The following is a 72,089-nucleotide window of genomic DNA, read 5'->3' as shown; positions in this document are numbered from 1 at the left end:
CCCTGCTACACGTGAGTTGAGGGTAAGCAGGGATGTTGTTTTTTATGAGATGATCAGCTGGTATGCTGCTGAAAAAGAAGCTGTTGGGGCTTATGTGAGTGGAAATGTGGTTGCACAGAGTGCAACTTAGCAATCACAGGCTTTGAGTGGACCAAGAGAGTCCTCATCTAGTGGTTCAGAGTTGATAGACCATGGAGTGGCATGCTGCATCATAATACCAGTCCTGCAAATGTGATTAGTACATCACATAAAGGCAAAGAGAAAGTGGTTGAGCCCCTCAGTATGCCTGACATTTCTACAGGTCTCATGTTGATGGAGAGTCTAGTGGCTTAGAGATGAGCCTTGATGAGGATCTTGGGATACCAGCTATGAGAACACCTGGTGAAAAGAAAGCTATGGAATCCATGAATGCAAAGCTGCGAAGATCTGGGAGAGTGAAGAATCCTGTGCAGCAGAGGTTTACCTATGATGGTTATGTGGCACATCACTATGCATACATGGCAAAAGGTGTACAGGTTGTAGAGCCCACATGCATTGATGAGGCTGTTGGAAATGTGTGTTGGGAGAAAGCTATGGATGAGGAGATGGATGCACTATATGGAAATGAGACTTGGGATTTAGTGCAATTGCCTGAAGGCAAGAAAGCCATTGGATGCAAGTGGGTGTACAAAGTAAAACATAACAGTGATGGAAGAATAAGCAAGTACAAGGGTAGATTGGTAGCCAAAGGATATGCACAGACATATGGCATTGATTATGAGGAAACTTTTAGCCCAGTTGCCAAGATGGCAACAGTGAGAGTTGTGATAGCAGTGGCTGCGTCAAAGCAATGGTCTTTACATCAGATGGATGTAAAGAATGCATTCTTGCATGGGGATTTGCAAGAAGAGTTGTATATGTTGCAGCCACCTGGTTATGAGGATGTGAGTCACCTCGAGCATGTTTACAGGTTGAAGAAAGCCTTGTATAGCTTAAAACAAGCACCAAGAGCATGGTCTGACAAGATTTTTGAATATCCTGTCACTATTGGCTTTCATGTAGCCAATGCAGATTTCTTACTATATGTGAGACAGTGATAGAGGGGTTGCGCTTGTTGTCATCTATGTAGATGACCTGATCATTACGGGGGACCATGATGTAGGGATCTTTGATGTAAAGATCTTGCTTAGACAGAAGTTTGAGATGAAGGATCTGGGGGAGCTCAGATATTTCTTGGGCATTGAGGTGATTAGGTCACCACATGGTATTGGATTACTGCAGAGACAGTATGGCTTGGACATGTTGTCCAAGTATGGTATGACAGGCTGTAAGCCTATCTCAATGCCATTGGATCAGAATGGCAAGTTGAGTGCAGATTTAGGAGAGATTTTGGTGGATCCTACTATGTATAGGTGCATAGTAGGAAGCTTGATCTACATGACGATCACCAGGCCAGATTTGAGCTATGCTGTTGGGTTGGTGAGTCAGTTTATGCAGGTTCCTCGAAAGCCGCATTTGGATGCATTGAGACGCATACTGAGGTATGTGAGGTCTACTTTGCATTGTGGACTATTTTATGAAACTAGGACAGAGATATGTGTACATGGGTACACAGATGCTGATTGGGCTGGTAGTATCTCAGATAGAAGATCTACTAGTGGCTTCATGTTTTCTTTGGGGAGTGCTGCTGTGACTTGGAGTAGCAAGAAGCAGCCTACGGTTGCTCTATCCAGTACAGAGGCCGAGTATAGAGGTGCTGCTATGGCAGCATGTGAGGTAGCTTGGTTGAGAAAGCTACTTGCAGATTTGGGTCTATCAGTGTTGGATAGATAAGTTGTCATTTTCTGTGACAACATTAGCAGTATCAGGAACCCAATTTTTCATGCTAGATGTGGAAAACTGATGACCCACCTGGGGGATAGGCCCCATTTTTAATTATAAAAGTATTATTCTTATTAAATTTTATTTATATGCATAGAAAGATGCATAAAGGAATTTTTTCAATTATAAAAGTGTTATTCTTATTAAATTTGATTTCTATGCATAGAAAGATGCATAAAGGAATTTTTTTATTACAACAGTGTTATTCTTATTAAATTTGATTTCTATGCATAGAAAGATGCATAATGGAAATTTTTTGATTAAAAAAGTATTATTCTTATTAAATTTGATTTTATGCATAGAACGATGCATAAAGGAATTTTTTCATTACAAAAGTGTTATTCTTATTAAATTTGATTTCTATGCATAGAAAGATGCATAATGGAAAATTTTTTAATTACAAAAGTGTTATTCTTATTGAATTTGATTTTTATGCATAGAAAGATGCATAAAGGAATTTTTTTATTACAAAAGTATAATTCTTATTAAATTTGATTTCTATGCATAGAAAGATGCATAATGGAATTTTTTTATTATAAAAGTGTTATTCTTATTAAATTTGATTTCTATGCATAAAAAGATGCATAAAGAAATTTTATTTTATTACAAAAGTGTTATTCTTATTAAATTTGATTTCTATGCATAGAAAGATGCATAAAGGAATTTTTTTAATTACAAAATTGTTATTCTTATTAATTTGATTTCTATGTATAGAAAGATGCATAATGGAATTTTTTTATTTAAAAAAGTGTTATTCTTATTAAATTTGATTTTATGCATAGAAAGATGCATAAAGAAATTTTTTTATTACAAAAGTGTTATTCTTATTAAATTTGATTTTTATGCATAGAAAGATGCATAAAGGAATATTTTTATTACAAAAGTGTTATTCTTATTAAATTTGATTTCTATGCATAGAAAGATGAATACAGGAAATTTTTTTTTATTAAAAAAGTGTTATTCTTATTAAATTTATTTTCTATGCATAGAAAGATGCATAATGAAATTTTTTATATTACAAAAGTGTTATTCTTATTAAATTTGATTTTATGCATAGAATGATGCATAAAGGAAATTTTTTATTACAAAAGTGTTATTCTTATTAAATTTGATATTTATGCATAGAAAGATACTTTTATTTTAAAAAGGTTATTCCTATTAAATTTGATTTTATGCATAAATAGATGCATAAAAGGATTTTTTTTATAAAAGTGTTATTCCCACCACTGAAGTTGATTTTTTATGTATAAATAGATGCATAAAGAATTTTTATATCAAAATTAGAATTCTCTTAAGTTCTATGTTTAAATTATTTGAGTATTTGATAAATGAATAATTAAATAATCTAAGAGAGAAATTTCTATCGTTTTATATTCACACGGATTGTAACCAGAGAATTCAAGAAATCTATCGAGATCAAAATATTCACATAAATGAATAATCTATTCCTCATTGGAATTCGTTAACTAATTTAGAAATCAGTTAAGTGAATATTCAAAGAAAAAAATTCAGTAAAATAGTAACTGAATTATCAAACCTTTTCGAGAAAGATAGATCAAGAAAAATCTTATCTGACTCGAACCTTGAATTAGACTATAACCAAGACCAAACTCTTTCGTCAGTTTCGAGGAAAGAAGGTGTGACGAGTTTAGAAAAACACACTCAAAACTCCCCCCAAATCTGAAACTAAGTTCGAGACCCTTCAAATTGATCTATGGATCAAAGTTATAGAATTCGAGGAATTCTAGTATGAAATTCAGAATTCGGATCAAGACGTTTTGGGGATATTGATTCAAGAAATACTCCTTGTATTCAAAAGAAAATCAAACTAAAAACTTGCATAGAAATGAGATGTGATGTGAATAGATGTGATGATATGTGATGTGAATAGATGTGATGAGATGCGATGTGAATCAGATAGATGTGAATAAATGGATGAGATGTAATGTGATGTGAATCGGGATGTGAATGAATGAGATGTGATGACATGTGAATCAGGATAGATATGAATGAATGAATAGATGAGAAGTAATGTGAGGTGAAACGGGATTTGAATGAATGAGATGTGATGTCATGGGAATCGGGATGTAAATGAATGATATGGGATGTGAATGTGTATGTGAAAATGGATGTGAATGTGTATGTGAAGAATGGATGTGAAGGTATATGTGAAGAATGGATGTGAATGAGTATGTGAAAGAATGGATGTGGATGTATGTGAAAGAATGGATGTGGATGTGTATGTGAAAGAATGTGATGTGATGTGACATGAATATATGTGAATGTGAAGTGATAGATATGAATGTATGGATAGATGTGAGTAGTCGTACATGTGAACGATTGGATGGATGTGGATGAATGAGATGAGATGTGTATGAATGAGATATGATATGGATAGAAGTGATGTGATATAATGTGGATAGAATGTATGAGATGGGATGGTTATGAGAATGAATGTGGTGGATATGAGTGAATGAATGTGATCGATATGAATGAATGTGATGTGATGGATGTAAATGGATGTGATGTAAATGAATGTGATGGACGTGAATAGATGTGATGTGATGTGAATCAGGATGTGAATGAATGAGATGTGATGTCATGTGGAATAGAAGTGATATGTGATGTGAATGAATATGATGTGATGAGATGTGGATATGGGTAGATGCAAGTGGATGAGATCTGATGCGGATAAATGAGAAAAGATGTGATGAGATGGAAAATGATATGATGAGAATGGGAATACATATGAAATAAATGAGGATTGATATGGAACAATGTAGAAAGATGAGAGTTTGTTATAGAAACTGTATTTATGACCTGTTTTTAAATGACTGTTTTATGTCAAAAATGTTGGGGAAGCATTTTGACCGTCTTGTGAATGAGGTCGTGGAGACGTAACTGATAAAGTTGCAACAGCTGACGGAGAGTCAATGGGGGACGTCTTGCACGTAGCAAGGTCGGCCCGAGGTCTTGACCAGCCTCGATTCGATTTAAATGGTAAGCTTCCGGTATGGTGGATGAGGGACCAAGGAAGCGGCCTATGAGTGAAGCCCTAGGTGACCTACGAAGGATCCTAGAGGGTGCTGACCATATGGTGCTCGGGCTCTGGGTCGTCGAAGATACCCACACGTACGTCGTGGAAGCTATTGGAAAAAGAAGTAAGAGTTGTTTTCTGAATTCGGGCATGGATCTGGTTGATTAACCTTACTGGTCCTCAAAATGGATGAGTCCATGGCTCTTTTATATGGATCTGTTGGGTTATCTTGCTGATCTTCAATAGAGATTTCATTTTGATTTTTATAAGTGAATATATTGCCGGGTACTATGAGCTGGGAACTATCGAAAAGGCCCCTGAGTGAACAAGCGGTGAGCGTTCTGGTTACCAATGATGCCATAGGTACACCGATGAAGGAAAAATTGGAAATTAGGATTCACCTAGATATTTTGGAGGATTATGATCAGTGATACTATAGTTCCATTAAAAGATTGTTTTAAAGATAGCTGAATCTGTGAAAAAGGCAATTTCATATTGGGTGTGTAAGTGGTGTGACTAGTTTTAAGTTTGCATGAATATCCGGCTAGGGGACCTGGGAACTCTTTTCCGTGGTACCCGGGAAAAAACCTAACCAATTTCTTAAATGGATCCCATCATTACAGTGGTTGGCTAACCCATGGGACTGGATGACTGATGGATCCCTAATATGAGACTCAATTCTGTTATGGTACGATAGATGAAGTAAATCCCGGATAAAAATTATTTTATGGAAAAGAATCAACGGTTGTGCCTCTTAATGAGGAAAAAAGCGTTGGTCTCTATGATCCAAGTACAAGTCTTTTCCTTGATCTGACTATGGGAACTTATGGGTTTGGTGAGATTAGTTTAGTTAGTTAAGACTTAAATTAGAATTTTTATATCAAAATTAGAATTCTCTTAAATTCTATGTTTAAATTCTATGAGTATTTGATAAATGAATAATTAAATACTCTAAGAGAGAAATTTCTATCATTTTATATTCACACGGATTGTAAAAAGAGAATTCAAGAAATCTATCGAGATCAAAATATTCAGATAAATGATTATTCTATTCCTCATTGGAATTCGTAACTAATTTAGAAATTAATTAAGTGAATATTTAAAGAAAGAAATTCAATAGAATAGTAACTGAATTATCAAACCTTTTCGAGAAAGATAGATTAGGAAAAATCTTATTCGACTCAAACCTTGAATCAAACTTTCATCAGTTTCGAGGAAAGAAGGTGTGACCAGTTTAGAAAAATACACTCAAAACTCCCGCCAAATCTGAAACTAAGTTTGAGACCCTTCGAATTGATCTGTGGATCAAAGTTATAGAATTCGAGGAATTCTGGTATGAAATTCAGAATTCTGATCAAGAAGTTTTGGGGATACTGATTCAAGAAATACTCCTTGTATTCAAAAGAAAATCAAACTGAAGACTTGCATAGAAATGAGATTAGATGTGAATAGATGTGATGATATGTGATGTGAATAGATGTGATGAGATGCGATGTGAATCAGATAGATGTGAATGAATGGATGAGATGTAATGTGATGTGAATCAGATAGATGTGAATGAATGGATGAGATGTAATGTGATGTGAATCAGGATGTGAATGAATGAGATGTGATGACATGTGAATCAGGATAGATATGAATGAATGAATGGATGAGATGTGAAACGGGATGTGAAATAATGAGATGTGATGTCATGGGAATCGGGATGTAAATGAATGATATGGGATGTGAATGTGTATGTGAAAATGGATGTGAATGTATATGTGAAGAATGGATATGTGTAAGATTCCTCCCTCCAGCTTTTGAGGTGTACAGGTGTAAGAACCTCCCCTTCTGATCTTGTAATTATTCCCCTCTTTGAAATAAAAGAAAGATTCTGTTTTACCCTGTTTCACCTAGAGAGAGAAAATGTCTAGAGAGAGGTAATACAAAATTGAGATATTTTTGGATATAAAAATCCTCCTAGTGTCTAAATTAGTTTCCCCTGAAACAGAAATTCAAAAAGAACTTTCCAATGTGCATTTGGAATTAATTGAAAATAAGTATAAAGGACCTTAGCCTAGGGGTCTAGATTTTTAGAAATTTTTGGATTATGGTCCAATTAAGGTTCCTATGGGCCAATAGGATCAATCCAAGTGTGGGGAGGAGATAAATCCAATTTATGAAAGAAAAACCCCCAAAAATCAGTAAATGCTCACATAAGATGAAGAGTTGACTAAGGACAAGGTTTATTAGTAAAAAACTATGAGTATTACTAAAAAAATGAGATATTTTGGGTATAATGATTCAATTTTGACACCTTGGTAAGGAGAAGGGGTCTCTTCAAGGAGGCGCCTATTTCACTTGTGTGGTGGAGTTTTAAACTCAAAAATATTGTGATATTTTTTTATCTCTCCTAGATCAAACCAAATCAAAAGGGAGCCAAACTAGGTCCAAATCTTGTCCAAATTCACCCAAACTAAACCTAGAAAATTCTAGAAACTAGTTGGACTTGGTTAGAGGCCTCCCTCACCAAATAGATCCTTAGCCCTTTGTAAAAAAATTTGTAAAAAAATATGAATTTCTCTCTCTCTCCCAAAGAATGGTCATTCCTATGACCTATTCTCAATTCAAACGAAGCTTCTCATGAAGCATTTCTCTAATCTAAAAGTAAATTCTATGCTTGTCTAATTGGAGGCCAAAATAATGGCTTTTAATACTTTTATGCTATTTAATTTATGGTAAAATTAAGAATCAATCCATAATTGGTTAATGATCCAATTAGTGGTTATTCTAGTCACATGAATAATACTAAACTTTATTCTTTCAAATTTTATTGAGAATTATCAGTACTAGCAGAGCGGAGCTATGGTAAAATTTTTGAAAAATAAACACATAAATCATTTTCATTTATATTATGAAAAGAGGACTTCCTACCATATTCTAGGATTAATCATCCTAGGTTAATTGATTAATTCTCATCATAACTATGGATAAATTGATTTTAATGTTTATGCATAAATAGTTGTTAGCAAAAAGAGAAATTTCTAGTAATTTATTTTAATGTTAAAAGAGGAATTCCTATGACATTTGAAATTCCATCATTGAGATGGGAAAAGAGAAATTCCTAGCATATTGAAATTAATGAGTATTTTAATTAAATTCAAAGGTAAAATTTAGATAAAATTGTTTTATCTATGAGAAATATTTAAATGTTAAAAGAGGAATTCCTATGACATTTGGAATTCCATCATTGAGATGGGAAAAGAGAAATTCCTAGCATATTGAATTTATGGGTATTTTATTTTAGATGAGATTACTTTATGAATAAAAGAGGAATACCATGACATTGGAATGCAATTAATTAAATGCAAAAAGAGGAATTCCCATGGTATTTGAGATCCAAGAAATTAAATGGGAAGAAGAGGAAATTTTAGTATAATTCAAATTTTTTGATTACTTATCAAAAGTGGAAATATGGGTAGAATTAATTTCTATAAATCCCACGAATTCTTCTATTCCAAAAGAGGAATATTGAATATAATTCATTTGATAAATTGAGAATGAATATGGAACTAATCGTCGAGAAAAAGAACCTTTAATTAGGCCAAGCAATTAGTAGAAATTTAAAAAAAGTCCCATTATTGGGATCAACCTAGAAAAAGCTATTAAATGGGAATAGCATTGAATAGGATGTGATAAGATGAAAATAGGATATGATAAGATGTGATGTAATGAAAATGGATGTGGATGTGCATGTGGAAGAATGAATGTGGATGTGTATATGGAATGTGCAAGAATGAATGTGGATGTGTATGTGGAAGAATGGACGTGGATGTGTATGTGGAAGAATGGATGTGGATCTGTACGTGGAAGAATGAATGTGGATGTGTATATGGAAGAATGACTGTGGATGTGTATGTGGAAGAATGGATGTGGATGTGTATGTGGAAGAATAGATGTGGATGTGTATGTGGAAGAATGAATGTGGATGTGTATGAGGAAGAATGGATGTGGATATGTATGTGTATGTGGAAGAATGGATGTGTATGTGAATGGATATGGATATGTATGTGGATGTATGTGGATGTATGTGGATGAATGGATGTGGATGTGTATGTGAAAGAATGGATGTGGATGTGTATGAGAAAGGATGTGATGTCGATGTGAGTGAATGGATGAGATGTAATGTGATGTGAATCAAGATGTGAATGAATGAGATGTGATGTCATGTGAATCGGATGTAAATGAATGATATGGGATGTGAATGGATGAGATGTGATGTGATGTGAATCGGGACAAGAATGAATGAGATGAGATGTGAAATGAATGTGATATAAATGGAGATAGATGTGAATGAATGATATGGGATGTAAATGAATGAGGTGTGATGGGATGTGAATATGGGTAGATGCGAGTGGATGAGATATGATGAGGATAAATGGAGATAGATGTGAATGAATGATATGGGATAAATGGAGATAGATGTGATGAGGATAAATGGAGATAGATGTGAATGAATGATATGGGATGTAAATGAATGAGGTGTGATGGGATGTGAATATGGGTAGATGCGAGTGGATGAGATGTGATGAGGATAAATGAGGAAAGATGAGATGAGATGAAAAATGATATGATTGGATAAGAATAGGAATACATATGAATTGGATATGGATTAAGTAATGTGGATAGATGTGGAACAATGTGAAAGACGAGAGTTCATTATAGAAACTGTATTATGACCTGTTTTTAAATGACTATTTTATGTCAATAATGCTGGGAAAGCATTTTGACCGTCTTTAGAATGAGTTCGTGGGAGACCTAACTGATAAAGTTGCAACAGCTGACGAAGAGTCAACGGAGGACGTCTCGTGTAGCAAGGTCGGCCGAGGTCTTAACCAGCCTCGGTTCGATTTAAATGGTGAGCTTCCGGTACAGTGGATGAGGGACCAAGGAAGCGGCCTATGAGTGAAGCGCTAGGTGACCTGCGAAGGATCCTAGAGGGTGCTGACCATACGGTGCTCAGGGGCTCTGGGTCTTCGAAGATACCCACACGTGCGTCGGGGAAGATATTGGAACAAGAAGTAAGAGTTGTTTTCTGAATTTGGGCATGGATCTCGTTGATTGACCTTGCTGGTCCTCAACGGAAGAGTCCATGGCTCTTTTATATGGATCCATTAGTTGATCTTGCTGATCTTCAACGGAGATTCCATTTTTGATATGTGAATATATTGCCGGTTGAACTAGGAACTATCGAAAAGACCCCTGAAGGACAGGTGGTGAGCGTTCTGGTTTGCCAATGATGCCATAGATACACCGATGAAGGAATGATTGGAAATTAGGATTCAAACGGATATTTTGGAGGATTATGATCAGTGATACTATGGTTTCATTAAATGATTGTTTTAAAGATAACTGAATCTATGAAAAAGGCAATTTCATATTGGGTGTGTAAGTGGTGTGACTGGCGTTAAATTTGCATGAATATCTGGCTAGGGGGCCTGGGAACTCTTTTCGCTGCTGGTACCTGGGACAAAATCTAACCAAATTCCTAATTGGATCCCATCACTACAGTGGTTGGGCGGTTGGCTAACCCATGGGATTGGATGGGGTTAGGCTGGTAGATCCGTAAAATGAGACTCAATTTTATTATGGTACGATAGATGAAGTAAATCCTAGATAGTAAATATTCTATGGAAAAAGAATCAACGGCTGTGACTCTCGATGGGGAAAAAAGCATTGGTTTCTATGATCCAGGTGCAAGTTTCTTCCTTGATCTGACCAAGTGACTCACAGGTTCGGTCGGATCAGTTTGGTCAGTAATGACCCTGACTACGTTAGAGTAAAAATATCCTGGAGGAATCGCCCATGCTTTCTGAGCGAGGGAAGTTTTTTCCGGGTTCGGTTTTAGAAGAACCAAGGGATTAGTCTTTTGTCTAGATATCCGTGGGCGAGGCCCCGAGTGAGGGTGTAAGATTCCTCCCCAGCCTCTCAGGATGTTAAATCCCTCTTCAGAAATATAAAAGATCTTGTTTCTACCAGTTTTAGCCTAGAGAGAGAAAATCTTCTAGAGAGTGGTAATTTAGTTTTTAAATATTTTTGGATGAAAAAATATCTCTTATTAAAATAAGTTCCCCCGAAACAGTTCAAAAAGATTTTCAGAAGGTGCATTAGAAATCAAGTATAATCTGTTCAAGAGGCATTATCCAGAGGGTCAAGATTTTTTTCAAAATTTTAAATTAAGGTTCCTATGGGCCAATAAGATCAATCCATGTGTGGGGAGGAGATAAATCCAATTTGTAAAAGAAAGTACCCAAAAATGAGTAAATGCTCGCATAAGATGAAGAGTTGATTATGTATAAGGGTTATTAGTAAAAAACTATGAGTATTACTAAAAAAATGAGATATTTTGGGTATAATGATTCCATTTTGACACATGTGTAAGGAAGGGGAGTCCCTTCAAGGAGGCGCCTACTTCACATGCTTGAATGAGTTTTAAAATAAAAAATAATGTGATATTTTTATATCTCCTCTCTCTTGGATCAAACCGAATCAAAAAGGAACCAAACTAGGTCCAAATCTAATCCAAATTCAACCAAACTGAATCTCGAAAATTCTAGAAATCAGTTGGTCTTGGTTAGAGCCTCCCTCTCCTATAAATAGAACCTGAGTCCTTTGTAAAAAAAATAGGAGAATTATACTATCCCAAAATTATGCTGAAATAATGATAATTTTTACTATTCTCTAAAATTCTCTCCAAATTGAAGAAATTGGAGCTTCCCTCTTTCTTCAATCTCCATTGGTGGCTCCATCAACACACCAAACCAATTGATTGGTTGGAGGCCTCTATCATGATCAAAGAATTAAGCAATTTGTAAGGGTAAGGGTGAATTTTGATGTTTTCTATAATTTCTCAATGTTTCTTTCTTCTCAACCCCTCTCAAGCTTGAGAAGCTTAATTGGAATGGCTTTTTAATGCTATTGAAGTTAATTGAAATACATAAATTTCCATTTATGCTTAATTTTAATGGTTTTTATGATTTTTGTCTTCTCTAAAATGAAAATGATGTTATGCCTCATTGAAAAAAAAAGGCATTCCCCTCTCTTCTTTAGTAAATCCAACCATTCTTTATCCTAGATGAATGATTAATGGATAAAATTAAGTTTTTCATAATGTTTCTCTTAAATAAGTAGAAATTGCTTACATTAGAATGAATTAAATACTCTTGGTGAAATTCTAGTTGATTTTAGAAAGTTTAAAATTGAAAAATGGTCAGCCATACAAAGGAGGTTATGGCGAAATTTTCTAAAATTGTGTAAAAATAAGTTTTACTTTTTTATTCTAAAAGTGTAATTCCTACTAAATTGGATTTATGCATGGATAGATGCATAAAGAATTTAAATTAATCCAAAAAGTGTTATTTTTATCAATTTTTATTTTATGCATAGAAAGATGCATAAAGAATTTTATTTTTAATTCAAAAGAGTGATTTTCATCATAAATAATTTTATGCATAAATTAGATGCATAAAAGAAATTTTTTATATTAAAAGAGTGATTTTCATCATAAATGATTTGTATGCATAAACATTTGCATAAAAGATATTTTTTTATATTAAAAGTGTGATTCTCATCATAAATGATTTTATGCATAAATTAGATGCATAAAAGAAATTCTTTTATATTAAAAGAGTGATTTTCATCATAAATGATTTGTATGCATAAACATATGCATAAAAGATATATTTTTATATTAAAAGTGTGATTTTTATCATAAATGATTTTATGCATAAAAGAAATTCTTTTATATTAAAAGAGTGATTTTCATCATAAATGATTTGTATGCATAAAAGATATTTTTTTATATTAAAAGTGTGATTTTCATCATAAATGATTTTATGCATAAATTAGATGCATAAAAGAAATTTTTTTATATTAAAGAGTGATTTTCATCATAAATGATTTGTATGCATAAACATATGCATAAAAGATATATTTTTTATACTAAAAGTGTGATTTTCATCATAAATGATTTTATGCATAAATTAGATGCATAAGAGAAATTCTTTTATTCTAAAAGTGTAATTCCTACTAAATTGGATTTATGCATGGAAAGATGCATAAAGAATTTATTTTAATCCAAAAGTGTTATTCTCATCAATTTTGATTTTATGCATAGAAAGATGCATAAAGAAATCTATTTTTAGTTCAAAAGAGTTATTTTCATCAATTTTCATTTTATGCATGAGAAGATGCACAAGATTATGAGAGAAGAGCATTCCTCTGAACGAGGCTTTGAGAGACTGTTTTAATCTTGTAAGGGAATTATCGAATTCCTCACGTGCTTTCTCAAGCCTATAGTTCGTACAATCTGTTTTAAATGACTCTTCTGTAGAGAGTATGTCTTCCTCTTGAAAGGGAAAGCGGTACTCCTCTAGGCTTTGTATCTTGGTGGTTGCTGTTTTTTAGGATTGGCATTATGAGGCTCAATCACAACCGGTGACCCTGTAAGACATTCAACCAAGCTAAGCATGCTCTTCTGAGCTTGCTTTTTGCGTTCCATACATGTCATGTGATCATTATTATCCATTTGGGGTGGTTGGGTGGGTTCTAGTCTCTTGATTGGTCTATGTGGTGCACTGAGTGAAGAGTAAGAACTTGCTTCATCATCACTTAGTGATGTACTAGAACTTGTTTCATTCTCTGACTTTCTTTTGTTTGTCAGTTTTTCACTATGTTTACCCATGTGACGAGATCGAATTTTTTTTTTTGGGTTTTTGTATTATGTGTCACACATATGGGTGTTGAGGTTTGTGTGGTGGTCTTTGATGTGGATGCTTCTTGCATCATGTATAGCTTTTGGCTCTTTCGTGTTTATGTCCCTTTTTAGGTTTATGTCCTTTACAGACTCTTTTCCCTGTCTTTTAATTCGACCTTGGTTTCAACAGTTTGTTGTCCTTTATCTTTCTTGGGTTTAGAAGGTTTTGTTTTCTCTTTTGGGTTCTGTTTTAAAGCATGTTCTTCTACCCATGTTGAGGTATTGTCTTGTGCTTTTCTTTTGACTGTTTCTCGTGTAAGCGTGTAAGCACATTCAAGGGTACCGTGGACAATTGCCGATTTTGTACACTTAAGATGTTAAGAGTTGTATTTTGTGAGACAAATGTTCAAACTAAAGAGAGCTAACATTTACTAAAAATTGCATTCTATTGCATTGTTTGACGCAATGGATGCAAACTAAGCCTAATACAAACTATGTGCAAGTCCTAAGAACATGAAAAGGCAAAAAAACAACAAATTAATCTAAAAATTAAGCAAAAAGCATTCTTTTCACAAAAAACAAAAAAGAGAGCTATTCTCTACCAAATCTCCTACAAATCACCATCAACTCCATATCTTTTTCATGGGAAACCACTAATCAAGATAATGGGCAATGGGTTATGCGTATATTAGAGAAAAACGATGGAAAAAGCCAAGGGATGGCTCCCTGGCAGCGGCGCCAAAAAATGTTATGGCTCACCCTTACCCTCCTTGAAACACATCCAAAAAGAGATTACCTGGTGAGCCGCAATCGTGAGGATCTTTCCAATAGCCGAGCTCGTAACCCTTGAGATCTCCAAGCTATACAACTCCTTGAGAAGCAATTCTGCCGTGTCTCCCGCGAGCATTGTCACATCGCCGCATTGCACTACGGGTCCTCGTCCCTCCTCTCACCTTACTTCACTCACACACACTCAGCATGCATTAGGGAGAGAGATTAGCAAGAGCAAGACTCAATTGCACAATGGGAGAGTATATTGTATTATGAGAGAAATTCGCTTATATACATGGCCATAAGTGTTCACACTCACTTAAACTATGGCCGACCGGGCACTTTAGGCTCATAAGAGACCTAATGCTATTACAATGACCACTCTCATAATATATCCATGAAGTACATCACTTAGGACTTCATCCTATCTTGCTACCACACGCTCTTGAAGTGGAAATCACCATAAATATTCCGTCACACCATTACGGGCGCCCGTTCAAGTTGTAGCTTTGGACACCATTGTTTCATATCTTGAATTTATGACCCTTTGGTATATTTACCGTGACTCCTTGATGTAAGATAATGGCGGTAGCTCTTGTTAATCCTAGAATTGGATTTACAATGGCCAACATGGTGGCTCGGTTCTTATACGAGCACATCCTTGTCCGCTTTGGTTGCCCCTTGGAAGTCACCAATGTGACAAGGCTCCCACTTCGTCAATGAAGTCATCACCACCTTACTGAGTAGCTATAACATCTTCCACTGCAAGTCATGTGCTTATTACCCTCTCGGGCCAATGGGCATGTGGAAAGCACCAACAAAGTGTTATGTAACTTACTCCCCAAGATGTGCCATCAACACCCTAATCACTGGTTGGTGGCCTTCCTCGGCACCTTGTGGGCTTACAAGACCGCCTTCAAAGCCACGACACGCCACAATCCCTTTTAGCTAGTCCACGACTAGAGGCCATTTTGCTCTTTGAATTTAACTAAGGATCGTATATCGGGTAGGGACATCCTGCCAGGATGACACTACCCACATTGCTTCAGTGTTCCATTTGACCATCCTGAATGAAACCCGGACATTGAAAAACTAGGCTTTGGAGGTGGAACAAAACAAAAGGAAGGCATGGCATGATCGCCATCTCGGGAAGCCCCAGTTCCAGGAAGGCCAACCAGTCCTGCTGTACCAAGCTCGTTATCTGAAATGGGCCAAGAAGCTCGTCCCTATTTGGGAAGGACCATTCCTCATCCACCAAATTCTTCCTCCGAGTTGTGCAACTCTGCACTTTGGACGGCCTCCTTCTCCCACTGATCAACAGCTCGAGGATTAAGGCTCATCGGCCAGAGGCCTTCCCTAGTGCCTTTTATTCACCATAGTCTAATCCCCTTCCTGAAAAAAAGGAAAAAAAGAAAAGAAAACAAGAAAAGTTGAAATACCCAACTCCCCCCCACTGTGCTACATGCTTGGGTATGTTTACCGACATGCTCTGCAGGGTGTGTTTTGTTCTTATTTACCTCTCTCCATTGACATCCAACGGGCGTTAGCTACTAACAGTATGCACGCCACCTGGGTTAATACACTGTCTCCAATTGCCGTCTTCTTGGGGTCCTCTCTCTCTCTCTCTCTCTCTCTCTCTCTCTCTCTCTCTCTCACCTCATCCGTCTCCACCTCTCTCTCACTTGTCATGCCTCGCTTCTCCACGACTCATCCTTTTACCTTTTTACCCCTCTCTCCCTTTGACGACTCACCCAAACTCCTTCCCTCTCTCTCTCTCTCTCTCTCTCTCTCTCTCTCTCTCTCATCACGACTCGACCAGTCTCTCTCGCTCCTCCACGCCTCTTTCCTTAAATTTTCCTCTCTCTCATCACTCATGACTCATCCTTTTATTTTTTCCCCATCTCTCTCTTCGACGACTCCCCCAAACTCCTCCCCTCTCTCTCTCCTCGTCGTGACAGCCAATCTCTCTCTCCCCTCCATGCCTCTTCCCTTAATTTTTTCCTCTCTCCTCACGACTCGTTCGTCAGCCCATCCTCCTCCTCAACTCACCTAAACCCCCACCCCCTTGTCGACTCAGACAAGCCCACGCACCCCCTCATGACTCGTCCGCCGTCCCTCTCAACTCACCCCAAACCCTCCTCTCAACTCGGCCAAACCCCCACCTCACTTGTCGACTTGGACAACCCCACCCCCCTCTTGAATCAGACAATTCCCAACCCCCCTTTCTCGACTCGGAGTGTCCGACAACCCCCCTCGCACTCTCCTGAGAAACACCACCCCCTGGCTCATGCGTCAACCCCCCTCCCACTCATCCCACACCTCCCTTCTCCACTCGTCTGCCAACAGCCCCCCCTCACACTCGTCCCACACCCCCCTTCTCCACTCCTCCGCCAGCCCACTCTCTCTCGACTCTCAATCCCCCCCCTTGGTCGACTCATCCGATCGCCCATTCCCCCAACCCCCCCTCTATCAACTCAGATTACTTCCCCCCCTTGGTCGACTCATCTCAACAGCCCATCCCCCCCATCCTCCCCCTCTTGACTTGGCTAACTTTCCCCCATCTCGACTCGATCGTGTGTGATAGCCCATCCCTCGCCCTCTCTCGACTAGCTTGTTCAATAGGCCCCCCCCAATGACTGCAGCGTCCGAGTCGTGCGACCACACCTCCCTTGTTAACTCATTTCAACCCCTTTTGTCAACTCCACCAACCCCCACTAGCCTCGCTCAACCCACTCGCCTCCTCAATTCCACCAACCTATTGACTCGCCCCTCCCACTCCCCTCTCTCTCAACGAATCCACCACCTCACCCACTCTGACAACTCAACCAAAATCCACCCCTCACGACTCAACCTGCTACAATCCCCCCTCTCCACTTCTTACAACTAGCCCTCTTCCCCGCCTCGCCTCCAGCCACCACCATCCCCTTTGCAAGACTCCACTGTAGCTAATCACTATGCATAAACATGCATAAACCAGGCATATACTCATCCACCCAACCACCCTCGAGCCCAAGGGTGCACACATCAATATAAAGAAGTACCACATACCTAACCTTGGTGTCCCATTCACCAAGAGGTATGACTTCAATCCAGCAGCACATAACTCTAGCATGAAATGGCAAGAGAGTAGATACAATGCTCTACACAAGAGAACACCCCATGAGAGTGCCCCATGCCCCTATTATATAGGAGGGCCCTCAAGTGACTCTTGACTCTCCATTTCCATGTGTGACCCTTGGTTGCCTGACCCTAACCTCAACCCAAGGTTAGACCTAACCCTTGCTCCACTAGAGCATGTTCCCATGCTCACATGCCTAGGGTGGGCTAACCTCCTAGTATATGCACACAACATACTTCCCCTCGCTTAAAACATTGCACTCTTGCAATGAAAAGAAGGAAACCTGCACTAAATGTTCTCAAATGACTCACAAGTCGAATCCTCATTTTCCCTGTCTTTCCACTTAATTTTAACCTCGGGGATTAAACAACTACGAAGTTTTCTTTCCCTGAATTCAAGTACCTTTTCAGGTTCATGTGTGGAACATAGGATAAATCTTCAGCTTCAACGAGTTCTTGAGGAGTAACTGTGTTATCCTTTCCTCCCAGCTTCTCTTTCAGTCTACTGACATGAAAGACTGGATGAACTCTGACATGTGGAGGTAGTTTTAGCTTATACGCAACCATGCCAATGCGACGTATAACTCAGGATGGACCACAATATCTAGGAGATAATTTTGAGCACTTTCATGTTGACAAAGTCTGAGAATCTTTAGGAACTTTCAAATAAACCAACGCTCCTAGCTCAAAAGACCGAGGTGAGCGTCTCGTGTATCAACATAAAACCGTGCTCTATCTTCAACACCTGAAAGAATCCTGAGCTTGGGTTAGCATTTTGTCAATATCACACAAGAAATCCCTCAATGCATTAAGCTCAATGTCCTTAAGACCGACATCAACAAGTGCCTTGGGTGGTTGATACCCATACATAAGCATGGACAGACTATAACCAGTAGCCGTATGCTTAGAATTGTTATAGGCAAATTCCATCATTGGAAGATATTTTTTCCAACTCGATGGTTTTCCAAAGACATATGCACAAAGCATATCCTCTACAATCTGATTCACACGCTCTGTTTGCCCCATCAGATTGCAGGTGATCATAGGAACTCATACTCAAAGTAGTTTCCAATTTCTTGAAAACTTCATGTAAAAAATGAGCCGTGAACTTAGAGTCCCGAATTGCTCACAATATCAGAAGGTAGACCATACAGTCTAAATAGTTACTCGACAAATTGGAGGCAACACTCGTGGTGGTGGCTGTTCTTGCTACAGTTGTGGTGGCTAGCTTGGCCAACTCGCCCGGGACTGCACATCAACTTCTTAGGCCAGAAGGTGATAACATTGTGGATCAATTGAGTGAGCATCGTGAGCATCTAGGAGGGATGAGTATATCGACATAGCCAAGCAGGTGGCCAAGGGGTTGCAGAGAGGTGGTTGTGAAGATTCAGTGAGTCCACAACCGCATCCACAACCGCATGGTACTCATCAAGAAGAAGAGGGTTCTACTCAGCAGACCTACACATGCGCGGTACCATTGCCTTCAATGAGGCTTGTTGGCTGAAAGATCGGTCTTAGTTCAATGGAGTTAAGTTGGATAGGGTGACTACTAGAGCCTTGTATGAAGAGATGAGCAAGAGTGAGGTTAATGTGCTATATTATTGCAACAAAATCTGGAGAGTAAGGTGGAACCTTAACACTTGGATGAAGAGATGGAAACTACTATGGGAGTTGGATGTTCTTGTGAAGGCTCAGACTTTTATGTGGAGGGTGTGTATGTGGGCTCTTTCCATTGGATACAAACTATTACAGAGCAACTTTACATCTGGAACTTGTCCTAGATGTAGAACAACAATTGAAGAGGGCAGACATGCCTTTTGGGGTTGCCCTGCTATTAGGGGGATTTGGGGTAGGATTGATAAATGGGTACTATCTTGCATATGGGTAAAAGGGACTTGGGGAGCTATTAATCTAGTATTTAGTCTTATTAGATATTGCTGCCTATGAGAGATTTGGAACTCCAAGAACTGGTTGGTGTTTCAAAAATAAGTCAGGGGCTAAATGTGATAGAGCTGATGTATAGATGCGTGCACCAATGTTGGTCTGTACATTATGTAAATAAAACGAATGATAATTCTTTTGCCGAGGTAGTTCATGCCTTACAAGCTGAGATAGGTTGAGTTGCTTCGTACATACTAGGGTAACCTAACAAATTTTGGCACGTGGCAAGGTTACACTGGGAAAGACCTGAAGACAAGGTATCCAAAGTTTGGACCTAAAACTAGAAGATGGTATTTGAAGGAGAAGCAGTAGGTTTATACATTTATGGGCCTGATTGAGAATCCTATTGGCATGAGACCTGATGTGAAGATATGGACTAAAGATGCCTATATGGAAGAGCAGACTCCCAAGGGTTACACTACTGACTCTTTGCTATACAATTGGGTTATTATATATGTTAGGAACATTCATCTTTTGTTTGGGAGGAGGACAGGTGGGACCAAATTTGTAACCTGCTTTTTAGTGATGGCTGTTCTTATCTTATAAATATAACTATGTTATGTTAAACAAAAAAATAAAAAAATAATATAGGCATGCATTCTTCTTTTCAGATATAAGAAGAAAATGTAGGCTTGAAACGTCTTCCCGCGCTTAGCAATTCACTGAAGCGTTTGGAATTCCTTTTTCTTGCTCCACGTGTTGGAGTGGAACTCAGCGTGTATGCAACGAAATGGATTCAACCTGTTTTAGCGCAGAGGAGAGTAAAAGCTAGGGTTTGAAGAGCACAAAGGTGGAGTATCGAGAGCAAAACGCTAGGGTTTTGAGACAGATGAAGAAGAGCATGTAGCAGTAGAAGAACAGGAAGAGGTCATCATGTCCGAGCAAGTCCCTGTCTGGCGTATCATCTATGACCAAGGTCCCAGTGAATGGACCCTTGTGTCGAATGGCCATCTCAACGCCACCACAGCATCGCCACAAGCCAAGAGCGATGCGTTTCGGATGTGGAGTGCTAGTGTCGAGTCCCTCATCCGAGAGGAGGTCACAGGTAAGTCTCTCCTTTACAATCTTAACCTGAAAAATACTCCTGCCATGGTTTATTTAGACACTCGTCCTGTGTTCATGTTGTCTGAGAAACCCCACATTTCATCTCTAGAAAATGTATCTCTATGCTCATTGCAAGCTTCATTGTAGCAAGTGCATCTCTGTATTGCAATCTAAGAGGGGGACACACACACCACGCACAAACACAAATACACAATAGCAAACAATTTAACTGGGTGAGACAAAAGCTAAGGGATTAATGTGCTTCAATGGAGGAGAAGCTCCTGCAAACAAGTTTGTTTGGTGTGGTCTCTTCAGTCCACGTCACTATGGCCTTGAAAAAGAAAATTTAAACTGTAGAATTGGTATCACAATGATACTGCTCGAAGAAAAATCTCTAATGCTTAACCTAAGCTCCTCTTCACCTGTATAATTTTTGATTTTTTCTTTTTGTTTGCTCGAATTATGACTAATGGTTTTGTGTAACTTCAGGCTCTGAACTGCCTCGGTCTCCTCCCCCAATTGATGGAACATTTGAGAGGAGGAAGTGTATTTCCTCTGCAAAAGAAAACTTGCAACCAAAGCTTGTGGTGAGTCTTGAATCTGTTTTTCTTATTTTCTTATGTTTTGACAGTCTTGAAGCTTCTACACACGCTAGCGTTTGGTTCACATAGTCAGCTCAGATGATTCAGGCTTGCTTTTCAGCATGTCCTACACACATGACAGTGCAGATGATGTTCCTCAATGCGTGACAGTGCATTTTTTGCAGGGTTTGAGATCGCAACCTGAGAACGACTCTGGAAGGGTTTTGAAAGGTCTCAGTCCACAGAAACGAGGGATCCTGACAGTGAACTCTGAACTTTGCAATGGCAGCACTGCTGCACTAAAACGTCGAAGACACTTTGAAGTGCCTTCTTCAAAACAAAGTATGGGTTGCTCAATTGTGCATGCACTTTATTTCATTCACTTAGCTGTGCATGCACTTTATTTCATCCCCTTAAATGGCGGCATTTTTAAAGTAACTTCCATCCCTTTTGTGCAGAGGATGTACGGCCTCTCTTTCAGACTGCATCAATGAAACCAATAGAAATTTCTTCCTCAGCAATGCAGAAGGCAAAGACTTTGTTAGGGTTTGATGATACTGGCTTGTTTAAAAATGATGAAAGAGAGTTAAGTGCTCCAAGTGATGGTGGCCTTTCAAATGCTGCCATTACAAGCAGAGGCCTCTCTGGTGGTCTAGCAAGACAGCACTTGGATGATGTAGTGGTAGGAAGTGTTCGACCGCACAGTGCAGGTGTGCCTGCATGCTTGTTTCAGACTGCCACGGGAAAGGCAGTTTCTATATCCAACTCGGGGATGAACCGAGCAATGGCTTTGTTTGTCGATAAAAAAAGCTCTGACTCAGATATGGGTCGAAACCAAGTTAGTAAAGGTGGGGTGGGTAATGCAACATTGGATTATGGTTTCTCAAGGTGCAGAGGCCCTGACCAAGCTCCAAGTTTAAGCATGTTCCAGACTGCTAGAGGGCAATCTGTTTCAGTGTCCAGCTCTGCAGTGAAGCAGGCAACAAAGCTTTTAGGACAGGAAAGTTTTTATTTCCCTGTAGAAGAACCTCCATCTTCTCCACCAATCAGGTTTATGACAGGAAAGGGACAATCTGTTTCAGTTTCCAGCAGTGCTATGAAGCGTGCGAGAGATCTTATTACAGGGGAGTTGGAGAATACAGTAATTTCAGCACCTGTGCACATGGTAGATGGAGGAGAACATGCTAGCCAAAGGCTGTTTGAGACAGCAGGGGGACATCTTATCAAGGTTTCAAATGGCTCTATACAGCGAGCCAAGGTGCTTCTAGGAGAGAGATCAATAAACACCAGCCTTGGCACGTGTAGATCGGCTTTTCAAAATCTAGACATAGATCGTTTCAAGGGGGTTAGTGCCCAAGAGTTTCCTCCTAGCAAAGACCTGAAAGAAATGCATACCTGTGCAATGCAAGAGGCAAGCCTTCCTACTCTAAATAAAAAAGGTCTTATGCCAAGAAAGTTTGTAACATCTTTCAAGGCTCCTCGACGACTGCAGTAAGTAGTTATGTGGTTGTTTCAGAGATCAATGCTGCTGTTGAGCAGGTTGAAAAATCCTGATTGGCTGCATTTCCTTTGTAGAATGGCAATGCCACCTGTAACAACCTCTAAATCCATGGAAGGTCCTATCCAGTTGTCTAAACACGACTTTTCTCAACTTGTGAAAATGTATCCTTTGCATCAAAAAGGAAAGCAGAGGAGCTCCCTCAAGAAATTTTTCAAGCAGCAGCCTCATCAAGATCAAGAAGTATGGATTTTTTTGTGCCGTATGCCATATCTACAGCATCTGCACTCACACAAATTTGTATGACTTGTGTTGTTTTTATTACTGCAGGTGGGACTTCTTGCAAGAGAAGTGCAAACTATGACTGCAGAAACTGCAAAGAATTACAAATTTAGCACCAGTGTACATGGCTTGGAATCGATTGGTTCAGATAAGTTCAGGCAGATGCTTCTTGAGGCTGGGGCCAATTCACAACTTGCCACAAAGGAGTAAGCTCCCAATGTTGTAACTCTTAGGGGTATTTAAATCGGACAAGTGAGTGACTACCCATTTTTAGTGAATCGTGTCTCCTGTCTGTATCTAGATTAAAATAGATGGAAGCAAAGAAGAGGGAGGAATAACTTTGTAAGGGTTGTATTTTTGCAATCCAAAGCCCCTCTTCTTTGTGAGAAAAGGTGTTCTCTTCTCCTTGATGGAGTGGAATTCTTGCTTCTGGGAAAAAAGCTAGCAGTGCCTGGTGCACCTCAAATTTGGCTATTGCAAATGGTCCAAATTTTGGTATTTTAAAATAGAGGCTGTGGAAATCTTGCTTGTTCACCATCTTCATTGCCAAACTAAGCATGACAACAAACACTTTTCGACATAGATTGGAGTGAAGCCATCTGCTACGAGCTAACAGAGACCTGCATTCTGACTTGCCCTGCATGGTGACGTGTTGTTTTTCTGCAGGTCTTATAGCCGGACATATTTTTATCTTTGCTGGTGGAAAATTTCTTTTTATACTTCTAGTATAAGCTCATGCTTGAGGTAGGGCAATGGAGGAATAGATCATGGACTCTCAGATTCATAAGTCTAGTTTGTCAGAATACGCAGTGGAGATGATGACCAAATCTGGGAACACAAGAGCAAAACGCAATGCAGAAAATCACAGCACAAGAGAGAGAGAGATAGAGGCGTGTAACTCTGCTCTATATACACAAAAGAATCCCGGAATTGGTACAATACTGACAAGGGGGCTGGGCCCATTTTATATGGCCCCCCAACAGCAGTCGGCCTGCTGTAGGGCAGCCGACAGGACACCCACGACCTGCAAACAGCAGTCGGCCAGCACAAAAGGTCCACGACCTGTCCAGTCCAGTCGGCCAGCTCCAAAATGAGAACATAAACATGCTGATGCAGTCGGCCAGCAACTGGGTCCTCCTGCCATCTCAGGGCTGCCTCCCAAGCCACAGAAAAATGGGAAAAAACAGGGGAAAAATACGGAGAGTGGGGAAAAATGAGAAAACACCTAATAAGGGTGGGCACACCCACAACAGAGGCCGTGGTGTATAAAAATAGACAGGAGATGAAATCGACCACAGGGAGCTGGGGTGCCGCCTGAGCAAATCCTGAGATAGCGACTTCGTGAAGAGGTCCACCGTACTGTCCTCCGTCGAACATAACTCTAGCAAGATGTCATCAGCAACGATCTGTTCACGAACAAAGTGCCTCGAGATGACCATGGGTTCCTCCAGTGGAAGCCCAAACCTGCAATGCAACCTTTGCATCCTCACCACCTCACAAGCAGCATCACAAGCAGCCCGGTACTCTGCCTCTGTTGTTGACAAGGCAAACGACGATTGCCTCGTATTGCTCCAAAAAACTGCTCCTGGGCATGAAGTAGATCTCTTGGTGTCCAGATCTCCTTCCCAAACTGAGTCACTCCAACCTTGGAGTCGGACTCCAATCAATCCCCCTCCTGTGTACAAGAGTCCATGATCCTTCGCATGCTGCAGAAACCACTGGAAATGCAATCCTGCCTCCCAAAGAGTCATCCGCAACCATGAGCTCAACTGCCTCATCAAGAAGCTCCCGTCCAATCTGGTGTCCATCAACCAGATCAATGAACCATTCTGCTTCTGAGTCAAAGAGGTATCACACCTGTTATGGTGCAAAAACAAGTCCTGGAAACCTGCAGAAGACCACGCAAGGCCTTCGGAAACCTATCAACTACCCCCTCTGAATCTGGAACACAAAGCTTGGAGTATGCACCTCCTTCTGCAAGTAATCAACTGCCACCTGCTTGGCTTTCCGAGAGGTCCCCGTGGAAAGAACATCCTCATCTACAGGAGATTCTTTGTCCTGAATACTACGAGACATCAGAGCATAAGTTACCTGTTTAGTTTCCTCTGATTGATGAACTTGTTGCTTTGTCCTGGAGAGCAACAAAATGCTCATCAAACTCCACCCGTACGGCAGTCTTGCAAACCTGATGCGCTGACAACAGATGAAAACCAAGTGACGGAACATACAACACCTGGGAGGAATGCTTCCCCCCTCTGCCATCGGGAACTATCTCCATCCTGCCCTCACTGTGAACTGGGATAGTGGATGTATCCCCAGTAAGAATGTGACCAGAATACTTGCAGAGATCTTGTAAATTTGAACGGGAAGGAGTCATGTGCCTGGAAGCACCATTGTATAGAATCCACTCTCGAGAGTATCCGTTGTGGAGAATCCTCCAATCTCCTCCCTGCCTGAAGAAAATGAAACATCGGTGTCCATCACCTCCAGGTGCACAAAAGCCGGAGTCTTCATGATTGCTACTGAGAAATCTTCACCCTTCTCAGTCTTCCGCTTGGGACATTGCCTCCAATACTGGCCGTTCTCGCCACTATCATTACAGGTCCTCTCTGCCTTTAGTTTCTCGCGGTCAATAACGGACTTCTTCTCAGAAGACTTCTTAGTTGAAGCCTTCCCTTTGCCCGTGTTACGGCCTTTCGACCGTTGGCCAGTTTAGGCCTCCGAACCTCCACCCTGAGGAGGGTTCGTGAATCGTTCCTCCTGGTCCAAGACCATGGGCACAAGCTCCTTCCACGTGATGGTGCTGAGCCTGCCACTGGTAATCAAAGACGAGTAAAATGCTGAGTACTGAGAGGGCAAATGTGACAGCAACGTTATGGCCATGCCCTCTGATGATATCTCCTTCCCAGCCTGAAGAACCTCCTGTTGAAGAGCCTGCAGCTTGTTAATATGCTCCCGCATCGTCGACGACTTTGCAGGGCTCATAACCTGCATCTGTACTTCCAAGAAAATCCTCTTCATGGGCGATACCCTGTTGTAAAGAGAAGCCAAATGCTGCCATATACCTCTGGCCAGCGTCATATGCTTTACATGATTGATTACCTGCAGTGTGCAGTTGAGAAAGATAAACGAACGGACCGTGGTGTTGACACGATCCCACGTCTGTGTGTGAGTGTGATATGTAGCGGAAGTCTTTGTATTGGAAGATCCTGTCACACAAATGCTCACACCGTCTTCTATATCCTGAGTTTCGTGAGTTTAGCAATCCACTTTAATACTTCAAACTTTAAAGAGATATGAGAGAGAGATATGAGAACTGTACACCAGATTGGGTCTCGAATTACCCACTGAAGGGCCCCCTATCCCGATAATAAGATAGTATTTGCTTTATTTCTTTAGAGAGAATGACTGTGGACTGTAGATAAGCCAAACGCAAGATCTCGGAGGATTGGAGATCGGCTCAACTGTACACGGCTGTAGAAACACCTCGATGACCTGATCTCGAGCCTATGCACTCTTCCCAAGGGCATGAGGAAGGGCTGCACACCTGAGGCTGAGAAAAGGAGATGGTGGACTGTTCTAAGCTATGTTAGAATGCTGTAAATGCTTATGAATGCTGTGTTACCTTCACCAGATGACTGTTGCATGTATGGATGATGCACCGAAGGCGGGGTACTGCTGTAGAACTGATGCAAGACTGAAAACGCAGGCTGTAGGACTGAAACGCAGGGCTGTGCTGCTGCTGGACAGAAACGCAGATGTGTAAGGCTGCTGCTGGACAGAAACGCAGATGTGTAAGGCTGCAGATCTGTAAACGCAGGCTAACTGTAGGCAGCTGGTTCACATGCAGAAAATGCAGGTCTTCTTGCTGATTCAGGGGCTGATCTGATGCGCTTATGGCTGTAGGGCTGCTGAAGATGCATGCGTTGGAGAACCAAGGTAGGCTGAAGCAAACTCAAGCACTCCAAGGGCTGGATGAGACTAGTCTAGTGTTGAAGGCAAGGGAACTCCTAGGGCTGAGGAGGAAAGCTCTTAGCACACTGAAGACTGAATGAGAAACTAAGCCCTATGCAAGCCTATTTATACTAACTAGAGGTTCGTCAAGTTGGCTGGTCATTTAATAAAGTTTATATTTATAAATGACAATAAATGCTAAATAAATACTATAAAATATGGAAAAAATACCAGATAAATCCTAGTAAATTCCCTAAGGCTTCTGGGATGTTCTAAATGATGCACAGGCATATGAATGCATATTATGCAGGATGCAAAGTGCTTTCTGATGCAAACCCTAAGGCTTCTACTGACTCTACATGCATGAATGATTCTTTTTTTCGTGAAATGGTGTTTTATATTATATGTAAAATGTACATCAGCCACATGGCTCACACAGAACCTATGGCCCCAAAAAAACCCCCACAAAAGATCCTCTAAAGGATCATGACCATGCAAACCTGTACACTAATAAGAAAGCCTCCTAGCCAAATAAGCATCCCAGATAAAAGCATCAAAGATGAGCCAGCCGAGCCGCCGTAGACCATAACGAAATAACATCTGCATCCAGTAGCTGAGCTGAGAGAGGAGAAGAAAACTGCCAAAGCAACAAACTGCGGATACGTAGAATGTGCCCATGTATTCTAGACAAGGAATCAAAGATGAACCCATTCCGTGTAGTCCAAATATGCCAAAGTCCTGTCCATCTAAGGAAATGGAATATCACAAGGTGACTGTCCGAAGCAAGGTTGTTGCCGTACGTACGTATGGATCCGTATAGTACGGTACAGTCGTACGGTACGGTACCGTACTGTACGGATCCGTACGGAAACATTTAAAAAAATAAAAAATGTGTGGCGTGTGGCGAGGCGCGTGTGTGGCGATCATGTGATTGTAGATAAGCGACCAAAATTTGGGCATTTTGTGTGTACTTGCAAAATCGTGTCCCCCGTGTGTACCTGCAAAACTTTGCAGAGTAAATTTCTTCGCTCTCTCCCCCGCCCAGACTTCATCATGCCGCGCAAGACTAACCCGAACTGGGCAATCCACACCAATGTCCTGAGGGTTGTTAACACCCCTTCTCAGCAAGGGTTAGGTACTCGGCTATGGGCATGCAAGTATTGCGGGGAGCAGTACACTAGCACCATAACTCGCGTCATCAAGCACATGACAAGTATCGGGTGCACCAATCAATGTGGTCCATGTGATAAAATACCACAAGCTGTGAGGGACCAATTGATTGCGGAGAATTGTCTTGCAATGGGTGGTGCAAGCAGTGTTAGAGGTGGTGAAAGTACGCAAGATGCTCTCCATGATGCTTTTATTGGAGATGTTACAAGTTCAGGTACACTAGATGAGGGTGAAAGTCTTTCGGCTTCAGTCCAATCCACCACAGGCAGGAAGAGGGCACGTATTGCTGATGATGAGGACCTCCTGCCACAAGATGCGAGAGGTACAGGGGAGGCATCAAAGCAATCCACTCTGCGTTCTTGTATCTCATCACAAGCTTGGGTAAAGGAGCGGCAAAGGGTGGCAAAAATGGAGATTTGTCGTACTCTTATTGAGTGTAATATATCCTTCAATGTGTTAAGGACAGACCAATGGAAAAGAATGGTGAAAGCAATTGCGCAGGTAGGGCCTACTGAGACGTGGACATATCTTGAGTATATGAAGATGCGTACATCCATGTTGGATGAGCAGAAGGCCTTGATAGACAAGGCGCTCACTCTTGTGAAAGCAGGTTCGCAGGAGTTTGGATGCACTATTATTTCAGATGGGTGGGTAGACATTCGCAAGAGGCACATAATCAATATCCTTGTGTCATCTTGCTTGGGCACCTATTTCTTGCGTGCCGTGCATGCAGGGAGAGCAAGAGACAGGATCACAGGGGAGTTCATTTATGGCCACATTCGACAGGCTATCCTTGAGGTTGGGGAGGACAATGTTGTGCAGGTGGTGACCGACAACGCCTCTAACTGCAAGGCAATGAGTCAAATGGTCGAGACAGAGTTTCCACATATAGTGTGGACTCCATGTGCTGCCCATTGTCTTGATTTACTTATGGAAGACATTGGGAAGCTTGTTTGGGTGCAGCCCATTGTTGCAGATGCTGTAAAGATCACCACCTTCTTCCGCAAGAAGCATCAGGCTCTTGCCATCTTTCGGAGCCATAGCCCTTTGGATATGGTGAGACCCTCCAAGACCAGGTTTGCCTACATATTCTTGGTCTTGGATAGGCTCTACAGGATAAGAGATTCACTATCATCAACAGTTGTGGATCCAAGGTGGCGACAGATGCATCATTCAGAGGATGAGCGTACAAAGTACTTGCAGAGGCGGATCCTGGATGATGATTTTTGGCAGCAAGTTCATAGCCTTTCAGTTGCACTTAAGCCGGTGTATGTCCTTCTCCGACTTACAGACATGGAGGGCTCAACTTTGGCACTGGTCTTTCATTTGTTTATGCAAATGAAAGACCATGTTGCTCAGTGCTCCATGATGACTGCTCAACGGTAAGCAATAGTTCTAATTTCTTCCTCTTTCTTTGATTTTTATGACTTCTCGATTCTCGATTCTCATGACATGTCAGGACTGACATGTGTACACTTAGCACTATAACCTAAGACATGTATTTTCAATCTCTCATTTTCAGCCGAGGTGAGATCTTGGACATTGTAGACAAACGATGGACATTCATGAGCCGTCCCATCCATGCGATGGCTGCCATGCTCCATCCTCTCTACAGGTCGCCAGAGCTATGGAATAATACTGCTTTGAGCATGAAGCAATCGGAGTATGTTGGAAGGATGTTCTCAGAGGAGGAGCAACTTCAGATCGATAGAGAGTTCACCACTTACATGAGTGGTATTGGTGCTTCATTTGCGAGACTTGTGTCATTGAGGAAGGAAGCCATGAAATTCCCTTTGACATGGTGGCACTCTTATGGAAGGGTTGGTCTTCTAAACCTTTCACGAGTTGCTCTTCGTGTTCTATCTCAGGTAACTTGTAATTAATCTCTAAAGTATAGTCTTCGGAAGTGAAGCTTGATGTTTTAGCATTAAAAGATTTACAAATTTGCTCGCATTGCACTCATTTTTGCACAGGATTGCTCGGCTGGAGCATGTGAGCGGAACTGGAGCTCATACTCTCTTATACACACTAAGATTCGGAATCGCCTTAGTACTTCTCAATTAGAGAAGTTGGTGTATTGCAGAGCTAACATGAGGCTCGTGCGAAGCTACCATGCTTTGGGGTCACCGAAGCAGGTATAAATTTGAATTTGGACTCAAGAAGAACTTAGAAGTAGAATTTTTTTTCTAGTTCAATGAATATCCAATATGCAATTTGTGGCATGTTTAAACAGGTTGATCCAACACTACTCAAATTGGTAGATGAACCCAGCCTGGAGCTTGTGGATCGGCAGATTAGAGATGAGCAAGATGAGATTTTGAGAGCTTTACATAGAGAGCTTGAGAGCGTGGATCGTTGTGTGACCCGCTCACGTGCACGATCTCTCAGCATTCCTCTACGCCAGGCAGCTCCAGATCCAGGCTCTGCGAGACGAGAGAGCATTCGCAGGGAAAAGCTTTCAGTTCGTCGCACCCAGCAGAGGCGTGCAAATGAGGCTGTCGAACTCATTCACACTTAGATTCTCGAGGCACATGACGAGGATGCATTGGAGCTTGTTACTGCTGAGCCAGAGTTTGATGAAGAGGGCAATGGTATCAATGATGGAGGCATGCTCTCTTCAGAAGACTCATCATCTTCATCTGATGATGAGATTTGAGACTCTTGCGTCTAGACTCTAGAGTCTAGACAACTGTAGTGTTTCATTGTTTTGCTTTTTGCACTTGTGGGCCAGGACATGTGCTGTAGACATGATATTTGTACTCTCTTTTATCATCTATGACTTTCATGGTTCTTGCTTATATCACTATGACTGTTAACATGAGGTATTGTGTAATGGGCTTGGTAACTGATAATTGATTTAAACTTTAAGTAATGAGGTTCAGTCTTTATTTTAAGTATTTTGGTTGCTATGTCTACAAAATATTCAGGTTTCTAGGACTGTTTATAAATGGTACGTACTGTTTACGCACCTTAAAATTTGTTCCGTACAGAAGTACGTTCTGTATGTACTGATAGCGTGCCGTACACTACGTATCTTTCCACCTTGGTCCGAAGTAATGACTTGAGGACAAATCCCAAATATTCACTGCATGAATGATTCTCTCCAAGTGGGTTAAGGGACTTGATTGACTGACTGACTCGCTAAGGTTGAGGAATGACCTACGTAGCTCGTGCCTGTATCCTGGACAGAGGATGTACAATGGGGTCACGGCATACGACAATTATCATCCTACTGGGTTCTAATACTGCACAACTGCTGCACTGCTGATGATGAGCCATCTTGTCACCATGCACTGAGTGCAGAGTGCATGTGACATTCCCTCCTGATTAGCTTGGCGGTAGGTTCATGGCTTCCAAGTAGTCCGCCAACAACTAGGGGTACTCGTGGGAGAACTCCTTGTCGAGCCATACGGCTTCGTGAGTGCCTCGATCTCGGAATTTCGTATAGAACTGACGTATCCGTCGACCGGAACCATGCTTCCATCGATGAAGAAGGATCTGCTCAGGCTCAATAACTTCTGCTTCGTCTACCACGTCTGGCTGCTGTTCATCTGAAACATCAAACACTTAGAGAATGGCGCGATGATCTTCTCTTTCTCTTTGAGTGTAGCCCTCAAGACAGAGTGGCCGCTACCATTCAGGATCAGGGAGTTGAGCTATCGCATCATCTGCAGGATCTCAGGATCACCGATGTTCTTACTCACCTATGGCCTTTGGCCAAGATGGAGCTTGGTGGATCAGCCCATAGAGACCAGGGAGAGGAGATGGTGACCTCCGGCTTGGAGGTGCTGCTTTTTGTGTTCATGCATACCTCTCTTGGAGTACCTCTCCCCCCTTCTTACGGATACCTCCATTGTGATTGATGGAGCACGGAGTATGCATACTCTCGCGCTCAGGCAGAGTGGCAATACATGGAGGGCAGGATCCACGCCCACTTGGCGCGACTCCGCTCCAGGACAGATTGTGACTGTTCCCCGTTTAAGCCCGTGCCCAAGACTCTTCGAGTGGAGGGTAGTTCCGGTAGTTCCGTCTCACACAGAGATTGATACGAGGATTGTCTCATGGAACATTTAGGGCTTAGGGGGGCCTCAGTGCATTCAGAGACGAGGCGTCCTTAGGGGAGAGCTACACCGAGCTATGGTGGGGGGATCTATTGACATTCTTTCCTCCATGAGTATCATCTTACTGAGGGGTGTACCCGCCATTGCGGGAAGACTCTACCAGGAAGTCATACTTTTTGGTCTCCATCCTTCGGCCTGGGCTTCATTCTGGACTCAGGCCGGTGACAAAGTTACTGGAGACTTCTTTGAGATAGCTGGCCCACATAGGAGGAGAGACTATTCGTAGGCTACGTGGCCAGGATGGAGCTATTGTTTTTGATCCCCCACAGGTGAGAGCTGTCAGAATACGCAGCGGAGATGATGACGAGATCTGGGAACACAAGAGCAAAAACGCATCCAGAAAAACTGCACAAGAGAGAGAGAGAAGTAGGCGTGTAACTCTGCTCTGATATACACAAGAAGATCCCGAATATGATACACGTGTGGTATGGGGGCTGGGAGCCTATTTATATGCCCCCACATGTGCAGTCGGCTGCCTACAGCAGGCCGATTGGCCCTGAGAACTCCACGACGAGACACATCTTCAGTCGGCCAGATCAACAACAGTCGGCCACCTCCCAGATGCAGTCGTGGACCAGTTCAGCAGTCGGCCAGCACATGGGCTGCCTCCCAAGCCACAGAAAAATGGGAAAAAATATAGGGAAAAATACGAAGAGTGGGGAAAAATGATAAAACACCTCATAAGGGCGGGCACACCCACAACAAAGGCCCTGGTGTATAAATCTAGACAGGAGATGACTTCTAACACCCCCTCTCAGCTCCTGGCTGTGTAACCAACCATTGGGAGCTGGGGTGCCGCCTGAGCAAATCCTGAGATAGTGACTTCGTGAAGAGGTCCACCGTATTGTCCTCTGTTGAACAGAACTCTAGCAAGATGTCATCAGTAACGATCTGTTCACGAACAAAGTGCCTCTGGATGACCATGGGTTCCTCCAGTGGAAGCCCAAACCTGCTATGTAAACCTCTGCATCTTCACCACCTCACAAACAGCATCACAAATAGCCCGGTACTCTGCCTCTGTTCTCAACAAGGCAAAAGATGATTGTCTCTAACTGCTCCTGGGCCTGAAGTAGATCCCCTCGTGTCCGGATCTCCTCCCCAAACCGAGTCACTCCAACCGTGGAGTCGGACTCCATCCAGCAATCCCCCTCCTGTGTAAAAGAGTCCATGATCCTTCGCATGCCGCAGAAACCACAGGAAACGCAATCTTGCCTCCCATAGACACATTTGCAACCATGAGCTCAACTGCCTCATCAGGAAGCTCCCGTCCAATCTGGTGTCCATCAACCAGATCAATGAACCATTTTGCTTCTGAGTCAAAGAGGCATCACATTGCTCACAAGGATCAACACCTGTTACGGTGCACAAACAAGTCCTGGAAACCTCCTGAAGACCACGCAAGGCCTTCTGAAACCTGTCAACCCCCTTTGAATCCGGAACCACAAAGCTTGGAGAAACCACCTCCTTCTGCAAGTAAGCACCTTCCACCTGCCTGGCTTTCTAAAAGGTCCCCGTGGAAAGAACATCCTCATCTACTGGAGGTTCTTTGTCCCGAACACGATGAGACATCAGAGAATAAGTTACCTGTTCAGTTTCCTCTGACTGACGAACACAAGAACCACCAACATCAGTACTGGAAAGTTCTTGCCAACTGCTGCCATCTACTGGTAAGCTATCCACCATCTGGTCTCGGAAAGCCTGTACCTGCAGCGTATCCACACTTGAGTGGCCATTGCCAGTCTGCCACTCATCACAACCTTGAGGACCTGGGAGAGAGAGTGCTGAAAGCTTGTAAACTCCATTCTCCACTCCACCTTCCCAAACCACTTGGCCTGTTGCTTTGTCTCGGGAGAGCAACAAAATGCTCATCAAACTCCACCCGTACGCCAGTCTTGCAAACCTGATGCACTGACAACAGATGAAAACCAAGTGTCGGAACATACAACACCTAGGAGGAATGCTTCCCCCCTCTGCCATCGGGAACTATCTCCATCTTGCTCTCACTGTGAACTGGGATAGTGGACGTATCCCCAGTAAGAATATGACCAGAAAGCTTGCAGAGATCCTGTAAACCGGAACGGGAAGGAGTCATGTGCCTGGAAGCACCACTATCGAGAATCCACTCCCGAGTATCCGTTGCGGAGAGTCCTTCAATCTCCTCCCTGCCTGAAGAAAATGAAACATCGGTGTCCATCACCTCCAGGTGCACAAAAGCCGGAGTCTTCATGATTGTTGCTGAGGAATCTTCACCCTTCTTGGTCTTCCGCTTGGGACACTGCCTCCAATAGTGGCCTTTCTCGTCACAATCATTACAGGTCCTCTCTGCCTTCAGTTTCTCACGGCGGTCAGCGTCGGACTTCTTCTCAGAAGACTTCTCCGATGAAGCCTTCCCTTTGCCCGAGTTACGGCCTTTCGACCGTTGGCCAGTTAAGGCCTCCGAACCTCCACCCTGAGGAGGGTTCGTGAATCGTTCCTCCTGGTCTAGGACCATGGGCACAAGCTCCTCCCACGTGATGGTGCTGAGCCTGCCACTGGTAATCAAAGAAGAGTAAAATGCTGAGTACGAAGAGGGCAAGTGCGACAACAACGTTATGGCCATGTCCTCTGACGATATCTCCTTCCCAGCTTGAAGAACTTCATGCTGAAGAGCCTGCAACTTGTTAATATGCTCCCGCATCGTCGACGACTTTGCAGGGTTCATAACCCGCATCTGTACTTCCAAGGAGATCCTCTTCATGGGCGATACCCTGTTGTAAAGTGAGGCCAAATGCTACCATATACCTCTGGCCAGCGTCATATGCTTTACATGATTGATTACCTGTGGTGTGCAGTTGAGGAAAATAAACGAACGGACCCTGGTGTTAACACGATCCCACATCTGTGTCTGGGCCTCCCGGTCCTTTCGGGTTGACGGTAACTCCCCTTCCTCTACTTCCGGCCGTGGAACTCCAACAACGACGAAATCAGCGAGGTCGTAAGACTCTAGAACAGATTCCATCATAACCTTCCATATGCCGTAGTTGCTCCCGTCCAACTGACGGTCCACCGGGAACGTGGGGAGTGTCGGGATCTTCACATGTCTCTCGGCCATCTGTAACAGATCTGCCATTGCGGGGATGTACTCTGAAAAGGGTGGGTGGGTGGGAACAAAGAAGAACTGATACCTGCAAGTGGTTGTCCAGCAAATCAGCCCGCCTTCCTCTTGCTTCTCCTCTTCCCGAACAGTCCAAAACAGTCCACCAATCAGCCACAAAACAGTCCCCCTCTTGCTCACACAAATCCCAAGACCTATCTAGAGCCTAGGGCTTTGATACCATGTCAGAGTACGCAGCGGAGATGATGACCAGATCTGGGAACACGAGAGCAAAAACGCATACAGAAAAACAGCACAAGAGAGAGAGAGAAGTAGGCGTGTAACTCTGCTTTGATATACACAAGAAGATCCCGAATATGATACACGTGTGGGGGCTGGGGGCCTATTTATATGCCCCCACATGTGCAATCGGCTGCCTATAGCAGGCCGACTGGTCCTGAGAACTCCACGACCAGACACATCTTTAGTCGGCCAGATCAATAGCAGTCGGCCACCTCCCAGATGCAGTCGTGGACGAGTTCAGCAGTCGGCCAGCACATGGGCTTCCTCCCAAGCCACAGAAAAATGGAAAAAAATAGGGAAAAATACGGAGAGTGGGGAAAAATGATAAAACAGCTCATAAGGGCGGGCACACCCACAACAAAGGCCCTGGTGTATAAATCTAGACAGGAGATGACTTCTAACAAGAGCCATCGCCACGGATTTCTTCACTCTTCTCACTGGTGCCCCATTATCCCCCCAGGTGATGGATGCACGCGAGAGAGTCTGGAGGCACACGAGAGAGGTGGCTCCCCCCTCCCTTCGATCTTTCTTATACCCCTTCGATCTTTCTTATTGACCCCTTTCATTGCAGAGGAGCTGGCGGAGGCGGTGAAGGCATTACCTAGGGGGCAAATGCTTGGGGGCGGATGGGCTTCTTGTTTCTTTCTTTCTTCGCCATTGTGACCTCATGGAAGGTGGCCTTCCCGTTGTCTTCAATGAGATTATGCTCACAGATGCCATGCCAGAGAGGCTCACAGAGGGCTTGATACATTTGATTCCCAAGGAGGGCGGTGATAGATTGGAGATCCGGCAGTGGAGACCCATCACCCTTCTAGGGACGGCCTACAAGATTTTTGCCAAGGCCATCAACAGGCGACTTCAGCCTTCCCTCCGTGACTTGACTCATGACACTCAGATTGGTTTTGTTCAGGATCAGAGTATTTTGGACATCATCTTTACCTTTTGGGAGGCGATAGCTTTGGCCAGGATGCGGCAGCAAGACCTCATTGTGCTACTCCTAGACTTTGAGAAAGCTTATGACAAGGTGGATTGGAGCTTTTTGGAGGGCACTATGAGCCGGATGGGATTCCCCATGGAGTGGATTCTGTTAGAAGTCATCTCCTGTCTATTTTTATACACTAGGGCCTTTGTTGTGGGTGTGCCTGCCCTTACGAGGTGTTCTCTCATTTTTCCCCACTCTCCGTATTTTTCTCCATTTTTTCCCTATTTTTCTGTGGCATGGGAGGCAGTCTAGTAGTAGCAGGAGGACCTTGAACCTGGCCGACTTCATCTGTGGAGATTTTGGAAGTGGCCGACTGCATCTGTGGAGATTTTGGAAGTGGCCGACCCACTCTGCTGCTGGCCGATTGTGATTTTTCAGTCGTGGAAGTTTTTGTGTCCCACGACTACATGAGTCGTGGGACTTCTCTGATGCTGGCTGACCCACTCTATTGCTGGCCGACTGTGATTTTTCAGTCGTGGAGGTTTGTGTGTCCAGTTGGCTGCCCTACAGCAGGCCGACTGCTGATGGGGGACCATATAAAAAGGCCCCCAGCCCCTTGTCATTTTTTGTATCATTCCTCGGGATCTTCTTGTGTATATAGAGCAGAGTTACACGCCTCTCTCTCTCTCTCTCTCTCTCTCTCTCTCTCGTGTGTGATTTTCTGCACTGCGTTTTGCTCGTGTTCCCAGATCTGGTCATCATCTCCGCTGCGTATTCTAACATGGTATCAGAGCCTAGGCTCTAGATAGTTCTTGGGATTTGTGTGAGCAAGAGGGGGACTGCTGTGTTGCTGATTGGTGGACCGTACGGGACTATTCGGGAAACCCACCCACCCTTTTCAGAGTACATCCCCGCAATGGCAGATCTGTTTGAGATGGCCGAGAGGCATGTGAAGATCCCGACACTCCCCACGTTCCCACTGGACCGTCAGTTGGACGGGAACAACTACGGCATATGGAAGGTTATGATGGAATCTGTTCTGGAGTCTTAGGACCTCGCAGATTTCGTCGTTGTTGGGGTTCCACGGCCGGAAGTAGAGGAAGGGGAGTTACCGTCGATCCGAAAGGACCGGGAGGCTCAGACACAGATGTGGGATCGTGTCAATGCCAAGGTCCGTTCGTTTATCTTTCTCAAATGCACACCACAGGTAATCAATCATGTAAAGCATATGACGCTGGCCAGAGGTATATGGCAGCATTTGGCTTCTCTTTACAACAGGGTATCGCCCATGAAGAGGATTTCCTTGGAAGTACAGATGCGGGTTATGAGCCCTGCAAAGTCGTCGACGATGCGGGAGCATATTAACAAGCTGCAGGCTCTTCAGCCTGAAGTTCTTCAGGCTGGGAAGGAGATATCGTCAGAGGACATGGCCATAACGTTGCTGTCACACTTGCCCTCTCAGTACTCAGCATTTTACTCGTCGTTGATTACCAGTGGTAGGCTCAGCACTATCACGTGGGAGGAGCTTGTGCCCATGGTCTTGGACCAGGAGGAACAATTCACGAACCCTCCTCAGGGTGGAGGTTCGGAGGCCTTAACTGGCCAACGGTCGAAAGGCCGTAACACGGGCAAAGGGAAGGCTTCGTCGGAGAAGTCTTCTGAGAAGAAGTCCGTTTCTGACCGCGAGAAACTAAAGGTAGAGAGGACCTGTAATGATTGTGGCGAGAAAGGCCACTATTGGAGGCAGTGTCCCAAGCGGAAGACCGAGAAGGGTGAAGATTCCTCGGCAGCAATCATGAAGACTCCGGCTTTTGTGCACCTGGAGGTGGTGGACACCGCTGTTTCATTTTCTTCAGGCAGGGAGGAGATTGGAGGATTCTCCGCAACGGATACTCGGGAGTGGATTCTAGATAGTGGTGCTTCCATGACTCGTTCCCGTTCCGGTTTACAGGATGTCTGCAGGCTTTCTGGTCACATTCTTATTGGGGATACATCCACTATCCCAGTTCACAGTGAGGGCAGGATGGAGATAGTTCCTGATGGCAGAGGGGGGAAGCATTCCTCCCAGGTGTTGTATGTTCCGTCACTTGGTTTTCATATGTTGTCAGTACATCAGGTTTGCAATACTGGCATACCGGTGGAGTTTGATGAGCATTTTGTTGCTCTCTGGGACAAATCAACAGGCCAAGTGGTTTGGGAAGGCGGAGTGGAGAATGGAGTTTACAAGCTTTCAGCACTCTCTCTCCCAGGTCCTCAGGCTTGTTGACTGTGTACAAGGTTTATTAGTTAAAATTTAAGGTATATTAGAAAAAAAATTAAGATATTTAGAAGAAATGATGAATTTTTGACACCTTGGTAATAAGGAGAGGGAGTCCCATCAAGTAGGCGCCTTTTTCTTCATCATTACTTGGGTTTTTTTAATTCAAAAAAATGTGATATTTTTCTCTCTCCTCTCTCCTGGATTAAAAAAAGGGAGCCAAATTGATCCAAATCTTGTCCAAATTGGGTCAAACTGAAGCTGGAAAGCTCTAGAACCCAATGGACTTGGTTAGTGACCTCCCTCACCTATAAAAAGACCCTCATTCCTTTGTATTTTCATCCTTGAGCTATACACATCTAGCACACCAGATGTGTCAAGCTGCTATGCTACTGCAAATCTCCCATTGCTGGCATGAGTCTAGACGCCAGACACCTACAGATGGGGTTGTGACTAGTACTACTGCAATACGATGGTGGGAGACTTGAAGGGCAAGGCCTCCCCCATCCTCCTCGTAAGTCCTGCACGAGGTGATGTACCATGTGGTGGCAAGCAATACCTAGTTCGTCACCACCACTCTGCCTGCTAGGGATAGCCTTGTCAAGCTCCAGTATAGAAGCTTCTTCCGAATACTCAGAAGAAGCGGAGCGAGTTGGTGCTCGGGAGAGAGATCAATGCCAACGTGGCAACCGAGGTATCGGACTGGAGTGCCCCTCGGGATCCATTAGAAAGCCTCAATTGGTCGCCAAGTCAGGGTGGGTGCTGAGCCTACCCAAAAACCACACAACTTGTGCCAGTTGATCTGTGCTCCTAATGCACGACAGAAAATCTTCATCGCCTCTGCGAATCACTAGAGATTCCCAGCATCTTCAGTAAGGAAGGCTGATGTGTCATCTGCAAACTCTCAGTCCAACAGCTCCTCCTGCGTGCTGAGGGGAAGGCGCAATCCTTGAAGTCCAGTCTCCTGGGCCGAGAGAAAACTACTCATGGCCTCAGCAACAAATAAAAAGAGGTACGGTTCCAGAGGACAGCTTGTTGAACCGAGCGAGAAAGGGGGAATCTGTCACCTCAAGCTCCCTAAATGAGAACCTGGTTGTGAGATGCTGAATAAAGTCTTGAGACTCCACGAATCTGTCAGAATACGCAACGGAGATGATGACGAGATCTGGGAACACAAGAGCAAAACGCAGTGCAGAAAATCACAGCACGAGAGAGAGAGAGAGAGAGAGAGAGAGAGAGAGAGAGAGAGAGAGAGAGAGAGAGAGAGAGAGAGAGAGAGAGAGAGAGAGAGAGAGAGAGAGAGAGAGATGGAATGATATATTAACTGAGACCAAAAAGGTTACAACAATTAGTGAGAGAGAGAGATGAAATGATATATTAACTGAGACCAAAAAGGTTACAACAATTGGTGGATCTGATACAATGTCTGTGTAAGAAAAGCTAAAAACAACTAACTGAAACTGAAATAACTATGAGGAAAAGTACGGTACTAGGAGCTCCTAATGGATAACATATGGGAGGAAAACTCCAGCAACAAAGGTAAGCATCATACACATCACTATCCAAAGAAGTCTCTCATCGGTCGATGGCGGATATCCTCAATGTCCTCCATGGTGAGTACTCTGACTGGACATCTCCCATGCCGTGCTAGTATGGTCCTGATCCTCTGTTGTAGTCTCCGCCGGTGTCGAGATGGGCCTCTCATCTTGGGGCGCCTAGACCGCCCCAGCTCTATAGCCCGATCAATCAGTGTACCTCTAGTGCGGCTATACTCTGGGGCTAGCTGCAATGCTGCTGGCCTGACTGCTCAATCTCTGGTCGAAAGAAGTCTGTAATCTGCCTCTGTAGGTGTCTCTCCCTCTCTGATCCCCTCCCTCTCAAGAGACCCTCTCTATGTCTACGAAGCTCCAGCAAGTATAATCCGAGGCATCTCTGATCCTGGTATCTCATGACTCTAGAAAGTGGTCCGAAACCCTCTCTAAACAGGCAGTGAAAACGGCCTCGTATCTCATAATATACTGGACAGTGACATATGTAATGTAACTCTGTCTCTGGCTCCATCTGGCACAGCTGACAAATCCTGGCCTCAGCTGGTACTCCTCTAAAATTTGCCAGTCTCAATCTCTAGCTGGTGTGAGGATGTGCGCATCTGACCAATAGCACACCGTACCCCATGAGAAAGATGAGTATCCATGTAGCTGGGTCTAATCACAAACCCATCCTGCGTGAGCTGGAGAAGATGATCTCTATAGAAAGCCATCTTCGTACCAAGCTCCTGTGTCGGCTGTATCCATGTCCTCCTAGTGTCCAGCTGAATCAGGTCCTGCCTGATAAGTCTGGTAATCTCTGCCCGTGTGAGAGAGAGGGAGGGTGCATCCAGGGAGTACTGAAATGGAGGTAGCCTTTCCATACTAAAGCCATGCAACTGGAACCAAGCTGTCATCTGTGCATACCAACATGATCCGTCTCCCTGTGATGCCAACTGTCGTGAAGACTCCAGGGCTAAGCGAGCATATCTGTCTCTAGGGAGAGCCCAAGTGCTATGTATAAAGGAGACTGATCGAGTGAGTGCCTCTACTACCAATGGGGGGGCAACCATCTCTGCACGGATAATATCATGTGGTACGGAGGCCTTGGCCCTAATCATCCGGGAAATCATAGAAACCAAGGGCCTCTCCATATGTCTCCATCCATCAGTGCTACCAGCTCGGCTGTGGTGATCTACTGAGGGTTCCCATATCTCCACTCGAGAGAGAGAGAGAGAGAGAGAGAGAGAGAGAGAGAGAGAGAGAGAGAGAGAGAGAGAGAGAGAGAGACGTGTAACTCTGCTCTATATACACAAGAAGATCCCGAGGAATGATACAAAAATGACAAGGGGCTGGGGGCCTTTTTATATGGTCCCCCATCAGCAGTCGGCCTGCTGTAGGGCAGCCGACTGGACACAAAAGCCTCCACGACTGAAAAATCACAGTCGGCCAGCCAGCAGAGTGGGTCGGCCAGCATCAGAGAAGTCCCACGACTCATGCAGTGCAGTCGACCACTTCCAAAATCTCCACAGATGCAGTCGGTGAGGTTCAAGGTCCTCCTGCCACTACTAGACTGCCTCCCATGCCACAGAAAAATAGGAAAAAAATGGGGAAAAATACGGAGAGTGGGGAAAAATGAGAAAACACCTCATAAGGGCGGGCACACCCACAACAAAGGCCTTGGTGTATAAAAATAGATAAGAGATGACTTCTAACACCCCCTCTCAGCTCTTGGCTATGAAACCAACCACAGGAAGCTGGGGTGCCGCCTGAGCAAATCCTGAGATAGCGACTTCGTAAATAGGTCCACCGTACCGTCCTTCGTCAAACAGAACTCTAGCAAGATGTCATCAGCAACAATCTGTTCACGAACAAAGTGCCTCTGGATGACCATGGGTTCCTCCAGTGGAAGCCCAATCTTGCAATGCAACCTCTGCATCCTCACCACCTCACAAGCAGCATCACAAACAGCCCGGTACTCTGCCTCTGTCTGCGCGACAAGGCAAAAGATGATTGCCTCTTACTGCTACGTAAAACTGCTCCTGGGCGTGAAGTAGATCTCCTCGTGTTCGAATCTCCTCCCAAATTGAGTCACTCCAACCGTGGAGTCGGACTCCATCAATCAATCCCCCTCCTGTGTAAAAGAGTCCATGATCCTTCGCATGCCGCGGAAACCACAAGAAACGCAATCCTGCCTCCCAAAGAGTCATCCGCAACCATGAGCTCAACTGCCTCATCAAGAAGCTTCCGTCCAATCTGGTGTCCACCAACTAGATCAATGAACCATTCTGCTTCTGAGTCAAAGAGCATCACACTGCTCACAAGGATCAACACCTGTTACGGTGCAAAAACAAGTCCGAAAACTTGCTGAAGACCACGCAAGGCCTTCTGAAACCTGTCACCACCCCCTCTGAATCCGGAACCACAAAGCCTGGAGAAACCACCTCCTTCTGCAAGTAATCAACTGTCACCTGCCTGGCTTTCCAAAAGGTCCCCATAGCAAGGCCATCGAGGGTACGCACACTCTGCCGATTGAGACCATCAAGAGCATATAGCTTGACATCATTCACACTCTCCGCGGTCAGTTGTGGAGATGTAGGGAGATTCTGACCTCATGCGGAAGTGGCGGGAAGCCTTCTTGAGACTATGGAGGCTTGGCCCTTTCTTCACAAATAGAGGCAGTGACCCCATTTGGCATTACAGACCACTTGTGTGGTTGTTTTTCCCCCCCTCCCCTTGTATGAGATAGCCTTCTCCTCATAGAGTGGCCAGCCGGAGGAGAAGCATCTCTTCGCCTTATGATCACTTATCTCCCGTCCTTATATGTGGCGAGATTGTATTTAGCCCTTTGTGGCTGTACTTAGCCCTTTGTGGTTGTTTTTTTTAAAAACTAATTGAAGGATCTTTTTGCTGGAAAAGAAAAAAGACAAACTTGTGGGAAAACTCATTTATCTCATAATTAATAGGCTAGATATTGCTCATGCTGTTAGAGTAGTAAGCTGGTTTATGCAAGGCCCAAGGAAACCCCACATGGATGTTGAGAGGAGAATCTTGAGATATGTCAAAGGCACGGTGAATCATGGACTTCACTATTGGTGTGAAAATGAGTTTAAACTTCATACATTTTGTGATGCAAATTAGGTAGGTGATCTATCAATAAGAAGATGCACCACATGCATGTGTTGCTTAATTGGGAATGGCTTTGTTTCTTGGACATCAAAGAAACAACTCACAATAGCCTTGAGTACTAGAGAAGTAGAATATAGAGCTTCAGTACAAGTAGCATGTGAAGTTGCATGGATAGAACTCTTAGCAAACTTGGAGATAACCTTGAAAGAGCCAGTATCTATATATATGAGTTCCATTCAATTGGCGAAGAATCTAGCATTTCATGCTCGTACTACTAAACACATTGAGGTACATTATCACTTTATCAGAGAAAAAGTGCTACAAGATCAAGTTGATCTAAGATTTGTGAAGATTGAAGATTAGATTGTAGGTATCTTCACCAAAGCATTGAAGATTGAAGATTAGATTGTAGGTATCTTCACCAAAGCATTGGCAAGAGAGAAGTTTGAAACACAGAAGCGAGAAACGTCATGAAACAGTTGTGGATGGAAAGGAAATGTCGAAACGTTTGTTGGAGTGAAGGAAACACGTTTTGACATTAGAAACGTTTCGTAAACTTGGAAACGCTAAAACGTTTCTGCCACGTTTCGTGTGACATTTTGGCGCTTGTTTTTTTAGTGGATACGTGTGTCGTTTGAACTGGATACGGCGTCGTTATGCTTCCAACATTTAACAAAGGTGTTTTACACCTTTGTTATAACACTAAAGTCACTCAAGGCTCAAGCACACGTTGCAACCTACACATAAAAAGCATGGGAAACTCGTGAGACCATATGTGCATGCTTGCCCCCGGATGAAGTTGCAAGATTCCAGCTGTACTTTGAAGGTGTTGCTTGCCCAAATTCAGCTCAATCCTCTAACTCCCGCCAAATTGACACGTTATCATGAAGGCTTTGCCCACCAAATTGACACGTTATCATGAAGGCTTCACAACTATGGTTGGTACTACGCGGGCTTCGGCTTTAGGCTTCAGAACATTATTTAAACAACCCCTTCTCTTGCTATTATATAGTGCACACAAACCTAAAAATTATGTCGTAGTCTCTCTTGTAGTTTTAGATTCCAAGTGGCAGAGACAAAATTCTCTCTTTCAGTCTCTCTCTCTCTCTTTCTCTCTCTTAGTTACAGAGAGCTAGTTGTAGCTTCTAGTTGGTCAAAACCAAGGTTATGGTCTTCAACACATCTTATGCAGTTGCCTCACGATTTTCTGTCATATATAGAGATGCCCCAGTGGAGATTGTGCAGAAGTATGTGTACCTAGGAGTCACTTTTATAGGCCCTTTATTTTGCATGACCACAACTGCCACTGACCGACTTGTGAGGGGGCATGCCTCCCTAGCCTGAATGGAGAGACTGTGTTTCTAGGCACATTTCCAAGAACCTCGCACTAAGTGTTGGCTCTTTGATACCCTAGTACGACCAGCAGCTATGTATGGTGCAGCCTTTTGTGGGCCAGGCCTAGGAAAGGATCACTAGAGGAGCATAGAGAGGCTATGTTAGAATTTGTGCATCTCACTATGTGGGACCGGACCTTTTTATTAGGCATATATGTATTTTCACATTTATGCAAGTCGTGGGGGTTATTTACTGATGTCGGCCAACTCCATAGGGGCAGTCGGCTAGCTTCACCCTTCCCTATATAAAAGGTTCTTCCTTTCTCACTTCTAACTCAGATTATTCATTCATAGGTACGTTGTTCTACACCATTTGTTGGCTGATATTGCCATTGTAAAGCCTCATGCTACATAATAAGATGTTCATTGTTTGATGTCTCTCTCTCTCTCTCTCTCTCTCTCTCTCTCTCTCTCTCTCTCATAGGCCGACTTTGGCCTCTCGTAGACGTTAATATATCTTTCTTTCTTTCTTTCTTTCTCTCTCTGCTCTTGCTTCTAGCCTATTGCACACATTAGACACGCACCTTCTCTCTCCGGCTCATATAGGTCATTGAGCTTGCACTCTCTCTTTGGGCCGCCCTTGCTCACCGTTGCCTTCTCCCCGCTGCTCTCTGTTCGCCGCCCTCTCCTCTGTTCGCTACTGTCGCCGCCGCCTTCTCCCTGGGCCGCCCTTGCTCACCGCCGCCTTCTCCCCGCTGCTCTCTGTTCGCTACTGTCGCTGTTCGCTGCTCCTCTCTCTTGACATCCCTCACCTGTCCTCGCCGCCCCAGTTTGCCTCCGCCCTCGCCGCCCCAGTTCTCTGTTAATCACTCTACTGTCGCCGCGCGCAACTGTTTGCTGCACTGTTCGCCGCTTGCTTCACTTTGCTGTTCCTGTTCGCTTCGCGCCTCTGTGCGTAGCCGCCCTCTCTGTTCGCCACTGGCGGCCAGTACTGCTGGCAATATGCTGGCCCGCCTCCCTCTCCGCTAGGGTCTGTGCCCCCTTTCCCCACCCACCCCTTGCTCAGGCCCCTCTATAGAGATCACTTCTTGAGACTCTCCAAGGATGGATTCTTTGAGATCCGGGATACATACAGATACACATGTTACATGCTATGCGTATCACGATCAGCTAGTTCAGGGTATCCTTCCACTGCCTTCAGAGTAGAGATTGGCAGAGTTGAGGATATCCTAGAGGGAGGAGAGGACATGCATTGTATGCACCACAGGAGCAGTAGAGGATGAGGCCCATTATATGTTCAGTTGCCTGCCTTACTATGAGATACGAGGGAGATTCCACTGCCTCTTTCGAGAGGGATTCGACCACTCACACAGGTGATATAGTTTGAAGATTACATGTGCTTGGGCATGTACTTGATGGAGCTCAGATGACACAGGGATGTAGTGTTGAGGCAGCATGCTGAGAGACAGCCCTGACTCCGACAGGACAACTCACAGAAAAACATCACTGATTTCTTTGTGGTACACTCATCCAAATCGGAATCCACTGCCCACAACAATTCCTTTGCTATGACATCAGAGCCCCACCACCCGTACCCACGCTCTAGCTCCACACCCCAGAGGAGTTCTTAGTGAGAGAACTCAAATCCATTCTGCGAGCTAGACATCCCCCCGACCCAGAGCATCGGGTCCCTCCCACACATAGACAGATTCATGCGGTTCTCCGCAGACATGACACGCTCCCATCACAGAGGCCTGGCATTCACTCCACCATCAGATCGGTTCTAGCTGAGGTGGGTATCGTCATTAGTTGATCACAACATATCTCACTCTACACAGGATCATCTGTTGATCACATGTACTATCAGATGTTTTCATTTTACTTTTTCTTTCAGTTTTCCAAGGCTCAGTATATCCATGGTACCATTGTATTACTTTTGGTCTCATGGGTCCTTGGGGTCTTCTGTAGACATTAATATAACTTTCTTTCTTTCTTTCTTTCTCTCTCTCTCTCATGCCAATGATTGTCCTTTGAGTGTTGACAATCCCTTTACCAAACCTTTGCACGCTATCTCCTTCAATCGAGAGATACTTATGCGACCAAGTCTTTTGTGCAAAAGCTCAACCTTTGACATATGTGTGAGCCAAGGGTTTTGTGTCGATGAAGTCACCCAAAATTTGAGTTAAATAATTCTTGTGTGTTTTCCTTTAGTAACGCCTTGTTATAAAAGGCTCCATGATTCTCTTTATACTCCTTGCTTAGAGCAAGAAGGGAAGGGGGGGGGGGGGTAATAATGGGGGTAATTGGTGTAGGCTGCCATGTGTGGTCAAGGTCTCATATCAGGCCTAACATGAGTTGCAGGTGTTGACATCATAGTGTTCTTTTGTATTACCACATGATTGCAGTCTTGAGCCCAAATCACCATGGGTTTCTCAGACAACACCCACTCTCGCTCCGAAGGAGGTTTGTTGGGATTTGGAGCCATATGTATGTGTGCGAACACTCCTTATGAGTGTGTGTGTGTGTGTGTTTTTGTGAATGTGTGAACCCACTCTTGGGAGATGGATAAGTATGCATTCAATGTGAGAGTATTTAGGCTATAAAAGCAATGTACTTGGTGAAGGCTAATATATCAATCAACAATCATTGAGTCGTGCAATACATTCTCTCTCTCTCTCTCTCTCTCTCTCTCTCTCTCTCTCTCTCTCTCTCTCTCTCCCCCCTCCCCCGCCCCCCCACCGCGGCCCCCTCTTGGTACCATGAATGTCAACATAGGCTTCTTGTTAAGTAGGTAGTGCCTATACTTGGCACGTTCTAGTTGTGATCTAGGGAGATAGAAAGGTCTTCAGAATTGACATTGTCATTGAGCTGTTTGAATTGTCTTAGAAAAATCTGGTACCTGGGTGAGAAATCACGGAGTGCTTATCGAGCTTTGTAAACTCTCTTTTGAATATAAATTACCCCGTTTTTTTGTTTTGTTTTGGGAGGGGGCAGGGCGGAGGGGGGGGGGGGGGGGGGGGGGGGGGGGGGGCGCTCCTGCGTGGTGTCCTTTGCACATTCTTTTTTAGTTTCCAGAAAAGAGACTTCTATGAAGTAATATAAAATGATACAAACGGAGATCTCAAACCAAAAGGTAGGGAGATCTCAACCAATCGGGGGCACTATAATGCATGAAAGCCCCGTAGGAGTGGAGGAGAAGAAAATACCCATGGTTCTCACTCCTCACATGCTCATAATTATATTTGCATCTTGCTGCTCATATGCACGAGAAGTCCGCTTCAGTTGACCTATAGATTGGTGATAAGTTTGCACTTGTTATCTTTCCTTTTGTAACAGTCTTCTCTTAAGGAAGTGTTGAGTAAAATAAACTTGAAAATATATTCTTGATGCTTCTGCAGGTGGGTGTGCAATCATTTTAGATGGATTGTGTGGAAACTTGCCTCTTTTGAAAGAAGCTATCCCACCAAGGTGGCCAATAAACTTTTAACTATCCAGACAGTTTTTGACGAACTGAGATACAGGTGAGGCAGACACCTTCAAGGTTTGTCTGGTTGTTGACCAATCTTTTTTTAATGTATTGTCTAAAACTTTCAATACTTCTTCAGGTATGAAAGGGAGGTCAATTGTGCCCATCGTTCCGCACTTAAGAAAATCACTGAAGGGGATGCGACAGCAGGCAGGATGATGGTTCTTTGTGTTGCATCAGTCAGCACAGGTGATCACACTCGTCAATCCAATCCATTGGAGAGATGCTTAACTGAGCAGTCTGAGGACGTCATGAAATGCGGAGGTCCCCTGGCAGTCCAGATTGAAGTTACAGATGGATGGTATATGGCTCGTCATGGCTCGTCAGCCTTTCTTTTACCAGAATTTGATCTAATCAAGCTGTTATGAAAAACTCTTTTTTGGCCAGGTACTCGTTAAATGGAGAATTGGATCCACCTTTAGCTCGTCAGTTGCTGGCTGGCAAGATCTTCGTTGGACAGAAATTAAGGGTATGCAAAGCTGGACTAATTAGTAATAATATATCAGCTATTATAGCTGCGTAAGCTCTAGTTTGATCACAAACTGACCAGATTTTCCAACCAGGTTTGTGGGGCAGCATTGATTGGATGTATCACACCCATGCCCCCCTTAGAGGTGGGGATTCAATCCAACTTGTGGGTTGCTCTTTTGCACTTTGCATACATTTTGCTCAAGATTTGTGCACTAATTTAAAACCTATTGTGGCAGGCATCTCAAGCTGTGAAGCTTGCACTGCATATTAACGGGACTTATAGAGCTCACTGGATGGACAAACTGGGATTTTGTAAGTAACTTATGGACGATTATGAACTTCTGGGCCTACTTCGTGCTTTTCCTGTGACATAGCTTTCCACAATTTAGACTAAAAGTGGCATCTTTTAAGGTTTGCTAGCTCTAGTTTTTAGGGTCAAGTGCAAAACTCTTCAAAGAATCCAGACTGAGTGGTAATAACCCAGGCTGTTGATATGCAGACCTATGTTCAAAGCCTGGTTCAAGGGTGGAGGGTTTTGGGTCACTCTTCTGGCCCAATTGTAATGTAGAATACCTCGTTGAATGGAAAAAGGCAAGTTTTCTAAGATCTGATATTGCATATTTGTGCTTTTGTAGGCAAGGGTATGCCAATGCCTATGGCATTCCATTGCATCAAACATGATGGTGGGCTTGTTCCAAGGACAATCATAGGCATCAATCGGATCTACCCTGTTCTGTATCATGAAAGGTGTATTGAATCTCTTCATTCCGAAAACATTCTTCACGTAGTCTCAAATTTTAACTAGAGTACACCTGGAGTTCACTTTTGATTTTGCATTTGTAACCAGGCTTCCAGATTGCAGATCGATTACAAGGTCTGCTAAAGCTGAAGAGCTGGCTATGCGTGGTTATCATGATAGGTGGTTTATGTCCTAAAACTGCCACATGTGAAGGCACTCGTACATATTTTTAAAAATTGCTAGCAATGTTAGAGAAGGTGAATGGTCTGATTTAATCTGAACACATCTTGTATGGCCACTCTAGGAGGAGCCAGATTGCAGAGGAGGCAGTCATGAGAATGGAAAAGGAAGATACTACACTACTCCCAGAAAAGGATATGGAGGAAGGAGCAAAACTGTTTAGGATTCTTGAAAATTCAGCAGAACCTGAGTTGTTGATGGCTGATATGACTGCTGCACAGCATGCTGCCTTCGCTGCGTACCAGGCTAAAAGAGAGGTTAATAGCTTTTAAAAAAAAGTGATTTTTCTTCAATTAGAATGGGAAGCCTTTTTAGATCCAAGATGAGTTTTTGGCTGGATATCGCAAATTTTAATTAAAATGATGTGCATGTTCACTCCTCTTTGGTTGTTAGTTTAATGCTTTGTCTGAAGCTTAAGTCATCTGTCCAATGCTCCTTTCAGGCAGCAAGGCAAGCATTGGTGGAAAAAAACATTCGCAAGGCTTTAGGGGAGGTTCATCTTGATGTTAGAGAGGTGACACCTTTCATGAAAGTAAGTGTAATGGGTCTGAGGTTTTCTGGGGATGGAGAGGGTACTGTTGGTTGTCAACAACACAGCAGAAGCATAAAGGGAGGGATTGTGACCGTTTGGCAAGTCCCAGAGGAGCAGGCAAGCCATTCAATTATAGTGTGTATTGCATTTTGTATGTTAAAATCTTGATGCAACAGGTCTCCTGACTCTGATGTTGTGCAGGTAGAGAGTTTGAAGGAGGGTGCAGTCTATTGTGTTTCTGATTTATATCCTGTGTTTGGGAAGCCTAGTCATCACAGCAGGAATAGAGGTGCGCTGCAGCTTCGTGCAACAAAGTCTACAAAATGGCAGCTTCTCCCTCAAGCAGTGTAGGATTCCTGAATTCAATGTTGTAATTGACATGTTAGCATGCTTAAAATTACACTGTAAACAAGATATACGAATACACAAGGTGAGCTCCCCGTATGTCCCTCCTTCTGCCCATCATTCCCCCTCTTTTCTGCACATTTCCCTCCTGCCCCCATTCACCCCTTTACCTGCATTTCCTTTTGTCCGCCATTCCCATTTTATCTGCCCATTTCCTTCCTGCCCGCCATTCACCTCGTCCCCCTCTTTGTTTGTCCACCTTCTTCTATGCCTCTTACCTTCTTCTCCCCTCTCCTGCACAGATAAGCCCCTCCTCCTGCCTCTCCTGTCAGCATATGGAAAAAGTTTTACTGTGTTCAAGTCGGCTGCCCTCCCTTTGATTCGCATTATGGCTTCTGCCCAAGCCAATCATCCTCCACCCCCACTGGCTGGGAGAACAATTTCTTCTCTGAAGATGAGCTTACGACCTTACAAGCAGATTTTGATAAAGAAGTCAAGACCACACTCATTGGAAATGTTTTTGGGTCTCATCCTTCCCGCTCTCAGGCTAGAGACTTGATCCTGGCGGCAGCTCCCACACAGAACTTGCCTTGCACATTGCTGATGCCCGCTGCTTGGAAGGGGCTTCTTCCAAGTTCAGCAGAGGCAACCTCACAAAGTCTTGAGAACCCGTTTGGAATTTTGGCTTCCATAGGGTCAGCCTTTGAACAGGTTCTGGAAGTCCCTGCCGTTCCAGAGACACCTTCCTTAGTTGATAGCTAGTGTGGATGTGTTACCACGAGTCATGATACTCATCAGTGACCTGTACACGAATAAACAAAGGAAAATGATATTGATTGATTCAAATGAGAGGGGACTCTCCTTTTATACATTTTCATGGCACCATGGCCCTTTTACAATCCCAGAGGCGTATTGGATAATTCACACACCCTTGTCCTACTTCCATAGGTGAATGGACCAAATAATAATCCAAATGGATTCCATGCTCGGGCTTCTTTTTGGACACAGGCTGGAGACAGAGTGACTCGAGACTTCTTTGAGGCGACAGGGCCCCGCTTCAGACGAGAGGGTCTCAGGCGTCTTCGGCAGGCTGATGGCCAGGTGGTGGTGGATCCCCCCAGGGTTCGGGCGATCGCCACAGATTTTTACAGGGATCTGCTCTCTGCTGAGCCAGCAGATGACAGGGTGAGAGAGGCTCGGGAGGCAGTCTGGAGCTTCACGAGACCGGTTGTGCCGGCCCATTTGCAGCACTCCCTTCTCTCCCCCTTCTCGGATACGGAACTGGAGGAGGCTCTTCAGGCACTTCCTCGGGGCAAATGCCCTGGTGAGGACGGTCTCTTAGTGGCTTTCTTCCAGAGGTACTGGGGTCTCTTGCATAGGGGCTTCAGATTGGCATTCCAGGAGATCATGGAGTTAGGAGACATGCCGGACAGCATGGCAGAGGGGTTGATTCACCTGATCCCCAAAGAGGGAGGAGACAGACTGGAGATTAGACAGTGGAGACCGATCACCTTGCTAGGCACGGCCTACAAGGTCCTAGCTAAGGCGATCAGCAGGCGGCTTCAGCCTCACCTTCCGGACATCATCCACTCCACGCAGACAGGCTTCATCCAGGATAGGAGCATCCTGGATAACATCTTCTCTTTCTGGGAGGCTACGGCTTTGGCTAGATTTCGGCAGGAGGATCTGGCAGTGCTCCTTCTCGACTTCGAGAAGGCATATGATCGGGTGGACTGGGCCTTCTTGGAAGGCACTATGGAGAGGATGGGCTTCCCCCCTCAGTGGATCCGTGGGGTCTCTGCACTCTACACATCGGCCCATAGCCAGGTGCTGATACAGGGAGTGCGCGGAGAGAGGTTCCAGCTCTCGCGCTCGGTGCGGCAGGGGTGCCCCTTGGCGCCCTTTCTTTTTCTTTTTGTGGCGGAGGCCATGAGCACTTTCTTGACGGCACAGGATACAGGTTTGCGGGGCCTCCAGCTCCCCATCCGCACCTCGGAGGAGCTCCTAGACTCGGAGTTTGCGGATGACACTGCTGTCTATCTTCAGGTAGGGGAGGAGAACCTCCGCCGCTTCGCCTCAGCCATGGACAGGTTTTGCAGAGCTTCAGGCGCTTTGATCAACTGGCACAAGTCGTGTGGGTTGTGGGTCAGTTCTGTGCCCCCCCCACCCCCCCCCCCCCCCCCCCCCGGCTTGGAGGCCAGTTGATGGGTTTCAGTGGCTGCCCCCCGGCACTACAGTGCGCTATTTGGGATGCTATGTGGGCATTGACATATCTCCGGAGCAGCAGATAGCCCCCCTTCTTCTGAGCATTCGGAAGAAGCTTTTGTGTTGGAGTACCGCTCGTTTATCTCTGGCTGGCCGAGTGGTTGTGGCCAACCAGGTCCTGCTTGCTACCATGTGGTACATCACTTCTTGCTGGGCCTTCTCGCGGGCGTGTATTGGCCAGGTGCAAAGGCTCATCAGGAACTTTCTTTGGTCCGGTGGCGACGGGCGGCCCGCCAGGGCCAAGGTGGCATGGGCTGTGATCACCCAGCCGAGGGAGAGAGGCGGCCTGGGCATAGTTGATCCTATTTGTCAGAGCCGAGCTTTGCTTGGCAAGTTGGTGGTTCGTGGCCTCCTACCAGGCGGCGCTGAGCCGTGGAAGGAGTTTCTTGTTGCCAGGATTCTCAGCCGCACTCCTTCTCTTAGCGGCCCCTGGACCCCCAGCATCAGGTGGATCTTTACAGAGCAGCGATCCAGAGGAGTGGGCCTTGGCTTCGAGGAGCGTTTTGCAGCTAGCCTTCTGAGGGCCTGGGAGAATCTGATGGTGTCAATCTTCCAGACTCCCCCGGGCACCGACAAGGAGCGCCTGAGGCAGCCATTGATCTGGAACCCCTTGATCCGACTTCCCAGTGGTCATATGGTTGGATCGCGATCTCACGTGTCGTGGGGCCCTTTGAGCTCCGGCCCAGCCCAGTCCCTAGACGACTGGATATGTTTTCAGCAGCTGCCTCTAGAGGCTCAGGAGAGGAGACTCAGCGGGATGAGGGGCAGAGAGTTGATGAGGCAGGACATTGAGGCGGCCATCCCCCGGGAGTGGCGGACTCCAGTACAGGACCCTCCACCTCCACAGTGGATGGGCGTCTTTACTCGGCATGAGATCCTTCTAGCGGTCTGCGGCTCAGCAGAGAGAGTCGCCCCACTCATCTTCGAGGTGGGAGAGGGAGGCCTGCTTCAGAGGACCCGACTAGTTTTGGATGAGTTCCAGGGTTGTATCTTTCAGAGGGTGCGGGTGGTCGGCTTTCATCAGAGACAGTGGCATGTAGACCCCTCAGCGGCCTCGATAGGGGAGGACTATTCTTGGAGATTATGGGCTTGGGACAGCAGGCCTCTTATTTGCCTTCAGTGGGATCCAAGCGAGTGGCTTTGGCGAGATCCATACTCGGCCCCTACCAGCCCAGGCACCCCCTTTTTTCAGTACACAGCGAGGTTGGGGCGGCGGATCCAGAGGCACAGGACAGCGGGCACCCCGGCGGCGGCCGAGCATTGGCGGCGACAGGGGCTCTCCCATGCCTTCCTTAGGGACTTCTGGCAGCGCCTTTGGGCCAGCTTCCGGCCCCGGAAGGTGATGCTTTTTCTCTGGCTTACAGCGCATAGAGGACTGGCTGTGGGGGCTTGGCTAGCTTTTGGCAGACACCCAGCGTCCTGCCCTCGGTGCGGCCATGCACAGGAGTCGCAGCGGCACTGCTTATGGGATTGCCCACAGGCACAACAGGTCTGGTAGCGCGCTCTTAGGATGGTTTTTGCAGGCTCGCCAGGTGAGATGATGGCGACGTGGGGTGCGGTGGCTTGGGCCACGGACAGCGGCCCGGCCCTTGGATACGAGGACGTCCCTGGCAGTGTGACCATCCAGGTCTCTGACAGGGTGATGGCGGTGGTTCCGACGCCATACTTCTCTTCGGCAGTCTCCCAGGAGGGGGACGGGCACAGATGGGAGATGATCAGCAGCATGACGGCTTGGCACATATGGAGAGCCCGATGCAGGGAGGCCATAGACCGCCAGGCGACTCCACCGGCGGAGGTCATACAGGCCCTCTGGGTGGACATCATTCACACCTTGAGAGGACACTGGGGGAAACTTCAGGGCGACTCGGATCGCATGAGAGGTCGCCGCAAGGCGTTCCTCCGCACTTGGCAGCCTGGCCCTTTCCTCATCACGAGGGGCGAGGATGTCACTTGGCACTACAGGCCTCCAGTTTGGCTCTTCTCACCTCCAGCATGTACTACTAGGTTGCCCCCGCCCAGAGAGCGGCCAGCCACGGGGGTGGAGCTCCGGTGTTCACTGTGTTTATTATCCCTCCTTGTGAGGTGAGCTTTGTAGCCTTATGGCGTTTTCTCATTAACTAATAGAAGGATCGTTTTTCCAAAAAAAAATAAAAAAATAAAATAATAATCCAAATGCCAACTCGATGCAGCGGCCATTTGACCCTGCTATAGATAAGACTTCACCATCTTGGTGAAGAAACTGGAAACACCGCACTCGTATTTCCACCTTGGTATTCACTAACCCAATTACAAAGATAACAATTATCAATCATATACGCATGAGAAGGGTGGAGACAGACTTGAGTACTCATGCTACCAAGTCATCTTCTCCCTAATGCACCAAAGGTGGGTCTAACCCTCCGCCCCCTTGGCTCCTAACCTACTGCACTGCACACTCAGTGGTTCCTACAACCTTCTCATACAACAATGCTTGACTTTGGAATTAATGCATATCCTTTACAACTAGCAAAACCTTATACACATGAATGGAAAGCTGCATACATGTAGACACGGAAACACACCCAAGAGGTGGTGTCATCTGGAAAACACTGCATAATTGTAGACATGGAAACACACCCAAGAGGTGGTGTTGTCGTCTGGAAAACACTGCAGCAGCCAACACGATCTCATGAAAACAGTGAAGGCTCATGTAGTGTGCTGCAACCTTTGCTCTTCTGTAAATCCAAGGAACCGGGCAGGCTTTTGCGTCCTCCTCTTTGGCCACCACACTTTCTTCTTCCATTGTCTCTGCCCAAGCGGCCTCCTTGAGCTCCTCTTCCCACTCTTGATAGCTCTCTCTTCACAGCCACCAGCAAGGGCTGACGTACCCAATATAGAAGCATGCTACAATGGAACTAAGTAGACACATGCTTTCTTTCTCAATGCCTCTTGATACAGCAGACTGATATGTCAAATGCTGTTGATGTGATGCAAATGGGAAAGGTGTTGGAGAATGCACAAGCGGAAGCATAAACAAGACGAGAGAGAGTAGAGAGAGCTTGTGGACAAGATCACCTTTTATATTAACTTGAAGCTTTACAATGGCAATTGGCCAGCAAGAGAATGTTAAACTTGTGCAAGGGATTGGATGAAATAGTGAGAAATGGGGGAACTCCTTATATAGTGACTTGGGAACTAGTCGGCTGCTCCTAGAGCTGGCTGGCTGACTGCTCCATGACCACATAAATGAAGGAAAAATATATAAAATACCAAATAAATAGTACAACCCCAAAAACACAGAGATGCATAAATTCTAACACCCCCTCTACAGCTCATAGTGTGTAGGAGTCGGAAGAAGATAAGCCAATGAAGATGCAACCATGGACCCTCCAGCACCGCGAATACTGGAATCACCTCGGAGGGAGCACCCACCAACTTGTTTCCTTGAAACAAAATGCCACCACGAATAGCAAGAAACTTTGCTTGTTGGTCACGAATTCCCACACAAGTGTGCAGTGAACTCCAAGAATAGATAATGAGTTGCTGGATACATTGCGCCCATAATCCCCAATAGTGGATGGAAAACACATCACGTCCCAAAAACCTCGAACAATGAACTCAGAACAGATCTAGTTTATAATCTCTACTACCCAAAAGATAACCATGTCTTGCTAGATGTCTAATGCTTGGAACTCCGAATCACGGTTCCTATGCACCAGTAAGTAGAGCTGTAATCAGCCCCCTCTCCCGCCCACAAGCCTCCTATGGTTGAAAGCACATGGGGGAAAACACACCACGTCCCAAAAACCTCGAACAATGAACTCAGAACAGATCTAGTTTATAATCTCTGCTACCCAAAAGATAACCATGTCTTGCTAGATGTCTAATGCTTGGAACTCCGAATCACGGTTCCCATGCACCAGTAAGTAGAGCTGTAATCAGCCCCCTCTCCCGCCCACAAGCCTCCTCTGGTTGGAAGCACATGGGGGAAACGGCATGTGTACTAGAGAAGTACACCATCTCGGTCCTCCTAAGCCGGAAGTGCCCTTGGGGCCCTAGAAGTGGTACTAGAATTTGTATCACTGTCGCGCGTCAGTGTCTTTGCCCTTTCTCCGAGATGAAGCATTTGTGCCAGTCTTTAGAGATTGGCCCTCAAAATGTAGTACAAGTGATCACAGACAATGGATCAAATTGTGTGTCTATGGGCATAATGTTGGAGGATTAGTTCCCACAGATTGTGTGGACACCATGTGCAGCCCATAGCTTGGACCTCTTGATAGAGGATGTCACCAAGGTGGGGTGGATTTCCGACATCTTCAACACATCTCGGAGCTTGGTAAAGTTTGTCACCAATAGACCAAAGGTCCTTGCCATGTATCGTGCCCATAGTGATTTGGAGCTGTTGAAGCCCTCAAAGACCAGGTTTGCTTACATGTTTATTGTGGTTGAGAGGCTAGTGAGAGTCCAACTGGGACTACTGCGCACAGTTGTGTCACATGAGTGGATGGCATGGGAGGATTGGGAGCAACCCAAGGCATTGGCTTTTGCGCGCACAGTCATGCGAGAGAGTTGGTGAGATGAAGCCAAGGCACTTGTGAAGGCAACTCAGCCCATTTATAGTGTTCTCTGCATACTAGATATGGAGGGCAACACCCTTGGACTCTTATACGAGTTCATGGACGGCATTGGAGAGGCACTTGACCACAACACCGTGCTACCTGCTGTGAGGTATAGATTTGTTGCTTGCTTTGTTCAATTTATTTCGTACATGGTGCCATGTGGTGCTCATTGCTTCGTATAATTGACTTTGATAGGGTCCAGGACATCAGAGAGGTTTGGAACCGTAGACGGGATTGGTTTCATAGACCAATCCATGCGGTTGCCCATATACTACAGCCTCTTTGGCGGAATGAGGAGAAGTAAAACAATGAGGAGTTGGAAGAGGATTGGCAGGAGTACATCCAGAGATGGACAGGAGGTGACCTTGCACTCTTGAGGCAACTTGAGGATGAGCTTCTAGTGTTTCACAATGGGAGTTTTCCTTTTGGGAGAGAAACTGCAAAACTTTGAGAGAGAGCCTCGGCTAGTCTCCTAGTGGGAGAAATATGGAACACACACTCCTACTCTGGTAAGTACTTCACTACTTTGTGAACATTGAAGCGGAAGTTCCGAAGTAGGCTATCTAAAGTTTCTAAATACTACTTGGTAACTTACAAAGTTGTGTCCTCTTCATGACAGAAACGCCTTGTATTGCGGATTCTCTCATAGGATTGTAGCTCCGGTCATTGTGAGAGGAACTGGAGCACATGGGGCCCTCTTTCATACAAAGAAGAGGAACAGATTGTCCACTGCTCAGCCAGAACGCTTGGTCTTTTGCCATTGCAACCTCCGTCTACTTGAGCAGCGAGGCAATCCCATCGAGCCGTGCCAGTTGAATGTCGACAAGATCAACATTGAGAAAGTGAAGGACATTCTTGACATAGATTACCACCCCTCATCCTCACCCGTTTTTCTTCATCATCCGGGCTTGGACTAGTATGCGGATATTTTGGCAAACCTTTGGGTGCAACAAGATATATGCAGTGGCTAGGCTGGGAGAGATGTGCAACGACAATGCTTGATTGGAAGAATTTTTGAAGTCTTCCAGCTGATCTAAGAGAGACATCTTAGAGGGAGTCAATGGATTGCATAGATTAATCAGCTATACCACTGGATCACTGGTAGAATCTTAGATGAGTATCACCACTTGTGGTTGGGGGTTTTTTCTTGGACAAGCGTGTCCCAAGTGATGGGATTCCCAAAACGGAGGAGGAAGAGGCTGTTGGCTTCTATTCCATTCAGTTTGGATGGCTGATGGAGAGATGTGATGTATAGGTGATCACACATGGCTTTGTGATCTGTCAAGTGAGTGTAGTGGGTCGCTCTCGGAAGCGTTGGTATACTGACCCTTTGCCAGTGATGGTTACTCATGCTTCATAGTGCCTATGGCTATATGGTGGATGGCTTATCAGATATCTACATTCGGACCCTGGTGAGTGGGAATGGACTGATGTGAGTAACCCCATGAGGAGCGTACCTTGCTTCAGCTACACTACGTAATGCCAGGTTGCTCATGCTTGGACAGACCCAAAGAGTTCCCACTCTTAGGCCTCACTAGGAGGTGTATGACATTGCAACACCCATTCACAGGAGATTTTGGGAGAAACTATGACACTTACGTGAGGAGCCAAGTATCCTATTTCTTCTGGTTGTTTCTACACGGTGGTTGTCTACCAACCAGCGGAGATCTATTTTTGGTGTGGACCTCTCTTGTCCTAGATGCTCAGCTCCATCCAAGGCAGAGCGTATCATTACTTATGGAGGGTGAAGGAGCACAGAGGATCTGGGTATCTATATCCCAGCTCTTGGGCAGATTGAGGAGTGATCCTACCTAACTTAACCCAGGGGATAGAGTACTTGGGGGGTTCACCTAAAAATATGTAGGTGTACTACGTGAGTTCAAACGAAGCGGTTTTTTAATTCAAAATTTTAAGGTAAATTTACAAAAATACATTTACAAAAGGTTTTTATTAATTGATTTGGAAAAAAAACACGCAAGTCTATAAAGAAAAAGGGATTATTCTATTCATGAGAAATTCACCGGTCTAGGGTTTTTTAAATACCCCTTGAACGCACGTGATACATAGGGTTTTTTAGTAGTGCACCCCCCTGAGATATAGAGTATCGCTTTCATACAGCGAAAGTCATTGGTTCGAATCCAATAGTAATTGGGGGCACTATGCTTACATAAAAAAGCCCCATAGGAATGGAGGATAAGAAAATACCATGTTTCCACTCGCATAAATCTGTTGCGTTCTCTCGCCCTCGCCCTCGCCCTCACCCTCCCCGCCCCTTCCCTCCCCAGAAAACAGGCTTCTATTAAGTAATATAAAATCATACAAAGGGAGATCTCAAGCCAAAAGGTAGGGAGATCTCAACCAATCGGGGGCATTCTGTCTGCGCATATCTGCTGCATTTTATCTGTGCATCTCTAGAAAATCCATGATCTCCCTTTGTATGATTTTATTTTACTTAATATAAGTCTCTTTTCTGGATTTAAGAAAAAACTCTGAATAGTTGTCCTTGGCATTTAGTATTTTGATATTGCTGGAACTATGTGAAGTAGAGCCTCGAGGGGGTTCTCTATTTTGAAACCTTGCATATCACGTGCATTCAGAGGCAAAAGAAATTCCCTATTTTTGATACCCTTGCTTGATATAGTTACCCTTTGAGTAAACCCCTGATGCTATAGCAGTGCTTTCATGCTCACGTGGAGTTTTGGTTTTACAGATTTTCTTCCTTTTCTCCTCGTCAGGCACTTGGAATTTCATCATTAGGGACAATTCCCTTTAGCAGGTAAGCCAATATAGACCCCCCCTTAAAAAAAAAAAACATACTGATGTCGTGTTAGAGCTGATGATGCATCATGGCAAGATGAGCCTCATTTTTCCACTTCATTTCCCCAGCGAATTTGATGTAGCAGTCTTGGTGGTGCACGTGGGAAAACCTTATGCATGTGGCCTGCACCAAAGACAATGGTTATTTGCTTCTGATGGCTCCATGGAAGAAGAGTTTTCTAATGATTCTGAAGAGATCACGTCTCTTCTTGCGATAGATTTATCAACCTCAAGTGATGCATTTTTGCCTGTAGAGAGGTCCCTTGAAGGTTGCATTGTAAGTATACCTGCCTCATGCATTTGGGTTTTGCCACAGCTAAATACTGGTTTGTAGAGTCGTTCACATTGGTATCATTTTGTCTGGCTGAAGCTTGGCTATTGCAATCTCATAAAGCGACGCCGGGATGAAAGGAACTGCTTGTGGGTTGCAGAAGCCTCGGGAAGTTCTGTTTACTCATCCAATTTGAGCTCTGGCAGCTTTTCACATTTGAAGGCTGCTGCAGATAAAGTCAATAAATGGGCTAAAGCTTCTGAAGGGGTGAACAACAGTTTGGTTTTTGTTGCTTTAGTTTTTGTTTCCACATATGAAGATTTAGCTCTAGCATGCTGATCGATTCGCGACATCCGGTGCCTTGGTGGAGGGTGCAGGTGGTTGCAGACCTTCGAGAGCGGATTCAAATGGCCTTAGGTGGAGGGTCTTGAGATGCTTAGCATGTTGCAGTTATCAACCTACAGTCATTTGGCAGTTTCTGACCGTTCGAATATTCATGCAGTTTCAGTGGGGATCCTTGAGATCTTTAAGTCTACCTGGTTGATGGCTTAAGCAACATTCCTATTTAGGCATGTCTGCCTTGTCTTCCTGCTGAAGTGCTACTCTCTTTTGTACGATTGTGCAGAGACACAGATCATTACATTAGGCCTCTTGGCTGGATACTGATGTTAAGTCCTTATGAAGAAAGAACTTTGAGCCACCTCTTGCAATTGGCTGTGCCGTATCTGTTCTTTGCCAACAAGGTGAATTGATGAATTCGATGTTCTCTGCTGTGTCGGATTCCATTTTTAACTGGTATTATCTTCTACAACTGTCCATTGAAAAAGCCTTTGTTATTCATTACTCAGTGAGGCATAACATTATCCAGTCCAGTGCATCTCAATGGATTCTGCAGAAAGGATAATTGAATCTAGAGTAGCAAAATTATCAGACACCAGCTTCTTTGTGATGTCAACAAATGCAATCTCGAATCAGTGTTCCAGGTTCATATGTAAGAGAGAAGAGTGGCAGACGTGCATGAAATGCAGCTCTGCCAGACTGATGTGGCTATCCAAACTGGCAACATGGTAAGAACTGGCCTGCAAAGCTCATTCCATACCAAGGAACTTGTCACCAGTGAAATCATAGGTTGTAGATTACGGAGTGAATATGGATGCTCAGGATTGTAAAAGAAAGTGTTGGCATGCAAAGCTCATTCCATGCGAAGGAACCTGTCACCTTTGGATGCTCAGGATTGTAAAAGAAATAGTTGGCTTCTTTTTGGTTGAAAAATTAATAAGAACAATTCTGGTAGAAAATATTACTTTTTTCGGTGAATGAACATACTTAGTATGTTTTGTAATCTGAATTGGACATTACACCTTGTCCAGAGCAAAAACAGAAGAAGGTTTCTTTTCATGAAGGCATCCCTGGAATGAGAGTGTGTGTGTGTGTGTGTGAGAGAGAGAGAGAGAGAGAGAGAGGGAGAGATTATAGTCTCTTCAAAACACCCACGGGTCTAGGAGACTAAAAATGTAGTACAATGTATCCATGATGAATACTAAACTAGCGCAAGATCACCACAAATTACACATAAGACTACAAATAATTTTTAACATAGCTTGCACTACCTTTCTTTACCTTAGAAGTAAGCAGCAAACGCACATGGAAGGCTTAAACAAAACTAGATATATCAGTCGTCTATGAGTTGCCCACAAAAAAAAAAAAGTAAAACTAGAACAGCAACCTCCCACCCCTTCAACTTCATATAAAGCTAATATGCTTATCAAAAAAGTAAAACTAGAACAACAACCTCCCACCCCTTCAACTTCATATAAAGCTAATATGCTTATCTTTAAAATCAAGGAGAGATTCCATTGATATGTGTAAGGAGGGCACACGTGATAATATTTCGATGCTAAGTAGAAAAAAGATTACACTCTTCATGTGTTTCCTAGTTGAAGATGGCCATCAAGCGATGCATCAAAAAATGAACCCTTCATAACACAAGTCTATGAAAAATTTAGGTTCTTTGTTTTGAGTCTCAAGAGAGACAGATTGTCTTCAAAAGGCCGAGATGGTCTTTGAGACCAAATAAGGTAGTACAATCTATCCATGATGAATATCGAACCATAGAAAAATAAAAGTGTATGAAACCAGCTACGTAATCTAATGTATTTATGTAATGGTACTCGATGACAATGTTGTCATACAATGATATGATAAGAGAGGGCAAAACAGCCACATCATTTTTATGTCATTGAAGGATAGTATTGATTTGCACTTGATGGGTAGAGGGGTGAGCCCATAGAGATTTGGGGGGTGTGGCTCACAAGGGATCGTGCTCGCACACTAATGATGTCTTCGAAAGATCCAAAGAGAGAGAGAGAGAGAGAGAGAGAGAGAGAGAGAGAGGGGTTATTGAGACGAAAAAGGTAGTACAATGTATCCATGAAGAAACATGAATCATGGAAAAAATGAGTATGAAACTAGTTACATGAGCTATTATCAATGTGATGCTACATGTCCATACAATGATACCATCCTTCTCTAGAATAGAGTGCGTGCTAGCAGTCGTAACATATCCCACATATCCCCTATGTGATGGGAGCTCACCATGTTGTCAAAGGATATCCTGGAAGTTGTTGATGGATATCTTGGATCTGCTGCTGCAGTTGTCGGGTGGAGGAATGAGGCCTCTTAAGATCTAGTGCATCTAACTCTAAGAAGGGATCACAGTACTGGCACACCATGTATGTGTGGGGTTGAAGGATCATGTGTGCATGTAAGTTGTGTTGGGTTTGGTTGGTGTTGTTGTTGCTCTGGTTGGGGGCCTTTGTAATCAATGGTTGTGACTCTATGATTGAGGTATGGGAGGCACCACATTGGGGGCTTGGGGGGGGGGGGGGGGGGTAGAATTTGCAACCCTACCCTACCGTTCAAAATTTTCAAAATTGAAGGCCTAGGTGCTATCTGTTAGAATTGTGCATCTCAGTAATCTGGGGCTTTACCATTTATCTGGGTATTTTATTTATCCTGTGATGAGCAGTCGGCTAGCCCTAGAGGCAGTTGGCCAGCTCACTCATGCACTATATAAGGAGTTCCCCATTATTCACTCCTTCATCCAATTCACTTGCACATATTTCAACATCCAATTGCTGGCCATTGCCATTGTGAAGCTTCATTGCTGTTATAAAAGGTGATCATGTCCAACTCTATCTCCTTTGCACTCTCTCATATGTTTATTGTTTATACTTTCGCCTGTGCTATCTCCTTCATGGTATCATACGCTTAGGTCTAGGCTACTCCAAACTCTGCAAATCTGCGCACCTTTCCCTCCTTTTGATGTGTGTTTTTCTCCACATCTCTCCCGACTGCAGATTTGTGACAATAGTGGTTGCGTTTCCCCAACAGTGCTGCGTTTTCAGGTCCAGCGAGGTGGTTGTTTAGAGGCAGTTGGCTAGCTCACTCAGGCACTATATAAGGAGTTCCCCATAATTCACTCCTTTATCCAATTCACTTGCACATATTTCAACATCCAATTGCTGGCCATTGCCATTGTAAAGCTTCACTACTGTTATAAAAGGTGACTTGTCCAGCTCTCTCTATCTCCTTTGCACTCTCTCATATGTTTATTGTTTATGCTTTCGCCTGTGCTATCTCTTTCATGGTATCATATGCTTAGGTCTAGGCTACTCCAAACTCTGCAAATCTGCGCACCTTTCCCTCCCTTTGATGTGTGTTTTTCTCCACATCTCTCCCGACTGCAGATCTGTGACAATAGTGGTTGCGTTTCCCCAACACTGCAGCGTTTTCAAGTCCAACGAGCCGCCAGAGTTTGCTGTGCAGTAGCCCAGTTTTGGTGGCCGCGTTTTCTCCTACACAGAGGCAAGCTGGCCAGTTCCCTTGGCTGCATTTTCTTCTACAGAGGCAAAAGGTGTAGTTATGGCTGTGTTTTCTGCACCGGCATCTATTTTTTGGTGAGTTCTTTGCATTTGGTGCTGCCAGACAAGTGGCCCTACATTGTCTTCTTCCTCCACAAGCCCCTGCCCTTCCGGTAGGAGGTTCCCAATGGATCTTGGATTGTTTTGTTGCTGTCTAGCCTCTTTCTCTCTCAGATTTGAGAGGGGGATGATTGTTCTTGGTGACTCACTTCGTTGGAAAGCACTTGAGAGAAGTGTTTGAGAGCTGAGATTTGTTCTATGTTGCTATGGATATGGCTCCCCCGTATACGAACAAGGATGACAAGTTGAAAGGACCCGACTACGCTCATTGGAAGCTTCAGATGCGGTTTTGGTTCATCCACAAGGGTTTGTGGGACATTGTTCAGGGCACTGAAAGGAAGCCTGAGTGTCGTCAAAACTCTAGGCGGTGGACTCAAGATCACGAGCATGAGTTTGCTATGGAATTACAAGACTGAGAGAATCAGGACTCGAAGGCGCATTCTGTGCTTGTGCGGACCATAACCGAGGAGGTCTCACCAGTAGTGCAAACTCTCACCAGTGCTCATCAGGTATGGTCAAAATCAGAGGATCTCTTTGCACGAGATTCATCGATGACGGCAGTTACCTTGCAGGGGCAGCTCTACGCTTGTTATTTCTAGAGAAAAATTTGATGCAGTCTTTTCTCATTAAGGCCAAGGTAATCCATGACTAGTTACCGTCTATGGGTGCTGCTTTATCCTCTTCTCAGTTGACTGCTCTTATCCTCACCAAGCTTCCTCCGGACTATGATGTTATTTCTCGATCTTTACGGTGCTAGGTCACATCAACTGAGTTGGATTTTGATGATCTTAGCTCCCTACTTTTGGAGGAGGATTCCGTTCTCATCTCACAGGGTAAGTTGAAGGTGTCAACAGTTTTTACCAGGCACTTTCCTCAGTTCAGAAGAAAGGTCGGAGTCGTTGTCTCTCTTGCGGGAAAAGAGGACATCTGTCCAAGTATTTTTTGTCCAAGAAGAAGTACATGACCAAGGGCAAGGCTTTATCTCAAGGAAAATGCAAAGACACGACACATGATAGTGATGCAAATTCTAGTACCACTTCTAGGGCTCCCAAGGCACTTCCGGCTCAGGAGACCCCAGATGGTGTGCTTCTCTAGTACACATGTAGTTCCCCCCCATGTGCTTCCAACCAGAAGAGGCTTTTGGGGGCGGGAGAGGGGGTTGATTACAGCTCCACCTACTACTGATGCATGGGGACTGTGATTCGGAGTTCCAAGCATTAGACATTTGGCAAGACATGGTTATCTTTGGTACAATAGAGATTATGAATTGGATCTGTTCCAAGTTCATTGTTCGAGGCTTTTGGGACGTGATGTGTTCCATCCACCATTGTTGGGGATTATGGGCACGGTGTGTCTAGCAGCTCATCATCTATTTTTGGAGTTCGTTGCACACTTGTTTGGGAATTTGTGGCCAAGCAAAGTTCCTTGTGGTGGCATCTTGTTTCGAGGAAACATGTTGGTGGATGCTCTCTCCGAGGTGATTCCAGTATTCGCGATGCTGGAGGGTCCATGATTGCATCTTCATTGACTTATCTTCTTCCAACTCTTGCACACTATGAGCTGCAGAGGGGGTGTTAGAATTGTGCATCGCAGTGCTATGGGGCTTTACCATTTATCTAGGTATTTTATTGTATTTCTCCTATTTATTTGTCTTGTGAGCAGTCAGCCAGATCACTCATGCACTATATAAGGAGTTTCCCATTATTCACTATATAAGGAGTTTCCCATTATTCACTATATAAGGAGTTTCTCATGCACTATATAAGGAGTTTCCCATTATTCACTCGCATATATTTCAACATCGAGTTGCTGGCCATCGCCATTGTAAAGCTTCACTTCTGTTATAAAAGGTGATATTGTCCAACTCTCTCTATCTCCTTTGCACTCTGTCATATGTTTACTGTTTATGCTTCCATCCGTGCTATTCCTTCACTATCTTGGCCATCATTTCAAGGCATCTATTAAGGAGAATTTGCTTTTATGGCCTTTACTTGTGCAAGCTTTTTTTAGTGGTAGCTTTCACTTGAAGACTAAAATGGCTTTGATGCCCATTGCAGCCTTCAAGTTTCAGGCTTGAGGGGGGGATAATGAAATCATGGTTGTGAGCCTCCACCATGTTGGAAGTAGATGAGACTGCTTGAAGAGGGCCATCTAGCCATGCCTTTAAATGTAATGAGCCCATGTGTAGCTCCAAGCGTAGTGAGATAGACTGAAATTGGAGATACCAAGAAAATGAGGTGAAAGTAACATGTCCTCAAACTTATCATACTGTGGTGGAAAGTCACATTTTGCAATGTCGACCACTTTTAGAAGAAATTCTCATCCACATGTACTTAGCCTCATTATATCTCTAATCACCCATGACAATGTTGAAAAGGTATGGTCTAAATAGAGCTACATGTGGTCTAAATAGACCACATGTACTTAGCCTCGTTATATCTCTAATCACCCATGACAATGTTGAAAAGGTGTGGTCTAAATAGAGCACTAACTCCCACCCGGCTATAGCCAGTGGTTTATGGCAAATCCTGCGAGCTCTAGTGTGTTCTTGTGTAAAGAAAAATCTCTCCTCGAGAAAGTCTTCGCATACCCAATTGATTTGACCACAAAGTATTATTTATGTTCTAGGTGGTTGCTTCGGCATTTGATGCGGTCTCATAGATCCTACGCCCCTATTTAGGGTGTAATTCTATGAAGATGACTCTATTATTGCGGTAAGTGGCCCATTTCCATATTCTACTTGCCTCATGTACCTACACCATTCCAAGGTTCCTTTGGTCTACATGCAAAGGATTAATGTCATCCCTAACATAAATCTTGGTACCTCTTAGTACTCCGCTCTTAAATAGGAAGGCTTGATGTGTGTAACATGAGGAGACATCCTTGAAATTAAGGAGGGGCCTCTCCTTATAGTCATATCTTTCAATATTGCAAGCATCTACAAAATGGGGCTTCTTCCACCCCCATCGGTATACACAATTTATCCTCTCTTTTCTTCTCTATTTTTCCATAACCTCTTTTTTAATCCTAGAAAGCTCTTCCTTCTACTGTAGAATATCCATCATAGTGATGAACCTATCTTAGAGGTTGTTTGTCTGAAATTAATTTCGAAAGAATTCATTCTTAGTTTTCTAGTGGGATTGTTTCCACATCACATTTGAATCCTAGAAATCTTTTCCTTCTTTTGTAGAATATCCGTCATAGTGATGAATCCATCATAGAGGCTGTTTGTCACCTATATTGATTGGACTTAATTAATTGTACACTGAATCCTTCAACTTTGCAAATAATCCATCATAGGGATGAGTCCATCATAGAGGATGTTTGTCACCTACATTGGACTTAATTAATTGTACACTGCATCCTTCGACTCCCAAATAATCCATCAAAGAGGATGTTTGTCACCTACATTGGACTTAATTAATTGTATCATTATTAGTTTGCTAGTGGGATTGTTTCCATATTGCACTTCAAGTAGTGTAAGAGAATGGGGAGTAAGGTAAACTACTATATGCAAAGGACTTACAACTAGAAGGGCACAAAAACAATTATAGGATTTCCCGCAACTAGAAATTTGAGTGGGTGGGCTTCTCACATAATATATATAATGCTTATTCTTAACAATCTCTTGTTGTGGTGTAATTGTCTTAGGATACTTTACGATCCACCTTCAAACTTTAAAAGCATGTACATCATGTGTGGGTGATGCATGATCCTATGTCCCATCATTCTCACCAGGAGGGTAGCCACCATGAGAGATGATTGGCCACTCGTAGAGTAGAACGCTAGCTAAGACGGAGCCTTAGTCTATGTTTCTTGAGAGGTGCACTTGTTCCCTCTCTTACGACCCCTATCCTAAGGGAAATCTCTAGCAAAGTGCGTCTGCTCTGTGCTGACTGGGCTGACCATGATCAAGCCTACCTACATTGTCCATACATTGCTTCAATGGACTGTTAGGTCCCAAATGCAATGCAAATACCTCAATAAGCTCATTGTCATGAGCAAGCACCATAACCCTCAAAACAATTTTTGCTGAGAAGGTAGTGACCACCTAGCATTGTCAAGTGCAAATCTTCAAGAGATTTTCAAGGTAAAGACAAACCATCTAGTTGTGCATATAACAATGTGAATGTGTTAACACTCAAGAAAAATGCAAAGACAAGAATCTCCTAAGAGGGTCTCAAGACTAAGGATCAAGCAAGATCAATGACCAAAGGCTTGCAAAGATAAGGGTACCAAAGGCGCACACATGAGGAGAGAGACCTCCTCGACATTGAACATCTGCTCAAATGAGAATATGAAGTCTCCTCTAATCTTGAGAGGACCCTGAGTGTTTGGGGGTGTAGATATAAGTTTGCAAAGTTTTCATTAAGGAGGGTGCTAAAGATAGTGTGATAATCTAGTTAATATCAAAAGTTTCCTAGTTGACGTATCAAATTGTTAACCCATGGCGGACATTGAGACGTATTATGTTTTACGTCATTAATTTAAATATTCTGAGTCATGGGCCGGGCTTGTCGGCACCATATGTTAAGGATAAAGGGATTGGGTGATCGCCGATGAGAGGCGCACCTTGAATATCAGCAGGGTTAGGGTTAGGATCGGCCGGCCATGTATGGGCGCCCAAGTGTGAACGGCCAAGTCACCTATAAGAGTCAAATGTAACCCTAAAATCCTCATTCTCATGTGTTGTGAATACAAGAGTGCTCTTGCCTTATCTCTTTGGTTTCCTTCTCCTGCGTGTGTGTGTGAGAGAGAGAGAGAGTGAGAGAGCGATCGAGCACTGTGTAGCGGCACGGCGGCGGAGAGGCGGTAGAGCGGCGACGGCGGCTCCTTCTTCACGGCTGCGACGCGGGAATCCTTCAAGGCAGCGGTTGAGCGGTGAGTGACACACCCTTTGGCATTCTGTTTGAGCTTCCTTCCCTGGTTGTATGCTTGCAGCCATTCGTGGCTCGCATACGGTGTCCGGCAAGTCCCCAGCTACGACCTGTGCGGCAAAAGCGCACATTTTTGGCGCCGCTGCCGGGGAGTTGCCCTGCACCAAGCTCCAGTTTGCAGCTCGGCTGCTGCGTGAAGTTTAATCTACACTGTAGGAAAGCGACTGTGTGTTTGCTGTTGAGGTGTTTCAGTGGTTGCAATCTCTGTTTCTGCAATTTGTCTTCTGCATTTCTGTTTCTTTTGTTAATTTTCCGCCCCGCGTGTGGGCGCACGATCGGTTATCTGGTTTTCTGCGTGTGAGGGGGTTTCTGAATCCCCAGATCTGTGCTGTGTGTGCGAACTGCGCCGCGGCCAAGGCTAGAAACCCTAGAGAACTTATCTCAGAAAAAAAAAAAATAGAAAATAAAATTAAAAAAAATACAAAAAATAAAAAACAAAAAAATTAAAATTTATTTTTAAAGAAAGAACCAAACGTGTGGAGAGGAAGAGAGGAAAGATTTTCTAATTGGAGAAAAATTTTTTGAAAAGAAAGAACCCCAATTGACCCACGACCCCGGCCTCGGTCTCGGTCTCGGTCTCGGTCTTTTGATATATATATATAGGAGAGTGAGCCTCCATAGCTTTCTCTCAAGTGAGAGCTTATGGGAAGTCGTGCCCTATATGTAGCCCACTCCCCAAGGAGTAAAGTGAGCATGTGGGATAAAGCCCTCACCCTTTCCTCCACAAGCAAATAGGCTTTTGCCCCTTCCCCCCAAAGGAAACGGACTATTTTGAGGACTACAAGAGCTCTAGATAGGCGAACACGGTGCTGTAAAGCACACTAGGACCCTTTGAACGATACGCTCGTTTCGAGCTATCACACGCCCTAGTCCAAGTTCGACCGTGAGTAAGGGGGTCAAAAACGAGTCAAAAACGGGTTAAAAACAATCTAAAAACAAGTAAAGAGGGGGTGCGAAACACCTAAGAAACCACTTGTGTGAGTTTCAAGGGTAGTTACCAACGCACGTAGGGTACCCACGTCACATGCATCTACGCTCTGGTCGGGTGCTGGAGTTTGAGCCACTAGAAAGCGTTTCAGTTTACACAGGCTCACACCATCCCTCCACGTTGGCATCTTGGCCTTCGGCTGGAACCCAAGGGAGTGCAACCCAAGATCCACGAATAGTGGATAGTGACTCGTCCTCTGACTCAGAAGCCATGGAAGGACACCCTACCAAGAACCCTGAGGAGACAAGCCAAAACATGCCAGTGTGGGCCCCACAACCCGGATCTAGCATGTTTAGTCGTCTAATAGAGACCTTTAGTAGAGCTACACGCTCTGAACATGCGACAAGCGAAGTAAATGAGGAAGGAGGGGTAGTAGATTCGCCATTCACATCTTATGTGGACCCTACCCTCCCAAAGAGTGTCCATGTGGATATTCTACCTACCTCGTTTAATGAGGGCCCTACTGAGCTACCACATTCCGATGCTCTTCCTAAAGTAGAGGTCCCTAGAAGCCACTCCATAAGAAGTGACATTGCGTCCACTTCAAGAGAACCATTTGGCACACCAAGTCTAGATGGGATATTTCTCAATGAAAATTGGGAATATGATCTACACACAGAGACTCTAACTGACCTATACACAGGTTACACATACCATGTAGGTTGGTTAGAAGTCCTACGATCTACATCTAGCGCCACTAATCTAGAGGAGCAACAACACATGATATGTGAGGTGATTCATAGAATTATCCAAATTGAGAGGCAAAATAGGGGAGTGAACCTAGTTTCCACTGGCCCTATGAGGTTTTTGGATACGGGCAAGGCCAAACAACCAACCCTATCACAATTGGAGACTCCCTCGGTGAGTCCCATAGACCCTTCGTATGTTGTTTCGCCTGGAGTCTCAAGGCAGGTTGAGCCCACGAGCAGTAACTTTAGCTTTCCAACCTTGGCTCAACTTTCCATTAGGGAATCCGCAATGCCTACCCCAATGATGAGCATAGCTGAAAGTGCACCTGTTACCGCTGTAGTTAGTACGACACCACTACCTAGTGGAACAGTACCTACAACAGTGCGTGCCAGTGCCTATCGACCCTATGTACCTATCGCTACTCATGTTCAGGTAGCTCCTACGCCTCTTAGTATGCCAATGGCGTATGCTCCACGACCGCCTTATCATAACCATTATCCAAGGGGAGCTAGGCCTAGTCACATATCATATCCTACGTCATTTGCCAACTTACTCAGACCAACGACAACTCATATCAGCCAGGCTATCCCAGAAGTGCCTCCACCAACTATGCCTGCTCACTTAGGTGATCTCGCAGCGTTTGCTCAGACGATCGGACGATCCATTGCGGAAAACATGCGGGGCATGCCTGAGAGAGAACCTAGAAGCAAGGCAGTACAAGTGGCTAAGCTCACTCAAAACTTCAGTGGTAACGAGGATGTTAGGAAGCACATTGAAGTCTTTGAACACGTGTGTGATTCCTTAGAAGAGCACAATGAGCTGCATAAGTGTAAAGCCCTAGGCTTAACCTTGAGTGGGAAGGCCGGAGATTGGTATCGAACCTTAAGGGTTGAAGAGCGCACTCACTACCCCACTCTCAAGAGATTGTTCTTGAAAGAATACATACGTGAGGGTGTGCTTTGGGGAGTAGCATCTCAACTCCAAAAAGCTGAACGCGAGGAAGGGGAGTCAGTGAGAGACTTTATAAGTC

The 72,089-nt window shown here is 44.3% G+C and overlaps 2 protein-coding genes and 1 long non-coding RNA gene across 7 annotated transcripts; all 3 read left to right on the top strand.

Annotated features, from left to right (window-relative positions):
- Nucleotides 1–20,041: 20,041 nt before the first annotated feature.
- LOC147626034 (protein BREAST CANCER SUSCEPTIBILITY 2 homolog B-like) lies at nt 20,042–61,864 on the top strand. Of its 5 annotated transcripts, none has more exons than XR_015268758.1 (22): nt 20,042–20,508; nt 20,997–21,094; nt 21,274–21,430; nt 21,547–22,579; nt 22,664–22,829; nt 22,917–23,074; nt 48,056–48,178; nt 48,263–48,484; nt 48,571–48,652; nt 48,747–48,797; nt 48,891–48,966; nt 49,290–49,401; nt 49,502–49,573; nt 49,698–49,890; nt 50,076–50,282; nt 50,367–50,454; nt 60,084–60,149; nt 60,260–60,467; nt 60,561–60,728; nt 60,839–61,000; nt 61,087–61,204; nt 61,310–61,864. XR_015268758.1 is itself a non-coding variant. In XM_086817598.1 (20 exons), the coding sequence occupies exons 1-20, from the start codon at nt 20,337–20,339 to the stop codon at nt 60,890–60,892; spliced, it is 3,564 nt and encodes a 1,187-aa protein (XP_086673724.1). In that variant the 5' UTR covers nt 20,042–20,336; the 3' UTR covers nt 60,893–61,864. The 5 variants fall into 5 exon arrangements, 1 of the variants encoding a protein (XP_086673724.1); XR_015268755.1 differs by having other exon boundaries at nt 50,367–50,512; XR_015268756.1 differs by having other exon boundaries at nt 50,367–50,512; nt 61,087–61,256; nt 61,437–61,864.
- Nucleotides 29,957–30,510, top strand: LOC147626036 (uncharacterized). Its single transcript, XM_086817599.1, has 2 exons — nt 29,957–30,127; nt 30,226–30,510. Exons 1-2 carry the CDS (start codon nt 30,083–30,085, stop codon nt 30,508–30,510), a joined length of 330 nt encoding a protein of 109 aa, XP_086673725.1. The 5' UTR covers nt 29,957–30,082.
- LOC147626035 (uncharacterized) lies at nt 57,280–57,795 on the top strand. The gene is made up of 2 exons (XR_015268759.1): nt 57,280–57,482; nt 57,569–57,795. It is a non-coding gene; the product is annotated as an uncharacterized LOC147626035 (long non-coding RNA).
- Nucleotides 61,865–72,089: the final 10,225 nt, after the last annotated feature.

This window comes from Cibotium barometz, chromosome 23 (assembly GCF_041138505.1).
Source record: "Cibotium barometz isolate CiBa-2024 chromosome 23, ASM4113850v1, whole genome shotgun sequence".
Taxonomy (NCBI): domain Eukaryota; kingdom Viridiplantae; phylum Streptophyta; class Polypodiopsida; order Cyatheales; family Cibotiaceae; genus Cibotium; species Cibotium barometz.
This window is presented reverse-complemented; position numbering and strand designations above follow the sequence as displayed.

Excerpts from the sequence above, each read along its gene's own strand:
- LOC147626036 (XM_086817599.1), top strand. The coding sequence starts at position 30,083 with ATGAGGCTCGTGCGAAGCTACCATGCTTTGGGGTCACCGAAGCAG. Across the intron at positions 30,128-30,225 it reads CTTTGGGGTCACCGAAGCAG|GTTGATCCAACACTACTCAA; the intron begins GTATAAATTTGA and ends ATGTTTAAACAG.
- LOC147626034 (XM_086817598.1), top strand. The coding sequence starts at position 20,337 with ATGTCCGAGCAAGTCCCTGTCTGGCGTATCATCTATGACCAAGGTCCC. Across the intron at positions 48,179-48,262 it reads TTTGACGAACTGAGATACAG|GTATGAAAGGGAGGTCAATT; the intron begins GTGAGGCAGACA and ends ATACTTCTTCAG. Across the intron at positions 49,891-50,075 it reads CGTACCAGGCTAAAAGAGAG|GCAGCAAGGCAAGCATTGGT; the intron begins GTTAATAGCTTT and ends TGCTCCTTTCAG.